The sequence below is a fragment of the Rissa tridactyla genome, chromosome 3, assembly GCF_028500815.1.
Source record: "Rissa tridactyla isolate bRisTri1 chromosome 3, bRisTri1.patW.cur.20221130, whole genome shotgun sequence".
NCBI lineage: Eukaryota > Metazoa > Chordata > Aves > Charadriiformes > Laridae > Rissa > Rissa tridactyla.
In genome coordinates, this window is record NC_071468.1 from 32,492,098 (window position 1) to 32,564,186 (window position 72,089).

The following is a 72,089-nucleotide window of genomic DNA, read 5'->3' on the forward strand; positions in this document are numbered from 1 at the left end:
GCTTTTCCTGCCTGATGAGCAGATACTCTGTAAAGCTATGATAATGGAAGCGTGAGATTCATCTTTGTTACATGAAAAAGTGGTTTTGATTTTCCACGTGAATGAGGTGGCTTGTGCTGTGGTTTCGAGATCATTGAACAGTCCTGGTCAGAGGGTTGTACCTCCTCATCTGGGAAGCCTTGCAGGGTGAGGGATGCCGCGCCGGGAGGGACACTGCCAGGATGACAGGTGGCAGCCCCCATACGCAGTAGGGATGAGCCAGAGCCCCCTAAAAGCTCCAGGGCACCTCCTGCAGCAGCATGGCTGTTTCTTTGGGGTTCCCAAGACACCACCTACAAGGGTAGGGCTCACAGTTTCCATTTTCTAGTGAATTCCAGTTCATTTATTTGCTTTCTGCTCTACTGAATTTCTCCCCGTGGTTTGCATAACACCAAGTGTTCCCACAGCTCTAAAGATATGGGGCATTTTGGGGGCTGGGTGTTGGGGACCCACAGGAACACTCACACGTCAGTAAGGGGGCTCAAAGTTGTTATTCCTGCATGCACAGTGTCTGCACTGCCTGGGGATCCAGTTCTTCTGGATGAAAAGAGCTATAAATGTAAGGTATTATTAGCACATGGCTTTGTAGTGAGCCACCCTCAGGCCACATTAAGGTTTTTGATGTTTCTCGGCTGCAGCCTCTAAAGGGATCTTAACGTGGTTTCAGAAGAGGAAAGAAGAAAAATAAAGAAGCTCAGTCTCTTTTTAAATTTTATATAAAAATGAAAACACTTGTATTTTGATTTTGATTTCTGTTTGGAGCTGATGTTTTGTTAAGATGCAGGCTGAGTATCTTGATCATTCTCTTTTAAAAGTGACCTTGATCTTTTAAAAATGTAAATTAAAATAAAAGATCTGGTGACCTTTTTATTGAGGTCTCCAAAGAGCTGAGAGGAGCCATCCCTGTCTCCTAGTGTTGCAGGAATACCTCCTGCTAGGGGAACACAATATCAGACTGCGTTAAAAATGCCCCGAGGGCCATATTGATGAGGGGAAACTCACTCTCCGCGGCCTTTTTAACATTCAGCAACAGCCTAACTTGTTTGTTTCCTCTGTGTTGGAAATGTCAACAAATGTCACCCAAGTTCTTTGCTTTCCTTTCTTATCTTTTGACGTATTATTTGATATGTGTGAGAGAGTGTAGAGTATATTAATAAAGGAGCTTTATTCTCCAGTGAATTAGCAGAGTGAGTGTAAGGCCGTACTGAAGAAAGGTTTCTTCTATTAGTTTTGCTATTCGGAAAAAAATAATGCTCTACAAAAGACTTACTGAAGAAAAAGATAAAAAGAAGACTTGTTAACTCATAGTGATCTATCCTTCTACTGGCATGGGGTCTCTGTTCATTACTCTAGGATTTTGCATGTGACAAATATTGGGTGCTTTGTTCAAACCATTTAAATATGCTTTTTGGCAAAGCGACTCCCATTGCTTTCCTGGGAGACTGTTTCACGGTCAAGATTTCATGGATCAAAATTTCAGAAGTCCTTAACCGTCTTTCATACCTAAATAGAAATTTCATAAATTACTTGGGTCCCCAAAAATGGGATTCCCAAAGGTTCTCAATGATACTGAGAGTCTGTAGGTGCCTTAGTTTTTTTTAGAAATATGTCTGCAGTTCCTAAACCACTAAAATACCTTGAAATTGTAGCTTTTGCCTTTAATGAGGCAGCTGATATTCAGATTAAATTATCCTTTGAAAATAGTAATTTATTATACATTATAACACTAGGTACATAATATAATTAGAATAGGTAGAATGTGACATTTAACATTTATAAGGCACTTTTTGTACTAGTATCATTATTTAATTAGGGCAGTGCTGAGAGGCCCCCAAAGCAATTTGGATTATAATTTGCACATACTATGTGAATGCACAGAAAGAAAAAATTTCAACCCAAACTGCTTTCAACTGTGTTGACAGGAGAGAAAAACAATGATGGGTGAAATTCTTTGCTTTCATTGTAACGACAGAGAACTCACCTAGAAGAATATTAAGAGACTTTCCAAAGGACAAATACCAGTTGTCTGTGACAAAGCAATGAAATTAAGTCCCTGCGCATGACAAGATCATCCTTCCTTTTCATCTTCAGCTGTTTTATACACACTAAATTCTGATGATTTGTATACCTCTGCAACGTGTTAAACAATTCTTTTTCGTCTTTAACAGTCAGATGTTTCAACTATTTGTAGGTAGTTAGTCATTGCTATATATATTTCCGTTTTTTTGTTGTTTTTTATTCCAATCTGTCCTCCTAAAAAAAATATAAATAGTTCTATTAAAACATCCCTGGATCCATCTGTGAAATTATACCCTGTAAAACATTTAAAGACTATGTACCGATGATGTGCTGTCTCCTTAGTGAAATGTGCTCTGACTGCAGTTTTCAGCAGCCAGGGTGGGACGTGATGGCAAGGTGAAGCTCCAGGCACGCAGCCGTGCCACTGGCAGCAGTCCTCAGTCTCCTGACTTTCTTCCAATTTCCAGCCATGGAAATTTCCATGACAACCCCACAAGAGCAAGGCTATGAAAGGCCCTATACATACCTCATCACTCCAGGATTCCTAACATCAGGTATCAGGAATCTCCTGAAATAAATCAATTCTTGAAGTAGTGTAATTTTAAACAATTACTATTATGAGAGGGTGAAAAAACCTCACAGGAAAAATAGCAAGTATTGTATAATTCTTCTGTGTCCTATTAATTTGTGACCACTTTAAACCACCCTTTAAGAAGCCCCACAGTTATCTTTCACCTTACTTTTGCACTACAGGAAGGAAAAAACATTTAAAAATTTGTATATGACTGGGGGACTCAGACAGGGAATCTCATCTGACCTTAATTCTGATGACCAAACTTTGTTAAACTGTTGGAACCAGCACAAATTATTTTTATTGATTATTTTAAATGAAGAATGATAAACAAAGGGTTAAACGCTGAAGACTTTAACTGATTCCAGTTACAGCACGCCTATAATTGAGGTATAATGGGAGTCAAGGAGTCCCCGGTTCTTTGCATTTTTTTCTCCATGTTTGCTCTGCCAGACCTCTCATTCAACTTATGTCTGTACAAAGAGAATGGAGGGCAGCTTGGTAAAATCAGCCCTGGCATTAAAAAATATTCTCCCCATGCCAGCAATCTCTTGCTGAAATAAAAAGTTCTTACAAGGAACCAATACAAATGTAGTGGTCTGGAAATGCTGGAAAAGAGTGAATTAGGCAACTAAAACAAGATGGGACCTTGTGCATTTTCTCCCATCTCTTTGTGCTTTGATTAATAGTTTGCTTTTATTTTGAAAAGCAGCTGCACTGTGTGACTCTATCCAAACCCTGAGATACTTGTATTATTTCCGTATATTGCATCATATGGGAAGCAGTTCCCAGATGCTTCCTGATTCATATTGGTAAAGAAGTAACTCAACGCTTTTACTGGATTTTAAGGACAGTAAATTCCTAAAAACTGAAGGCTCTTAAGCAATAGATAACTTATTAAGAGAAGTTAGATTTCTTTCATGCTTCAGTAAAATAGCTGTGGCTGTCAGGTTATGAACAGTTGAAAAGAAGAATTATTTTGACTGTAAGACGGCTTTGACGCAGAGATGTAAGCTTTCTGTATTTGAGATGGAACATGCTGTAAATACTTTGGGCTTGTATGTCACTGCAGCGATAATGTACCCAGTTCCAGAGGTAGCAACAAAACTAGTTTTGTTCTCCGGGCCTCCTGTACTGGAGAGCAGTAAAGCAATTCACAGGTAGTCCTACAGGCTCCATCGCTGATTTAGGGTGTGCCTTTCTGCTTGCAGGTTTCCCCTGTGGCTCTCCTCTATCATTTTTCATTGTAGTGTCTGACCGTGTTCTGTGGTCAAATGAACTGTGGTCAAATGGAAGATATGATACTTGAGGGAAGTATTTCCATATATCTGATTAGGTTCATTCTGTTTTCTGAACATGTTTGTGTCATCCCTGTTTTCATAGAATCACAGAATGTGCTGGGTTGGATGGAACCTTTAAAGGTCATGTAGTCCAACCCCCCTGCAGTAAGCAGGGACATCTTCAACTAGATCAGGTTGCTCAGAGCCTCATCCAGCCTGGCCGTGAGTGTCTCCAGGGATGGGGCCTCCACCACCTCTCTGGGCAACCTGTTCCAGTGTCTCACCACCCTCATTGTAAAGAACTTCTTCCTACTGTCTAATCTAAACCTACCCTGCTCTAGTTTAAAACCATTGCCCCTCGTCCTATCGCTACATGCCCTTGCAAACAGCCCCTCCCCAGCTTTCTTGTAGGCCCCCTTTAGGTACCAGTAGGCCACTGTAAGGTGTCCCTGGAGCCTTCTCTTCTCCAGGCTGAACAAACTCAACTCTCTCAGCCTTTCCTCACAGAAGATGTGCTCCAGCCCTCTGGTCATCTTCGTGGCCCTCCTCTGGACTCGCTCCAACAGGTCCGTGTCCTTCTTGTGCTGAGAGCTCCAGAGCTGGACACAGTATTCTGTGGCTCTTTACACTGTGCCAGACATGCATCCGTATCTCTGGAGATGGAGCCTTTCTTTAAATGTTGGAATTCCTCAGATTGTATTCACAGGCATTTTATATTCAGCACTTTTTCTGGAAATGACATTAATTCCAGATGATCTTTACTCTTCGCCTTTTGCCAGAGAAAATTTACATGTTCAGGCAAGGGGCATTGCTGCAATGAACCACATTCACTGAACCGTCAGGCCAGGAAAGATGGTTAGTTGGGACAAGCCAGAGAGGTTGAACTGCCTGCCTTTCATTCATCTCCGTGCCATAACAAAGCCTATTTTATCACTGTTCTCACTTTCCCTCCTTAGAGTGATGAGCACAAGTGTCCTTTCCTTCTCCTCCTCCTCCCCACCCATTGCACTCCCACTCCTATGATAGGCTTAGGAAAAAGTGAGATGATGACTTCACTTGCTGTCCCAATTTACCTAAACTGAAAAAAAAAAAAAAAAAAGATTTTTTTTTTTAAATGTGCAATTTCAGTTGATTTCCAAAGTTGGCAATAATCTCAAAAGAGAGACTCTAGGATGATTGCTTCCCTGACCATCATTTGGTTGCAATCATTCTCAATCATTTTAACAAGGGAATGATTTCTAGCAATGGCTTTACCATAAATTATCAACCAGTGCAATCTGACCCCTCTTTATGTTTGGAATATTTACTCATGACTCTGGAATATTGACCCATTGACTCTTCTCGATTCTGCTTGGTACCTGAGCCAGGACTACAAAGTGTGATGGACAGGGGAAATTGTTAGCTTGTGTTCTGGAGAGAGGAATTTGCTCTAATAAGAGCCAGTTTGACAGAGTCATCTTCACTAGAAATTAATTTCCTTATGAGGAGAGTTCATTATTGTAGAATCCACTAGTTTAGTTACTCATCTCCATTGTGTTCAAAGTTGTGTATGAGAGAGGTAACGTTGTAGACAGCACAAGGGCAGAAGCTGTTCTGGCTCTGCACTGAGAATAGGAATATCCTTTAGATAAGTAGCATAAAAATATGCAACCAGTTTACACCACAGAATCAGAGTAGTTGAGTTTGGAAAGTACCTCTGGACATCATTTAGTCCACTTGCCTGCTCAAAGCAGGGTCAAGTAGGACAGGTTAGCCAGGACTGTGTAAGTCAGGTTTTGAACATATGCTAGGATGGAGACTTAACTCCTCTGGACAGCCTGTTTTGGTGTTCAACTGCAGTTACAGCAGAATTTTTTTTTCTATTGTTTAAATGAAATTTCCTGTATTTCAGTTTGTGCCCATTTCCTCCTATCTTGTCGCTCTGGCTCCATCTCCTTTATTACTCCCCACCGCACACCCCTCTCAGTTATTTGTACACATTGATAAGATTCCCCCATGAGCCTTCTCTTCTCCAGGCTGAACAGTCCCAGCTCTCACCCTTTCTTCATAGGAGAGATGCTCCAGTCCCTTAATCATCTTCATGGCCCTTCTCTGAATTTGCTTCAGTATGTCCATGTGTTTTTTGTCCCAGGGAGCCCAGGCTTGGACCCAGAACTCTGGAAGTGCCTTACCTGTACTGAGTAGAGGGGAAGGAACAACTCCCTCAACCTGCTGGCAACACTGCCTATTGCAGCCCAGGAGGCTGTTGGTGTTCTTTACCACAAAGGCACATTTCAGACTCATGTTCAACTTGGTATCCACCAAGACTTCCAGGTCCTTTTCTGCAAAGCTGCTTTTGCTTCATGCACAAAATGCTGTGTCTATCAATCAGCTGCTTCTGTTCACTGTGCTTGTGCACACCAGCAAAAATGTGGCTTGCAGCTGAATTAACCATGTGAACACTGACGTGTACTTAACACTTCCTATTGTGCTGTCTTTCTTCTAGGTCCCAATATGTCATCACTAAAGTGTTATTAATCCCTTATATATATTGAACATTATTTTTTTGACACTCAGTGCTGTATACTAAGCAACATAATTTGCCTCTTAAGCTGTTGGGGAAAATAAAGAATAGAGGGGGATAGCCAAACAGAGGTTACAGACTAAATTATCAGCAAAGGATATCAAGCATTCTAATGCTTAGCTCAATGTCTGCATTACATTTCACTTTTATTTGTTCCGGTTTAGTAACTGTTTGCTGTTACCAAGGAAATAGAGACTCCTTGGCATCTAGCACGCCCACAGTGCATCCTTACTATCGATGAATAGAAAACGGAGCATGAGTATACTCCAGTGCATGTCAGAGATTCAAGAAAAAGCAAGCTATTGAAAAGAGAGAAAGTAAATGAGATTATCTGAATGAAGTAAAGAGAAACCTTCAGAGGAGGTTTCACTGTTGTGATCGTTTAGGGCTCTACAGCCAACTGCACGATGTTTCTTTGGGCAAATATGTGTCAAATACTCACTGATGTCCTGGCAGTGACACCCTGTGGAGGCCCTGCCACAGGTACTGTATTCACCATCTCTGTTATTATTGTCAGCAGGCACCACTGAGTTGCTCTGTACTGGGAGAACTGAAATGTCCTTGTGACTTAGCTCCCAGTTAACGTAATGTTAACATTACTTGGACAGGGTTTTTTTGCCATTTTTTGGTGCCTTTTTCAAGGAGTCTGTGGCTCAGAGGTCCATGTCTTGAAATCCTTGCTCCCATTTTACTTCATCAAACCTCCCACAGATTTTGAGAATAGAGACTGGAGAACTCAGTCCAGAAAAAGGAGGGGACAGATCAGTCTCCAGAAATCATACAGACAGAACCTCCCCCATGAAGCAACAAGTGGAGAAGTATCAAGCAGGAACTGATCCCTGCAGGATGGACACTTCGCTCTCTCTTCCCATTTCGAGTAGCCGTTACAAGGATACACGTGTGGTTGAAGACCTTGCTGTGAGTGAGCTCAGAAGTGGGAGAATGAGTTGGGTGTGTGTTGGGCAGATAAGTTTCATCAGGGAGCCGGGTTGGGCCGGATGTTATAAAATATATCTGAGACTGAAAGGTGTTACGCTGTGAGCTGCTTGGTTGAGGTAAGAGATGTGCTTCTTGGGTCATTTAAACATACGTGGGAAAATCAGTTGGAACTGTGAGATAGTAGGATAGATAATCCAAGAGTTATTTTTTTATTTATTTCTGAATTATGATTATCTGTTTTAATCTCCTTTATATATGAACACCTATCTCCTGGGAAGAATTTCCATAACTTCTCACACCATGTTGTCGTAAGTATACAGATAGCATAAGGGTGGTGAGAGTATTTTTCTCCTGTATTTAAAATTAAAAACTCAACCCAAGCAAAAAATCTTCCAATAACATGAAAGGCAACATCTTGTGATGGTCATGGTGAGGAAGGAGAGACTGTCAGGATCTCTTTGGATTTCAACACCTCTCATTTTAAAGTCCAGGAGGCCAGCACCTTTTATGTCACGGTAGGAGATATGCCATCACAGTCTTAGCCTTCTGCTTTGGGGAATGGACGCTGTGGTCCTGAAGCAGCTCTGGTTTTATCCAGAGGCTCAGTTTCCTTGACACTTTTCAGTCAGGGTCAAGCGTAACAGTTGTGCTGATCTTATTCAGGCTGTTAGCTTTTGGCAGCAGGCAGGGATAGCGTGCTCGTGCTGGTCTGCTTAGATTTGACATCATCCTTGGGTAGAACTGGACAAAGTGGATTGCGGCATTTGTAGATCCTGTCAAGCACAGAGCTGTATTTAATTAGCTCAATCTAATTCAGAGAGACCTTTGCCACACCTCGTGCTCACTGAACACGCACAGCTCAGTGGCACAGTGCCGTTACTGTGCAGTTGTCACTGAGCTCTGCATGCTTCTGGATCTCCGCTAACTGCAGACCCTATGGAAGCAATGAATAGTAGTAATCACCGTGGACATTTTTTCCTCTTTTCTTAGCTGGATTATGGCAGTATTCCCTTCCTGGGATAAAAAATTGTATTTTAGTTTTCAATAACTTTTTCTGATGCAGACACGAAGCTTGTATTGCTCTGCTAAAGAATGCAGCTGTTTGTGTGCTTATACAGGGGAGTTTTTCATGTGTATCAGACTGGTATTTTATAAACAGAGCTGGGTACCATCTAGACAGATTATTTTACTTTGTAAATGTCCTACAGGACTGTTGTTCTTTTGTGAAACCACACATTTGCCTTTCCACCTCAAAGGTTGAAACCTCTTTCTGCTTATTTCCGAAATAGTGAATGACAAGAGGACAATTTAAGAAGGGAAAGTCCGATAGTGTTGGATGTTGTTTTCGTAATAGCCCAACAGAAATTAAATGTCCTACAGACCTTTGGGATGTGTTGCAATTTACCGAAAAACGCATTCTATTCTTTGAAGGTGCTTATGAATAGTGAAGCAAGTGCGTCAGTTGTAGTATGAGAATACCTCTAATTGTTTCCTCTTGATTTTGTGTTAATGCATCAAGACCTAAGGGCAGGGAAGAGTGTATTGTATCCACTGGAAATAAATCAGTGCAATTAACTGCTGATATATGCAAACTGACCTTGAGAGCTAATACATGGCTGCTTCTAATATCAGGAATCTAGTTTAGAGCAGGCAGTACAGGGATCTGGCCCTGGATCAATGAAGGAAATGTCTTGAACAAATTGGGACCACAGAGGTCAGACTTCTGAAAAACATAATTAAATTGGGCCTGAACTGGAAGGCTCACACATCAAAGACTTGCAGTGATCAAATGATTAGGGGATGAAGGAAGGGGGGGGAGGGTTGGGGCAGCAGAAAGGGAGAAAAAAAACAGCAAAGAGTGTATGAGACAGCAGCTTTAGAGATGGTGTTTGAGAAGCAGAGAGTGTTTAGAGGCATGAAAAAAGGAAATATAGTCAAAGGCAGATTAAGTAGAAAAACCAAAATGTTTGAAACAAATACCAGGATGTGTTGGCACACGCTAGAAAGCAAAGAGCATGTAAGGAAATGAAGAACAATAACGCATACCGAAAGACAATATTAGGAATGCAACGAGAAAATCCTTGGGTAATGGAGCCTGTTGTTTGCAATATAAATTTAAATGCAGCGTATAGCAGCTGGCCGTGCTTATGACAGCTGTCATTCTGTGAGTAGTTGGTGAGCAGAAACTGCGAAGTGAAGCAGAATATATATTTGAAATATTTGGGGCTTATATGTTTTATTTTATCGTATGTTTTCCCTTCATTTTAATTTTAAGAGACTTGTTCTGTTTTGCTGACTTAGTGCAAGTGAAAGGTGCTATATGCAGAGCCCTGGGGATTGAAGGCTTTTGTTTCCTTATAAATAAACATAGCAAGTGTAGCAGAAAAGCAGCTACCTTCCTCTTGCCTTCCACTCACCTTCCTCTAGCTTCACCTGGCAGACTTTCCATCTTTCCTGGGACAAGGTCTCTGCAGACCAGTCAGTGTTTGACAGGAAAATAGCAGTACCTTGTATGGTTTCACATTCAAAACCTCCAGCCTCGTCAGCATGACTGAAATGTGATGATACCCTTGTACTATTGTCATTTATAAAGTAATAGCCTAGGGGTGCTTTTTGTTTCCCTTCATTTGCTTTCACGGCGATGTTTCCCTGTGTACTCATTTGCACTAGTCAAGTGTTCTCTGTAGCCAGGAGAGTTAGAAACATACTCCACTATACGTGAACTTCCTACTGGTGAAAGCTGAGACTCTGAGCTATGGTTAAGTCATTGAAGTAGAAGAATCTGAGATGTCAGGAAAGTGGGCAAAGCTTCTTTCAGGGGCTTCTGTGCTGCAGGTACTCGGGGCAGCAGACGGGGCACCTGGGACTAGAGTCACTCCGGCTGTGGACAGACATCCACCGCCTCTGACTGCTGTTGACTGCCAGCCTTGGGATAATAATGAACCAGTGACTGAGCTAGAGAAAGTGCAGTAAAAGCTGTCTCTTTTCTGCAGTCTCCCTTTCTGTGCAATGAAAACAGAATTCCCCATAAACGGTCTTTACACACACGCACAGTCTCCAGGTCCCTTGCAAACAACTGATCTGTAGAAGTCAATAGGTATATTTATCTTTGTCTTTCAGGGGACAAGGAAAAATTAAATGAAACTTATCCAAGGCTATTTATCAAGACAGTGGTAAAGTAACCCAGGAGTTAGCATTAAGGCTAGATTTCTTCCCCAGAGACGCAGGCTCACAGTCTCTCCTTTCAATATAACTATGCAAACACTGTCCACGACACTAGATTTGCATTAACGTATTGTACAGTGACATGTCTTATGTGTGGAAACATCAATGTGCAAAAGAAGGTATGAGAGCCAAGAGAGCTGGGGTTTCCAGGAGGTACTTGGTGAGTAACCTTGGGCAAGATATTTGCGCCAGATTGTGCCTTTTCTCACTCACCTGTAAAAAAGAGGTTATAGTGGTAGTGGTAGTCTCTTCTATAAAGTGCATTAAGAACCTGATACGAAAGAACAGGTATTACTACCAAAAGTCCATGTTTCCTTTTTCTTTTCTGTACAGTGACACAGCAGTTTGGAAATATATAACTGTATAACCAGATGTGACATGGTCTACAACTTTAAAAAACCAATATTCACACAGCAGAAATAATGGAAGTGTTAAGTCCTCCAGAGAAACAGTGAATTATTCTCCTGCATGGGAATTGGAAATTGAGAGTGACTAGAAAGAAAAGATACATGTGAAAAACAAGAAATTACAGTAAAAAGTTTACTGGGCTGAAGAAAGAGCCCGGAGGCTGCGCAGACTCTGTTGTGTCATGCAACAGCACAGCAGGGATCATGTTTCCTTCTCAGACGTCTGTTGGTTTCTTACCAAACCATAAGCCAACCACAACGACAAACCACTGGGGTTGTATTCCCTGTAATAGGGGACCTCTGCTACTGAATGTCCATGCTAACATGCTTAGGAATCCTAATCTAGGGCATTCAGCAAAATTTTATTCTTTTATTATTTTTTTTTCAGTGTGGATTCAGTTTGCCTTGCCCATGTTTCATAGCATCTCCAAATCTTTGCATGTGACTTTCTGTGCCCAATTAAATTTATGAGAAGCATCAGAAGAAGATCTTTTTGTATGTATGCCTTGTTTTTCCTACCAGTGCCTCTTTGAGTGTAGGTTATACGTGAAAGGAAAACTGCAGTCTGTATTGCAAATAAGGAATACTTCCTAGGGATATTGGACAGAGTTTGTCTCTAGGGCTAAATGAGGGGTCAACAACAACAACAAAAAAGATAACAAGCCCAGATAAAGAAGAGAATCCCAATTTTAATTATCCCCCTTTTCCTTTGATGTGTAAGGAAATAAGACTATATAAAGGCTTTTATAATAATTAAGGTAAGCTAGGGATAAAGTTGAGGAGTTGCTGTTATGGCTCAGAGCCGAGGGGAATTTGGATTCAGATGATGAGAACAGGCCTTCAATTGTATTTGCAGAAAGCAATAGGGTCTGTTGATGGGCATTTATGTTTCACACCATAGGCAATATCTCAGAGAGCGCTGCTCCTTAGTACCTGTGCAGCTTCCCTATGTGTTCAAAATGAGTAAGAGATGGAATAACTGGTAAGTTCTCTATTGTGCTGATAAAGCAAAATGCAGGATTGCTGTAAAGAAACAGATAAATAAATGAACTGGATGGCTAAAAATAGCAAAGGGTCTCAGCTTAGCTGACTCATGAGTTTGCAGATGAAATCCGATGGAGACTGGCAAACAGCATTAAAATAGGAGGTAAAGATAAATGTTGGGGGACATCAAATGAACAAACAAAAATGAACGGACTTGCAAACGGTCTGGGGGAAAAAAACAAACCAGCCCAAGCCATTTCTAATTAGTGCTGTTGAAAATGCTCTTCTGCATTTCCCGTGTCCCTGTCATTGGGAAAGCACCACCTTCCACAGATGTGGCTGCACCAGAAAGCTCTAAGAAACAGGTCAAATAGACTTATTGTTGGTGCAACGCATCCCCTTGCCTGGGGAATGGATTAATTCTTCCCCTGGGCAGGAGCCACCAGGTAGCTGCTCAGCTGCTTCAAGGCTTCTTTACCCCCCACCTTCAGTTTCTCGTCAGTTGGCTCAGGCAATTCAGGGTCAGTGTCTTGACCCTGAAGAAAAGCAACATTGCATGCAGCTGAAGTAAATACAGATGCTTATGCATGTATCACATGGTGTTACCTAAGTCTACACTTGGACTTTCTAAATGGCCTCTTTCTCTTCAGTTTGTTCTTGTATGCTCACACATAACTGTCTGCATGTTTAAATTTTGTGCATATTAAAAAAAAAAAAGATGCACGTAGCTAAGCAGTTTTTTGTCCCAGCAAATCAGGCAGTTCAAGTTTGTGATTTCTAGTCAGTGAAGGTAGAATAATGAAAGTGCAGCTATTTTTACAGGTGAAATCACACTTGTGAACAAAATCTGGCTAAGATTATTAAGGTTATAATGTGCCACTCACAAGTTCTGGCTAGAGCTAGATAATTTTTTCTATTTGGCCAGAAGTTTTACCCACTGATACGTATCAGTCCATGTTGACAAAACCTATTTGTGAGATTGTTCAGGTTTCATAAGACCACTTTAGGAAAGGTATTAAATGAAGCATTCAAAATATTTGTTTCTAGTGTTTCTGAGGTGCAATGTTTTCATTTTGAAATGATGTGTTTTGTGTAGGTATTTGCCTAAAGTAGCATGATTTTTAATGAATTAGTAAATCAAACAAGCCTATTGGATTCACACTACAGGACTGAATTAATTTAGTTACTACCGTCAGCATTCAGGAATTAAAAATTGAACCATAAGCTTCAGGACAGATACAAATGAAACTGACCTTGGCACTGAAGGTAAACATCATTCCAGAGCAAAAATTTCTGCCTTCTGCAGCACAAAAGGCTAATTGCTAAGTGGAATTTTAAGCCCATGTTTCTTTTACTCTGTTGTGTGTGTGTGTATGAAGGCTTTTCAGTCCAAGTTCGAAGTGGCATGATGCCAGATCAGACAAGGTCTAGAGATTAGTTACAATGAAGTAGTGGCCCCTGTACATTTTGGGTGGAAACTCTCTTATTTTATTAACCACATTGCTAAATAATACTCATATTTGCACAGTGTGTTTGCAGAAACAGCAGCCCCCATTACAACAGCAGTGTAGCTATCTTCACAGAATGGTGTTACTCTCTAGTGCCAGTTCTTTAAAAAACATTGCAGGAACATGGACCTTAAGGCCCATTGAAGTGAACTGGAAGTTTTCCAGGTCTGCATACTCTTCAGCATTTACATCCCTGAGCTGTCTGTCATGCACTTTTCGGTGGAAACTTGTAGAAAGCCTCGTTTCCAAAGGATGTGTGTCCCTGATGGACCTACTCGTGAATTATATTGGGACCGCAGAGTGAGCCTACTGCTTATTAGACACTAGAGAACCTGTACAGCTCAGACCACCTTAAGAGCAGAGTGGACTGCCTCTTGACTAAAAAAGCTGAACTCGGGTTAAAGCCTTTTCAGCAGCCAGGATATTAATAATGTCTCTTTTCCATGTGGATTCTTTGATGCCCAACAAAAGGTGGACTCATAACGCATTATTTCCTTTGCAGAAGTCTAATAAAGCTAATGAAGTCACTCTCCTCTTCTTTCATGAAAAGTTACTCTATATTCTTGAAATGTGTGAGTAGTAAATATTTCTGAGGCTTCTGCACTTCATATTTTATCTGAAGTGATGAAAATGTCCCAAATGTATTGTGGGGAAGTGCCAGACAGGCAGATGCACAGAAGTATACAGAATGTGTTCACTGAGTTTTATTTTTGCACAAAATGAATCTCAAAAGCTTGACTAATTTTGCACATTTCTTAAAACCAAATGGCTTATAATGATGTCATCATTTCAGCAAAGTGTGAAGTGGGATCTAACAAGGTTTCCTCCCTCCTGACTTAAGGTATCTTGCTGCATTTCCTAGGAACCTAGGATGTAAGCACATCCCAGGATGCAAGTGCTCTAGGGTCACCAAGGCTGCTAGACACGCATAGTCTCCAGAACTCAGGGGTCCATATCTTTGGCAGAGAAGCTACAAACATATGTTTCTCCTGGATCAAAAACACTGTGAAAAATGAAAATCCTCATGTACACACTTATGTGAGCACATACTTTCTTCCATTAGTGCTCAAAATACCCTTTCCAGGTGATGTCTACATACTGCACGAAAGTGACTCTAGGAAGGGAATTTGTACCATGTATTTCACGAGCTCACCTAAGCAGCACTTGCTAGTTGTTTAACTATGTCAAACAGAAAAAAGGTGTTGATATTTTTGACCGACTCTGAAATTTGTCTGATAAGATTTGGGGTTACTATTGTTTATCAAGTATTACAGATGTTAAACATTTATAGAAGTGTCCAAGGTTCTTTTTTTTTTGGCCTAAGTAGCCTGAAATGTGAAGAGGTGACTAATTGCAGGGGCTAACTGCTGGAACACATACGGATTTTTTTCTTTTAGGGTGTATGGAAAGTACCACTTCAAAGGGAAGAAATGAGAAGCCTTAGTAAACTAGGAGACATGAAAGGATGAAAATATTTATCTGCATTAAAGCTGTGAGGCTCCCGTGCTTCCCAAAAAATGCACACAAATAGACACAAGTTTTGCCAATGAAAGACTGAAAAAGACCGATATCTTCCTGTGTGATACAGCGCTGCCTCGGAAAATACTGGGTTATTTCCTTGGTGATCTGTTGGATGCATTAAATCAGCCTTCACAGAGTGAGCCTTCTTAAAAATTGCCTTTTATGGATTACCCTTACCTCTGTTCTGGATCCAGTCACAAGCAGTTCTTTAAAGACCGCAACCATAACAGAAATGTTCTTACATTTAAGATCATTGTATCAGTTAATTTCATTTGGAGGCATGCACCTCTTTAGCATAGCTCTTCCTGAATACTACCAAACCAGGACTGCTTCCAGGGCTGGGGAGCACCGAGCAGGTAGGACGGACCCTGAACTGCTTGGAAAGGTGAATACAAGGGAGCAGCACTCAAACGAAGCAAACTGCATAAATTAACCTCATGACGGTACTGCAGCAGTGAAATATTTTTGGTTGCAACCTTGCTACAGCTGCAATATTCAAGAATATTCAAGTGTTACAAAGGGCAATAAATTTGTTACAATTCACCCAGAGCTCCTTTTCTTCTGTTACTGTGGAAGCAGTATCAGTGAAATTAATATGGGTGGAGCTTAGTAGAGACAGTCACAAATACCTGAAGAAGTGCATGCTTGTAAATGTTCCCCCTCGGTGATTTTATAAATTGTAAGGTGGCTGGAGAAAGCAAGCAAGCTATTAATTCTTTTCAATAAAACTGGCTCCTAAAAAGGCCCTGCCAAAATCTAGGTTGCACTGTATATATGCACACCTGATGAGTCATTGAATGATTAGGGTTGGAAGGGACCTTAAAGATCATTTAGTTCCAACCCCCCTGCCCTGGGCAGGGACACCTCCCACTAGACCAGGTTGCTCAAAGCCCCATCCAGCCTGGCCTTGGACACCTCCAGGGATGGGGCATCCACAACTTCTCTGGGCAACCTGTTCCAGTGCCTCACCAGCCTCACAGTAAAGAATTTCTTCCTGGTATCCAATCTAAATCTCCCCTCTTTCAGTTTAAAACTGTTACCCCCAATCCTATCCCTACAGTCCCTCATAAAAAGTCCCTCCCCATCTTTCCATAGGCCCCCTTTAGGTACTGGAAGGCTGCTATAAGGTCTCCCCGGAGCCTTCTCTTCTCCAGGCTGAACAACCCCAACACCCTCAGCCTGTCTTTGTAGGAGAGGTGCTCCAGCCCTCTGATCATCTTTGTGGCCCTCCTCTGGACTTGCTCCAACAGGACCATGTTCTTCTTATGTTGTGGACTCCAAAGCTGGACACAGTACTCCAGGTGATACCACGCTTTGCCCCTAAGGAGTGCAGCAACCTAGGCAGATGCAAAAGACAAAAGCTAAACAAAAGTAGTGGTAGTTTTCCTGAGTTTGAACCTGTAAGCACATAGGTACGTAACTGACTTTAAACACCTGAACGGTCTCACAAAGCTAGCAGTGACTTAACATCCCACCCACAGTACTGAGGACAGATTCAGATGCAGACATTCACATTCCTCACTGCCATAGTCATCCCTTGGTGAGTTAGGCATAAACTACCTGCAGGGGCCAGGGAGTACATGAGACCTACCTTTCCCACGCAGATTTTGGCAATGCAAGGGATTAAGGGGTAATTTTTGTCCTGACAGGGTCCCATCCCCTTTTGCATATTGTAAATTAAACTGCTTCAGAGAATATGCACGACACCCGTCGCTGCAGTCCTTCAAGCTTTGTAGCTGGGGGCTAGATTTCCTAGTCACAGAGGTCCACTGAAAACAGAGATAAGAGAAGGTTAAGAAAAAAGGAAAAGGGCAGCTCCCAGAAAAGAAAATCCAGTTCCTCCACAGCACCTACAAAGCTGAAGAAAAGTACATTAACTCACCTATACAGTCCCTGGAAGCTGGGTCCCAGAGCACTTGGAGACAGTAGAATCAGAGCCACTACTGCCTCTCCTTTTTTTTTTTTTTTGTCTTTTTTTTTTTTCCCCCCAGCCCGTATGCTGCAGCTGTAGCTCATTCGTCTGACAGTTACCTTGTACTTGATGCTGTGGTTTGCAAAGGTTATTAGAATTTATATGCAAAGCTCAATGAATATAGAATTAAAAAATGCCTCAGAGACATTCCTGAAATGAGATGCCAAATCTCAGAAGTTGTATCTTTATGAGGAAAATTTGAATACAAAACACCAAGGTTTATGACTCTTGCACATATTAATTCATACCAATCCATGTTATAAGAGGACTAAAGGGGCTATTTTTCATCTTGGGCTGAGACAGGAACTCTGCCAGATTTACTGACTTGCTGTGAGAAATCTACTTTATCTGGCTGATAGATACCTTTAAAATGTAAATCAGAATGGTGAGCTTATCACAAGGCTACCAGTAGTAGCCCATGAAATGTTTGATGTTGCAGGTCACAAGAGATTTTGGAACAAGGTCAGCAAACTGGTCAGCAAAAACAGACCCTAAACTCGACGCTTTATTTTCTGTCTTATATGAAAGTTATCAGAACCAAAATCAAAACATTTTTTATTATACATCCATCCCCTTGGCAACTAGCAATTACCATGACTTTGTGGGAGAGTCTAGATTTTAGAAGATACTATTATAATTGTGCAGACTCATGAATTCTTACCTTATTTGTGGCCCAGGTGTTTTGTCTGTCTGGAGAGAAAAAGGAAATCCAGCTGCCCTATTAAAACCCCAGATGTTCTCCTTAAGGAGCCCTACCCACCTCTGTTCCTTCCAATGTCCTGTAGGTCGCCCTTTGGTTTGGAACATATTTGCTGCATCACGAACTGGTCACTTCAGGAGTACTTTGTAGAGAAACCCAAGGCTCAGAAGCTTGAAATACCCATCACAAAGGCTAGAAGTTTCCTCTACAGGCAACCAATATTTACATTAATACTTTCAAATACGTTCAATAGCTGGAATCACAGCAGCCATGATATTTTCATGCTAGTATGGTTGTTACTGATTTGTCCTCCTGCTGGTAAAAGCACATATTGCACTTGCTGTGTCTTTTTCATGTACACGTGCAATCACACACAGGCAGATGATGCGCTTTCAAGCCATCCACAGATGGTTTCCCCATGAGGGTTTACTTTGCCATTTAGATCTCCTGCTTCACAGCCTCTTCTCGGTGTTGCAGTCCTTATTTTCTGTAATTAACTTCTGTCCCTCCTCCCATTTTTTTCTTGCAAACACTTTTCACACTGATGCTTAGAGTCAACCGTCTCCCCAAAGCACTGTGATATTTAACGGCATCCGGAAAAAATGCGGTTAGAGAATTGGGACACTTAAAGGAGACACTGCTCTCGTAAGTGTGCATTCACATTTTTGAATAGATATTCAGAGGGTGGGAATGTAGATGAGGGAGAAGCTATGAAAGGGCTTATTACTAATTAACTGTATCTATTTCTCACCCTTTTAAACTGCTTTTTGTTTATGATTTCAGCTGCTAGGGTAATACACTAAATTAAAGCTGCAGAACGCTATTATAATTAAGATTCAAAAAGCCAATTGCCTGTTAGTAAACTACCAATTGATAATAATGTAAGGGATATTTATAGTTCTTTGCTAAGTATGCCACAGATTTGCATCAATCACATACTTGCTAATCTCCAAACATTTTATTCAGTAGCCTTTTATTTACTATTGAAGGTAAGATTACTCTTCTCAAGCCATCCTTTCTAAAAGTATCTCGCTTTCATCTTGTTTGCAGAGTTCAGCAAACACAGATGCTTCAGTCCTTTCCTCTCCTATGAAATAGTGATAATGGTATATAATTACTAACATCAGACCATGCAGAAAACCTTGCCATAAAGAACGCACTATACATAGCGCAGCATTCATAATGTCTTGCATTTCTACAGCTCCTTCTTTCTGAGTCATCTTACATATTCTATAAAGGAGAAACCAAACCACCTTACAAAGGAGAGGAATCATCCACCTCTGGGCAGAGCCTGAAACATAGGGCCCTAGTTTTCATTCTTTTCACAGGGAGGTGGAGCAAGACCTGTTTAAAGAGTTAAAAAAATAATTACTGAAGGGATTGATTTTGTTTTGTGTTTGGTGTGTGCTGCTGGGGGATTAATAATTAACCTTTATAATTTCTTTTAATTATTATAAGACATCTGCGTAACTGTCATTTCAGCTGTGTGACGATGTGTAAATAATTGCAATGTGACTTTTTTGTGAAATGGGTTTCTTGCATCATATGTTTGCTAAAGTTTGAGTGGATTCGTAGTAATAATTATTGGAATCATTATGAGACACTGCGTATTATCCCGTCAGGCGTACGGCAGTAAGAGAACAAGCTTAAGCACAGTCGACTGTCGGCCATCCACTGCTTGGGTGCTGGAGGGTCAATTGATGAAGCGTGAGGGTGTCTCATCTTTTAATGTGCCATGACTGCTCTTAAACCATGAGTGCCAAAAACTGCTAAGTGTATGAGCACCTGTGTGATTGAGAAGAAATATGGCATATACTAAGTACCAAGGACGGTGATGCTGAGTTTCATGGTGGGGTAATGTAGGTTAAATTGAGGCAAAACAGCCACGTTGGCAATTATAGCCTGAATTGTGCCTGTAGCTACTGCCACAAGTGAGGGCCTTGGAGACTAGAACACAGTATCTTGGCAAAAAAGCCTGGGAGATCCTGTACAAAAATATAGCTCATTGTGAACCTGCCCCTTTCCGCAGTGGGAGAGCGATGGTTACAAATTAATGATGTGCCCATTCCTCAGCCCTCCTTGACAGCAGGGTCTGGGCAAAGGAGAGACAGAAAGAAAACAAGTTTACCTACGTCCTGCACATGTGGGAAGAAGGTCAGCAAACCTATGTAAGAAGATATTCCCAAACCTGAGGCAGGGCTGCAACTTCTCACAGCCACAACTGGCCCTCTGAGTCAGCCTATATATACATTTAGTTTACTCTTCAAAGACACATACCTTACAGCTCAAGCTGGAAAAGCATGCAAGAGCTGTGAAAAAAAAGAGAAATAACAGTGCAAAGACAAATGGGCAGGATGCAAGAGAGAGCCTTGGACACAGGTGAGAACCCTGCTGTCGCTACAACAGAAAGGACCGCAGTGTGAGAGCATGAGGGCATCAGAAAGCTTCCCAGGAGCCTAAGGTAGCACAGGTTTCCCCTGCATCTCTTCTCTTCAGAGCTAGAAAATGTCATCCTTCCCATGGCTGACTGCAGGGTGAATCCAGGTGATGACTATGCAAGCGATATCTGCTTCCTGTGCTGCCTATCATGAATTTTGTTATGGGTGGGCAAGTGAACTGTCTCACCCCAGGACTGGCCACATAATTACATGGTCATTACTAACCACATTACTGAGGAGTAAATACGCAGTTATTTTTATCTGTAAAATCAGCTCTTTCAACCCTAAGACTAATTCCACATTATTATGCAGCAGTATGTAATTACTATAAGACAGCGTCTACCCTCAAAGAAGCAGGCACTATTCCAAATGAAATCTTTCAGGGTTTTAAGTAAGCCATGCATGTGACGGCAGGATTTATCCTCTACTAGCTACCCAATAAAAATTATAAAACTGTAACTAGAAAATAGGTAGTCACAAGACCCTATTACCAGGCATAAGCACTAACAATTCCTATCCTATTCAGGTTTTTTTTTTTTTAAAGAAAAGCATTATGTGGAGAAATACGTCGTTGTAACTCTTAACCTTCCCATCACAGAGTGCTGATTGCTTTAGGTGTGACTCCTGAGAGGAAGCACTGCAGGCGCTATGTCTATCTGGAGGTAGATATTAGGTAAAACATAAGAGGAAAGGTAGCTATACATATACAACTGCTGATGTTCCCTGTAACTCTTTTTATTTCTTGTAGGTACTGTTGCGTGATTTACCATGGAAAAATTGCTCTGCAGCATCCTGGTGTTTGGAATGGCTGTCATGGTCAACGCTTGTCCCAAATACTGTGTCTGTCAAAACCTGTCTGAGTCTCTGGGGACTTTGTGTCCCTCCAAGGGTCTCCTATTTGTACCACTAGACATAGATCGAAGGACTGTTGAACTCCGACTTGGGGGCAACTTTATTATTAACATCACACGACAGGATTTTGCCAATATGTCTGGACTTGTTGACCTTACTTTGTCCAGAAACACCATCAGTTACATACAGCCCTACTCTTTCACTGACTTGGAGAGCCTTCGGTCTTTACATCTGGACAGCAACAGGCTGCCTGACATTGGAGAGGATATTTTGAGAGGCTTAATTAACCTTCAGCATTTGATTTTAAACAACAACCAGCTAAGCAGCATCTCTGATGAAGCCTTTGAGGATTTTTTGCTGACATTGGAAGACTTAGACCTCTCCTACAATAACCTCCGAAGCATCCCCTGGGAATCTATAAGGAAGATGATAAACTTGCACCAGCTCAGTTTGGATCATAACCTGATAGATTATATTACAGAGGGGACGTTTGCAGATCTTCAGAAATTGGCCAGATTGGATCTAACATCCAACAGACTTCAGAAGCTCCCCCCCGACCCTATATTTGCCAGATCTCAAGTAATTCCATTAGCCGTTACCCCATTTTCTCCACCTTTGTCTCTCAGCTTTGGGGGCAACCCACTACATTGCAACTGCGAGCTACTGTGGCTAAGGCGACTTGACAGAGATGACGATATGGAAACTTGTGCTTCTCCTCCAGGTCTAAAGGGAAGGTACTTCTGGTATGTACGGGAGGAAGAATTTGTTTGTGAGCCTCCTCTTATTACACAACATACCCACAAGTTGCTGGTTTTAGAAGGGCAAACCGCTACACTGAAATGTAAAGCCATTGGGGATCCCATTCCCATTATTCATTGGGTGGCCCCTGATGACCGTCTCATCGGGAACTCTTCAAGGACAGCTGTCTATGACAACGGCACCTTAGATATCCTCATCACCACCTCCAAGGATTATGGGACTTTCACATGCATCGCAGCCAATGCTGCTGGAGAGTCCACCGCAACGATTGAGCTCTCAATTGTTCAGCTCCCCCATCTCAGCAATGGCACAGGCCGAGCAGCCCCACCGAAATCCAGGCTCTCGGACATCACCAGCTCCAGCAAGTCTAATCGCGGAGAAACAAAAGGCCCACCAGAAAGGGCTGTCCTGGTATCAGATGTGACCACTACCTCAGCTTTGGTCAAGTGGACGGTGAGCAAGTCAGCCCCTCGGGTGAAAATGTATCAACTGCAGTATAATTGCTCGGATGATGAAGTCCTGATCTACAGGTAAATGCGCTTGCTGTTTTGTCTTCTGATGGTGGTAGGGGGAGGAAAGCAGGATATGAATTCTTGTACTCTTAGGTCACAGATTTGACTTTGAACCGAGGTAGTGCTGCCACTGCCACCTGTAGCATTAGCATTGTGTTTGTCAGTTTATCTGTTGGTCTGTTCACCACTTTTCTAAGTCATGCGTTACAAATCTCTATAGTATTCCTTCTCTAACAAGAGGTGCTTTCAGTAAAGTTTCCAATTTAGGAAAAAAATAGTACTGCAGTTGGTATCCTCCTTACTAGGCTTAACAAAGAAAGAAAAACTTGACAGACTAGAAGTCAGAAGTTTTGCTTTCCACCTCCTGTAGGTGGGATTGAAACATACTACTGAGAGAGGAAGCGACGTGGGAGGAAGTTTGTGCTGTCTACCCGTAACGCAGGCTCTAATTATTCTGTGATTCAAGATTCAGGGTTGTTAGCAAGAGATTTTTCACCTATATGAAAAAGCTCATTTCTTACTTCACTAATATCTGTTTTACACAACTGTAATGGCTGACAACTTTGGAGTATTTAATGTTTTACAGCATACTAAATGCAAGAAGAGATAGAGATAATTTCAAAAGCAAGCCCTGAATGTTCATTACGCTCCTCCAGTTCTACAACACCTCTGACTTTTAATGATGTAAAGCAAGAGTCGCTCTTGCAGTGAACCTAACTGTGAAAAAGAAAGCAGCAATAAATGTTAGGGATTAAAAATGGGTAGGAAACTGCTTAAGAGTACAGGAAAAGTGTTACTGCTTCTTGCTTCTGTCTTGGAAGAATGATTGACGTAGTATGTTCATGCTAATGGTGAATCCCTAGAAACCACCCTTTCCTGCCTTTTTATTGCAGAGGCAGCAGTATCAGATGCATTGAGCTGAACTCTGTCTTTGGATGTATGTGAGCTACCAGCAGAAGTCAGAATCTAAGGGCACAGTAGAACAAAACACATAAACTCCTACAGCTTTACAAGCATCCTGAAGCCAGTGGAGAAAAACTGGGTCTGGCAGAGGAATGATGGGATTTGGGTTTTGACTCCAATTTGAGAACTAACTCTGGCGGAAACATAGTCAAAGACATTGATTTCCTCAGTAGGCTTGAGGTTATTATCTGCTGGCCTGCAGACTACTCTGTCCTGCAGTGAGAGCTGAAGCACCAGTCAAGCCATGGTATTCAGCCTCCAGACCAGACCTTGCTATTTTCTTCTTTACCATTGTGTAATTTTCTTTAACACAAGACACTCGAAATAAGAGGTAGTAAATGCTCGTGTGACGTTTTTCACTCACCCTTCTCCTACAATGAAATCTAATTTTAAAGTTGTTTTCAGAACTCTATTTGACGTGGACAAAATTTTGTGTTAGAACTACTTTTATCTCAAACAGTTGTAGAGCAGAAATAATAAAATTATTTATTTAGCTACTCCAAACTTAGTCACTCTTTGCCAAAAGTAGGAATACTGACCAGCAAGTCCAAAGAATATTTTTTTTTAAATTATATGTATTCAAATACTGAAAAAAACCTGAGGAAATTCAGTTCTGTTCACCTGCATTCCTCAATTATAAAAAGATGTTGAAATAATCAAATCAGTTAGCAGGTACAAGTTATTTGCCTTGCTCTGCCTAACGTACTGTGGAACTGGTGTGTTAGCTTTGGGACTTGCAACTATGTGGAGTTAAGTAGAATGAAAGGGTAAGACAAAACCATGATAGAGTAATAGGAATAGAATGAAAGAAAATATGCTGGTGTCACTTTTTCCTGAGGCAAAGCTTTTGGCAAAAACTCAACAGTGTTTAAGATCTTGAGCCCAGTGGAAGTCTGAAAAAATCCTCTGTATAGCCATATTGACACTGTATAGAGAATTTGGCCCAGTGAACAGGAAAATCTTTGCAACCAGAGAGAGACATTAGTGGAGGTCGTTAGGTGCTGGAAGTGATCGGATGTATTGATTTGCTGAGGAGGAGGATAGTTGGGGTAAATAAAACGAAACAATGCAGAAGTGAAGACATGCAATCTGGTAGCTGGAGGGGTGAGAATCAGGTGCCGTGGGGAAAGATGAGAGAAAGATGCTGTCTTGCCAGCCTGGTCCAGAGGAACAAGTGGCTGTCAAGGTGTCAGGAACCCTAAATTCTTATCCTGTCCCCATGCTGCCTCTCAGTGAGGTTTTGGCCCTTTGTTGCTTTACTTGCTTGTGGCTCAGTTTTCCAGAAGCACAGTGAGGACAGTGCTATTTCTATAAATCTCCCATCGGGCCTTTTTGAGTATTCATTGATGATGCATAGCTCTTTTCATTCACAGCTCTCAAAAGCACTTCAACGAAGAAAACAAATTTTATTTCTCTACATTTTGCACCGGGGAAAAATGAAGCGCAGAAAGATGAAGTGAATTGTCCATCGTCTGAGAGTTAATCAGTGGCACTCATAATATCAAAACCAGCTCTCATGACTTTCAGCCAGGGAACCACTCAGTCCCTTAGAGTTAATTAACTAAAGCTGTTTTGCTTTAATTGGTCAGATGCATGTCACTGCAATGAGCGTGTAGAAAAACCTAAGGGAAAAGGATTTCTACAGCGCTCTGCTCTATAAAATGCTGTGTATGTGCTAAATGGGATGTGATACTGCTTAGCTGCTAAAATGATGGGCACTTAATATACGTTAAGATATGTCAGTATGCCAGGTCTGAGGCACACTGTCTGCACTCAGCTTGAAGGAATCCTGCCTCACTACCAAGAAATGTATGCACAAAAGACAAAGGTTTGCTGCATTCTCTGCTAAGAATTTTTCATAAACGTTGAACTCATAGTGAAAGCGTGAAAGCAGTTCTTCCCCCCCGCATTGATTTTAACGTCTCTCCTCGTCATTACCCAGGACACCAGTCCCATTCCCACTTCCATCCCAGCTGTGGCCTTCCAATTGCAGGAGCTGCAGATGGTACAAAAGGGGCTGCGATGGCCCCATGAAAATTCAAATGTGTGGGAGATAGTGACAAGTGTTGTTTGTTGGGCCTCCTGATTTCACTGAACTGAAATGGTATCAGAATCTGAAGTTTAGCTCCGGATACACCAGTGCCATCATAACGAGGATTAGCAGGAGGAGCACTGTTTCCCTTCCCCCTCTGACCTTCCTTTGTATTTGTCGTCTCAGGGCCATTGCTGAAGCTAGCAGCATGTTTTTATCTCTTTCAGTGGATTCAGAATGCATGCTTCTGACACTGATGTAATGAGCATGGTCCTGATCAGCACTCTGTTCCACACAGCTTCTCAGACTGAGAAGGAGAAGCTGAAGGAAAGGGAGCAATAGCTTGTGCAAGTGTCTCAAAGAGGCAGCTTGGTCAATGTCAACTTGCAAAGACAAAGTCTGCCCCTAACATTGGTACCAAATCAATATCCTGAAGCTGCTCAGAGGTGACATGCTATATTATCTTTCCACTTCATTGGCAGAAGGGAACGTTCCCTCTTTAATGGAGCATGCACTTAACTCTTAGTGGTATCTCAGAGCTTCCTTTTTGTGCCTTGACCTGTTCTCAAATTGAAAAAGATCCTACAACAGGGGCCTGTGCTGGAGTTGTGTGTCACACACAGGCAAACACCATTGCTCGACTGATCTATGTGTGCTCCCAATGAGCTCTTTCTCGCTCTCTGATTTGTCCTTGCACTGTTTTTAGTAATCCTGCTGCCAAGATAATGATATTGTTTCACCTGGAAGAGAACCAGGATTTCTCTCTTCCTAGGCAGAGTGAAAGCTTGTTTTGCTTGTGGTTTGGCGTGTTTGGGTTTTTTTGACACCCTTTTCTTGTTTGTTTTTTTTCTCTTGTTTTGTATTTTTTCCCTTTTCTGATTTATGCTGCTTTCTCATTCTAACTTTTCTTTCCTCTTCACTCTCTTTGACTGTCCTATTCATCTTTGTGCTGTTCAAACCCATGCTGCCCTGTGTGGAAATTGTTGATAATGTTATGAAAGCACATCATGGCCAGCAGGTGCCACAGAGAGAAGATGACAGATTGCTATATAAGTCTTCTGTTCATACACACAGGTTTATAAGAGCAGGCCCTTCTAAAGTGGAAATTTCTCTGAGAATTCCAAGCAATTTTTTTAGCTACTGTTACATAATAAGGTCCCTTGGGTGGCACAATTAGCCATGGTTGATGCTGCTCCAATCCAGCAAACTGGATAACCATAGCACTGATGGGATGCACCCATGAGTGCTGAGGGACCTGCCTTAATGTCAGAGTTAGGCCGTTAATTTTGAACAATAATGGCACTTGGAAAAGATACCTGAGGACCGGAGGAAAGCAAATATCACTCTTATCTTCAAAAAAGGCAAGAAATATGACCCAGGGAACCACAAGCCACTCAGCTTCACCTCAATTCCTGGGAAGGTGATGGAGTAACTAATCCTGGCAACCATTTGCAGGAATGTGATGGACAAGAGGTGACTGGGATTCATCAGCATGGATTCACGAAGTCACACTTGACAAACCTGATAACCTTTTACTATCAAATAACTGGGTTGGTAGACAAGGCAAGAGCAGTAGATGTCTACCTTGACTTCACTAAGGCTTTCAACTCTGTCTCATAAGATCGTTGTAGAGAAGCTAATGCAGAATGGGCTGGATGAGCAGTGAGATGGATGTAAAACTAGCCAAACAGCTGAGCCAGGAGGGCTGTGATCAGTGGCATGGAGTCTAGCTGGAGATCAGTAACTAGCAGTATATCCCAAGAGTCAATACTGGTCCACAACCTATTTATCATCCAATCCTATTTAATATCTTCATTAATGACATGTATGATGGAGCTGAGTGTACCCTCAGCAATTTGGCTGATCGCACAAAACTGTAAGGAGTGGCTGATAGACCAGTGTCATGCTGTCATCCAGAGGGACCTTGACAGGCTGGAGAAATGGCCTGAGAGGAACCTCATGATATTCAACAAAAGAAAATCCCAAGTCCTGCCCCTCAGGAGGAATATCCCCATGTACCAGAGATGCCGAGTCCCTCTGGGTGGGAAGCAGCTTTGCAGAAAAGGGTCTGGGGGTCCTAGTGGACATGAGATTGAACATGACCCGGTGATGTGCCCTTGCCATAATGAAGGCTAATGGTATCCTGGGCTGCGTTAGGAGAAGCATAACCAGCAGGTTCTAGCTTCTCCTCTACTCAGCACTGATGAGGCCACATATGATGTACTGTGTACAGTTCTGGCTCCACAGTTCAAGAGAGATGTGGACATATTAGAGAGAGTCCAGCAAAGAGCCACTACGACAATTAAGGAACTGGAGCACCTCACATATGAGGAAAGGCTGAGACCTGTGACTGTTCAGCCTGGAGAAGAGAAAGCTCAGGGGGGAACTCATAAATATGTACAAATATCTGAAGAGAGGGTGTAAGAAGACAGAGTCAGGCTTTTTTCAGTGGTGCCCAGTGCCAGGACAAGAGGCACCATCTGAAGGTGCACAGGAGGTTCCATCTGAACATCAGGAAATACTTCTTTACTATGATGGTGACTGAGCACTGGCACAGATGGCCCAGAGAGGTGGTGGAGTCTATATTCTTGGAGATATTCAAAAGCCATCTGAACATCGTCCTGGGCAACTGTGCCTGGGTGGCTGCGCTTGAGCAGGGAGATTGGACAAGATGACTTCCAGAAGTTCCTTATAACCACAACCATTCTGTGATTCTGTAATCCAGAGTGCCAGTGCTCTATCACAGAAATCCTACCTGCTCCTGGGAAAGTTAAAGGTACATTTTCATCAGTCTAGACTCTCCTTTCAAAAGTGTTTTAGACATTTAAGAGCATCAGACTTATGATTAGTGCAACTTAGGCACTGGCATACTTGATTCATTTTGAATAAGGGATTGAACTGATATACAAAAATTTTGAAAACAGTATCTTTGGGGCTCAGTTTTCCATCTGTAAGCAGGGGTGATAGCACTGCCTTGCATCATAGGGATAAACACATTAGAAAATATTGTGGAACCAGAAGCCCACAGAAATGAATAGGGAGACTGTTGCTTTGAAATCATTGTGTGGTCTGCAGCAACCCGGATAGTCATGAATGATTAAGATGCAACATTACATAACTGCAGCACTTGAATTCAAGTAAGGCATCTGGGGACAGAGATTGTGTCTTTTTTATGTGTAGAGCACCCTACATGATGTGGGACCAAATCTCAGTTTTGGCCATCGGGCATTGGTGTAATTTATAAATTCACCACTATTTCAAAAGATGAATAAATCTGCAAGTGTTTTGTAGAACTTCCCAGGTCATACTGAGCCTGCTGGCTGTGTTTTGAATTAAAGCAATGATGCAGCCGCTTAAAAATGTGCATCTGAAGTGCGACACTTCCATTAGATTTATGAGAGATTTAGGTCTGTTTTATTTTGTGGTATTTCTTACTAAGAGTGATAAAAACAACTGTACAAATTAAGAATTACTGTAGCACTATAGTCTCCTTAGCTTATAAATTCAGCACTGGAAAAAAAAATGTATCTCTGAAAGCTTATTTTTTCCATATATATTTTATGCAGCAGGCAGTCTAAGCATTAAAATATGAATAAATGGCTCCACATCTCCAGCCTTTTTAAACAATGGCACCATGGATTTGATTACTTAAAGAATATAACAATGATTTACATTTACACAGCTCCTTTTACTGCAAGTGCTGTACAGACCGGCTGAACGAAGATCACTCCACCAACCACTGCTATCCTGTCACCTCTCAGTTACATATTAGCTGCAGTTTGGCAGTCAGGTGATAGTGCAGTTCCATTTTATGAGCAAAAAATAACTTGGGCATTTGCACTTACGGATACTTTAACCTAGGTAGGAAGTAATTAACCGAATTTGAATTTCCCACAGCATAGTGGGATAAATATACCCATGCACTCTTCTAGTCTGTTGCATGTCAATAAGAGAATGCTTTATGACTAAGGTGTTGCAAACTTCAGAAATATCTAAGTTGTGTAAGGATGTTCTCTCAAACAGCGGTGCCACACTGAACACCGTGCATCGGAGGGGATGCCACTCTCTATATTGCTAATGCTTCTTGCAACAAAGGCCTGATGTGTGGAGGTCTACCAGCTAAAGACTGGAAACAGAGGAAGCCCTGCCCTGCTGCTGTTAGGGCAAATAATCTCAACATCCTGATGCTGTAGTAAAGAGTGATTACATTATTTTGTCTCTGAGGAAAGTTAGAAATACAGAGTTCTGGTAATTTTAGAAAAGGTAGAGGATCAATTTATTCTGAAAAGGCCTGAACATCCATCCTTACTCATGATTTGGACACGCAGGACCTTGCACTGGGCCATGTTGAACTTCACGAGATTTGCATGGGCACACCTCTCAAGCCTGTCCAGGACCCTCTGGATGGCATCCCTTCCCTCCAGCTTGTCGACCGTGCCACACAGCTTGGTGTCATCAGCAAACTTGCTGAGGGTGCACTCAGATGAAGACTTAGGGGTAAATGCCTGCCACTATTCTACCCCCTTTTCAGTTCTACCCTTGTCTCCAACCTGGCTATGCAGTAACCTTCCTCCGTGGCTCACCGCTGGTGCAAAAACCCCTCCTCACCCTCAACACGTGAACGGAGCTATTCTAGCTGCATTGTATCCAGGATACAAACCTTGATTTGGTCAAAGCATTTATATAATTAAACACGGAATAAAACAACCATTGGGAGGAAGGACATCACATGAAGACATTAATCATCACGTATTAATCATTTGTATTTGACAGGTTGAGACAGAAACTGTATAAAAATAAAAATGTGAAGTCACAGTCCCAAAGAGAAACAAAATTTATATAAGCAGAGCAGGGGAAAGTCTTACATGAACATTTGATACTTCAGGTCATTTGAGACTGGTTTGCGGCAGTAGTGTGCATTGACTTCTAGAGGACCCTTAGCAAGTGCAGGCTTGCTGAAAGGCATCAGACATAATGAAGAGGATGCTTGACAGAAGCACGCATTCTGGGATTATGGGGTTTTACTCGCTTCTGCTGAAAAAAATTTCATCTAGCCTTTTCTTTTTGTTTTGTTTGTCTTAATGGGAGAAATTCAGGGACAAAGCGTATTTCAGTGTTGGTTTTTGTTTGTTTGTCGGGGTTTGTCGATTTTTTCTTCTTTTTTCCCTTTGCAATATGAGAAATCTTTGAAAAATAAGAAAAAAATGCAGTGAAAAGGACAAAAATTACAAGTATTGCCAGATAATGAAGTAGAAAATAGAAATATAGATTATGAAATAAATATAATAAAAAGATAAAAATAAGCAAGAATTAAAGAAAAGTAGTTGTACATCTTAGCATTGTCACTAAAGTTGTCCTAGATTGTTGACAAACTGTCATCCACTTGATGCTCGCACAGAAACTCATGAGAAATCCATTGGTCAGAGACATCCAGTTCATCATGAGCAGAGGTAAACCGTGCAAACACCACCCAGATCAATGTTTTCTTGCTTGATAACCACGACAGAAAGGCAAAATACTAAATGGCCATTTATCCCTACAGGAGATATGTCCCTTTATGTGAGTATGTGAGAAGCATGTGACAGCATGTGAGAGGGCACTTGCTGCCCACACCGCAGTGCCCCAGCAGAGCAGAGAAGGGCAGGACAGCATCTTTCACTGGCTTGGAGGCATTCCCACTTCCTTCAAAGCTTAACAGCTGTCAAATAACATTTAGTGAGGTATGAGGAGAGGTTGTATGCTGCAGTTCTACCCCTGAGCTCTGCCTCAGGAGCTGAATACAAAGGCAAAGAGCCTGATTCTCAGCCCCTGTTGTGCTGCTGGGAAGTAATCCCACCACGGCCAAGGGTGTTGCATGGGGTGGAAAGGAAATCAGAATCTGTTTTCAGCATAAGACAGCGCTGCTCCCATTTTATCTCCACTGCTAATTATTTATTTGGCTCATCAAAGGCTCAGCATTTTTACTGGAGGGGAATTCGGGACGAGCTAATGCTTGCCCATAACATCTGCCACATCCCCTCTCTTAGCTGCTCCGAACACAAATGCCAAGAGCTGTCCCCACCCATCACTGCAATAACGAGCTACACGTCTGATGCCAAAATGAACCATTGAAAGAAGATTTTGATTAAGCTTCAGGTGAATCAAGAATTTGATGTCTAAATGAAAAGTTTTGACGCATTCAGATTCATGCTACTCCTGAATATTAAGAAGCCAGCACACAGATGCACAGTTACCACTATCTTTCCTATTTTAAATCTAGGGCAGACTTATAGCAGTTCACGCGCTTCTCTGTGCAAAAAAACTTATGCCATTTGCTGAATGCTTAGCAGTAACAACCTCCCATGTCATTCGTAGTCATGCAAAATAGTTAGTCATGCAAAGTGATACTAGCACGGACAGTTACAAATATTAACTGATCAAATGCTTGACCGAAGGCTTGTCTCAAAGCCCTCAGAAATGAGTATCCACCATTGACACTGAAGAGCTTTGGTTCAGCCTGAAAATCTTGCATTTTAGGGATTAACATTATTTTCTAGAGAGGCGGATGGAGGAAAAAGGAGGTTAAATAGTTTGCTTAAGGTAATTCAATAAGCCAGTGGAAGAAACAACATGCCTGCAGAATCACAGCTGGAAGTAGTCCTGATTTAGCTTTCAGTGCGTTCCTAATAAAGTCCTTCCTCACATTTAAAATGTGAGGGGAGAAAATATAGCATTCTTGGTGTTGTTACTGTTGTTAAATATAGATTATAAATCTGTTTGACTTGGGAAAGGCATCTTCAGTAGTATCAAACTCAGATCAGGGCTTCACTGTGAGCATGTATCTGTACAACAGAGGTGTGTTGTCTCCTTAAAGGAATCGTAAAAACAATGAGGCTTGATTTCTTACATAGTTTATACACGTAATGCAAATTTAAGCACCCAAGATGCTCCACTTGATGTCCGAATTTTCACTTCTTCAGCTGGTATGTGCAGCAGGTTCCCAACACTTTTTTTCTCTATGGTGCTGATCCATTGAGTTACAGATGGCATCAGAGATCCACTCTAATCCCTTCCTCAATTTGGGTCACAGCTACTGACATCTGGGTCCTTTTAGGAGACATCAAAATAGTATCAGTGACCACAGAGTGTGACAACTACTCCTGGCCTTTCTAAATCTGTATCTGAGAACTTCCTCCCTCCCCTCACTTCACCCTTCTTTTTAACTGGGACGCCAGCAATCCAGGTAATCTCCAGACTACTAAGAAATCTCCTTCAACAGTGGTGACCCTCTAGTAGAATCAGCGGCTCAGAGCTATCTGCCTCAAGGAGAGGATGATTTATTTTTATCCGCGGGTGTTTTGTGAGAGAGTTACAAATAATAATAATAATAAAAAAAAAAAATCTTAAAAGCATGTTGTATTCCTAAAACATACCGAGTTCCTAAAATTTGCCTTGCCAGTTTGAGATCATTCTGCTTAACTTAGCTCCCACTTGCTCACGCGCCACTCCAGGCTGTGGGTAGGTGAGACAGGGTGCCTTGACAGCTCCTGCCTCCCCAGCCATCTGACACCCTACCCCGTACAGCTCCCCTCTGAAGTCACATGAAGCCTTTTTACCCATGCCAAAGTTGTCTCTCTCTTTTAGATTTTTGGTAGGAGGTACTTGGAGGAGGGCACCTGCTCCTCCTGCAGTAGGTTCCCAACACTCCTTGTCTCTCCAGCATTGAGCAGTTGCGTTCTGACTGCGGGAATTGCTTTGGGCTTCGTGCAAGAAATTATGTTACATTTTTTTAATGTAGGACTATTTTACCTATCAAATACATGAGACAGGACAAGGAGGATGTCAAAGGGAGAATAACTTAAAGTTACAAACACAGCCAAAACCTGGTGCTTTATTTCACTGCCATAGCTCCAGACTCACCCATCTAATTGCTTGTTCGGAATTTCCTATTACACCCTCTCTCTTTCATACCAGGCTTTCTGCTTGTATGCTCAGGTTGTTTTCAGAAAAAAAAGTACTTTTTTTGTACAATGATTGCACTGGTTAACCCTAACATATGATAACAATGATACGGTTTGTTTCCTTAGAGAAATGATTTAAGACTCATCATTTGAAAAATATAGAACTGGAAAAGACACAGCACTGGAAAAATAAAAAAGAAAAATGCAGTAGACTAAATAAATTATATAGTAAGTCTTCATTACCTTTAGTTCCTACAAGCCTGGTTATTTTTGGATTTGCCTATAATAGGTAGATTTTCTGAGCAAAGTATATGTACTCAGTATGAGCAAAAATCATACTTTTCAGGTGATCCAGTGCAAGGTGAATGCAACACTTGTTTCTTATTTAAACCTATTTTCAGGCTTTAATTAAGATGTTGATGGTGAGTAATCTTTGTGTTAATGCTCTGGTCAGGGGAGGATGAAAGAGGAGGATTTCAGACAAGCTGAGAACTTAAAACTCGAGGCAGAAATCAGATTCATGCTCCATGTAATTTTTTGAGTGTTGTAGGTTTTCAGGGAAGTCTCATACTACAAGGAAGCCTTTTATCCTTTCTTTGTTCTTAAAAGGGCACAGTAGAAATGTAGCTCAAATTTTCAACGGTAAAGAAAGAAAATGTGAGGTAATGGATGTCTTTGAGAACATGATATGGGTTATTTCATTGTCATATTACCCTTTCCCCCCAAAACATATCTTGCTTTATAGTCTAATATGAGGGCAGTACAGACATGTACCCTGTAATCCTTAATAATCTGTAAAAGGGCCAAGCACAAAGGTAATCCAGTCCTAACCGAGGATAACAGGCTAGTACTGCAGTCTAAAGAAACCTTGAAACTGTAACGCCATTGAGACATTTCTGTGTTTAAAATGAAATGTTCTGATTTTCACAGCCGAGAAAAAGCAGCCCAGCCAGCAGGCTGATCTGCCCTATTGCCGCAGCCCGGCCGATGTCGCAGAGGCACGGCGTGATCATATTAAGTCCCAGCGTATTTGACAAGAATCCCACAAAGTGATGCTGCCTAGAAAGGAAACAGGAATTGCCTTCAGCCTTTGGCGTAGGGTACTGTAGGGTGGAAGCAAAATCAGCTCTGTGCCATGGTAACAGAAAGGGCTGCATTGGTGCCCGGCAAGTGAGAGAGATACCAAGCCTGGCATCCTCCGATGGGAAAGAGCTTATCCAGTAGGGGCTAGAGCTGTGCTTTAGGGTGGCCAAAAAATCCCTGTGGACACCAAGGTAAGCCTATACCCTAACCCCCTTCTGTTCAGCTGCTCCTGGTTTACAGATTAGTTTATTTGCAGTCATGAACAGTTTGAGACGGCCAGCACTAGGTGTGAATTTGTGCTGAATTTGCCCATCTGTCCTCCCTCCCCTTCCCCTTACATCACTTTGAATTTGCCTAGGTTTAAATTTTGTAATATTTATTTATTACCTCATAATTTACTTCATTTTGACAAGAAAACAAATAAAAGAGCTGTTTGCTCAAACCAAAACTTTTTTTTTTTCCCCCTAATTATCTATTTGTTTATTTAATTGGCTTGGATTGTGGAATTGGTTCTTATGTAGATATCCAAAACCGTGCTCTGAATTTCTCTCAGAATGGGGATCGCACAGGCAGTAGCTGCCCGATAGACATATGGGCAGCTGACAGCATCAAGGCACCCCACCAGCAGCTCTGTCGTCTGGCAGGCTGCCTCAGAGAGTCAGGCTTGATGAATCAGTCCTTCTGCCGGTGCTGGGAGGGTGGGGGCCGTCTGCGCCTCTTCTCCAGAAGGCTGCTGCAGAATGAGAAAGAGACACAGCAGCGACCACTGAGCCTCCCCGCGCGCTGTACTGCAGAGTTGGGACGGCAACGTCCAAGTCAACTTAAATCTTGCTAATTTGAGTATGTAGAGGCAGTATTTCAGCTCGGTTATGCTGGGGCAAGGATGCGTTACTGGCCTGGTACCTGCTCTTCTCTCTGCTGCATGCAGACGTTCGCAGCCGGGGCGTGCCATGGGGAGGAATGTGGCAGCTCTGCCAAGGTTTGGCAATGGGAGAGGGGAGGAGGAGTGAAGGTAACTGTCTTGAAACTGGCCCATCTCTTTGTGCCTTTTCACTTTCATCCCTAAAAGGGAGCCAGATGTTCATGTAAGCTGAACAGGGAGCTAAGGGGACCCCTGCTTCTCTCCTCCACCCCTTGATCCTTGCATCCTCCTCTGGTTCTGTTCCCGTCAATGACGTGACAGTGCCCGGCTCTCTGAGGAAGCAGAAGGAGGAATGGCCACCATGGAAGGAGTCATCTTCAGATCCTGGCTCCTCCCATCCAGGGCCTCACAGTGCCTGGAGCAGCTGCTGTCACAGGCTGCTGACTGAGCAGAGGGCAGTGACAGCCCCATCTTCTCTGTATAGTGTCAGACAAACCTCCTGCACCCTCAGTGGCACTAACGAAGCTGCAAACTCTCTGCTGGAAAAACAGTGCAGAAGTAGCTCCGATGGATGCCTGGCACTTGTATGATTCACTTAGGGAGACGAGCCACATCAAGGCTATACGTATGGCTAGTGGTTTAAATTCTAATTTCCTTCTCTGGGGACACTAACACCTTTTGTGAGGTGAAGGACTGTTTGCAAAGGGAAGGATGAAATAAACGCTGGGAGCAGGATTCATGCCTGTGACGAGTGTTAACAAAAGCCTGAGGGGCTGCAGCAGTCCCACTTCAGGGCTCTGTGCTGCACCTTTGCACAAGACCAGGTTGGAGTGGGATGAAGAGGTGACAAAACCTTATGCTATACAAACTCTGACTAATGGAAACATATGACGTTTTAACTGTTTGGGCTTTTTTTCCCCACTAAAACATAATATTGTTATTTGTTTCACCTTTTCTTTTTGTTTTCCCCATCCAGGCTATCTCCTGGTAGATAATTATAGTGGCTGTGGTTTAATTAGCTAATTATGCCAGAGCTGGAGTATTTTTCAGAGTAAAGCCTTTTATTTAGTTGTTCTAAAGCAGCTTCCATTTGGGTTTTCTCCTAGAATTTTCTTTGTATTTCATTGTGTGGTAGTACAGGTGTTTATAACTGGTTTCATTGGGATTTATGAATATGCTGGTTATCTGAATGGAGTGAAAGGAATAGCACTCTGGAGGGCAAAGGTGGCATACTCCTGGAAGTAGCGCACTTACATAAAACTACCTGCAAAATTGAGTTGATATTTTGACTTTAGAGCAGAAAATAATAATAACGATATAGCTTTACTCCAGAAACCAGAAAAAAATTATTTTAACCTTCATATTAACATCTTTAAAGGACACATTTTGCCTAACAAGCATAAGGCTGTTTGAATTTGGCCTTTGCATCTACAAACAAAAAACCACAATTCCCCTGTTCTTAGCAGGCTCAGATTGTTGGTATATAAGTCTTGCCTGTGTTGCTAGCTGTACACTGTAGACAAAGATTTAGGTGTTCACTGAGGTGCTGAACTATAGGTTGCAGGTGAATGGAATCAAAGCTGTCTGGTCTTTCTTGGAAAACGCAAAGACAAGGAGCAGCACAGAGAAGCAGGCAAGGAGAGCTGTTTCTTGGCCAGATTAGGACACATAGTGGTTAAGATTTTTGTTGCCGTAACGTGGAATTGTAATGTGCGTTTTTTCCAGTGGTGCCGAACTCCGGCAAAGTCCTACAACTTCCTGCCCAAATCCATATAACCTTGTAATGGCGATGGCTGATCACACTCCATCCCTTGCTATTTCATAGTTGTCCATTTAAAGTCATGAGATGTTGTTCAACTATCAAAGGCGATATCGAGCAAAGTCTTAGTAAGCTGTGACCTTACAGCGGCATGGTGCTGAGAATTTTCCAGATTTCTTAGTCATGGGGACCCACCTCCCAACGGTTTGCTCGTCCCCTTACCTCCCCAGTTAAGACTGGATTAACATGCTTGCCTGCTGAGCTTCATGTCCATCAGTTAGTGAGACTGTGTATGTCGGCACCAGGTTAACACCTGTTTTCTACCTTTCTTTATGTGATTTCAGTCCAGAAACTTTGCATGTTTTTAGGGTAGCAAAGGGAGCCCAGGAACAGCGATAGAAGCAGAGTCCTTCTTCCTACTTAGAGAAAGCCCCTGAGGACATGATCTGCAAGTTTTTTCCTGGCTTTTGCCGTTTTCCTTCCTTCTGCTTAACCTTGATTAACCTTAGTGGTGACAGGGAGGCATATACCAAAAAGAGCTACAGGCCGCTTTTCAAATTAGGTCACATTTAGTAGTTCCCAAGCAAGAGTTGTTGTCGTGGGGAAATTTTGAAGCTAGTACCTCAGTTTACCCAAAGCAAACCTTAATCTGTGACATAGTGGGACAGAACCACAAAGTAATTGATTGCTCCTTACACTGAACAAGGAGTAGATTTAAAAACTAATTTAAAAAAAAAAAAAAGAAGATCCACACTAGTTGGTCTCACAGTCATTGCAGCAGCGTGCAACATCTGTCTAGCACATCCTCCAACCACCTGCCTCTGCAATGGCTATGAAGACGCAAACCGTATATCAACTCAGTTTTATTTTCTAGCCCTGTTTAAAATGGAATAAACCCTGGAATATCTGTCCCATGGGAAATTCCAATATTGCAACATCTGTTTCTGTCAAGAATCAGTCTGAAAATTCTCCATAACAGTGGCTTTGTTTGTTTATGGAAAGAAAACTCTAAAAGTATTTCATTTGGGAATGTGTTGCTATCAGTCTCTTTGTGGATGTTACAGCTTTGGGAGTGACAGCCCCATCCCCACCATACATCATGCCCCTTGGGAAGTTATTCTCCTCCTGGAAGCAAAGCTCTCTAAAGTCATCACCTTCACTTTGCTCTCTCCCCTCTCCCCACAGAGGTCTTCCTTCCTTTCATATTGTCCCGGCTTTGAGCCTCTGCAGTGGTGAAGGGATGGTCGGGGCGTACAAGGAGAAGGGGCATGGGAGAGTGGCAAAGGAGCAGAAGAACACATCAAGGGCTGGAAGCAGAGCATCCCTCACGGGTCCCAGGGAGAGGAAGAGCATTGTGGCTCCCCACAGCTGTACCTTTCATTTTCCTGACAAGAGACAAGAAAAAACTGCATCTAGCAGAAACCCCTATTTTAACACTAAAAATGTGTTTCATTTGAGGTATCTGACCAGCTTTGCCGTCAGAATACCAAGGTTTTGCTAGATGCATGTAGTGTTAGTGCCTGTAAGAGCTTTGAATATGTAATCCGAGGGACATCCAACTGATGTAAAATACTGTGCACTTTACACAAGTTCCCTCAGGGAGGGGATGATTTGGCATGAGTAATGAATCCCTCCGCCAGACGGAAACCAGACGGCTCTGCCGTACAGAGCCGCAGCTGCAGGAGCCAAAAACCTCCGGCTGAAGTTCGTGTCCTGGGAGCTATCACATTTTTCAGTCATTCTCTGCCACTAGCAATGGATGCCTCACTTGTCGCATTCCAGCTGCACCGTCGCCGCTACGGTTTGCACTTCAGTGAAACAATAAGCCGCTCTTACATTTTCAGATGTTTTGCTCAGTTTTGAGTGCATGGTGTTTTGTCTTTTTCCTTGCAGTGACAGCACAACTTACCAGGCAACACGCATTGCTGTTTATCTGCAGTGCTGTCTCTTACACGTTGTTTTCATGACAGTTCAAAAAGGCAGAGCTGCACAACATTTAGCTAAAGGCAGAAGAATGAAGATGGAAGATACACCATGAAAAGGGTGACATGTGAATACATAAAAAGGTACATGAAGACAGAGGGATCAATTTCGGGGAAAAATATTCTTTATCTTTCCTCCCCCTTGCCATTCCCAAATACGAATTACATGTAACTTTGCTTAATGCAATCCTTATTTCTTTTCATTTTGTTCCCCTACGGATTTTTCTACAAATCAGGAGCCGAGTAGAGCTAAGTGACAACAGACCACTTGTCGGGACTGGATCCTCTTTTTCCACTTGTGATTTAATCCATGACCAGACTGAGATGTATTCAGCTTTATTTTCTATTCAGAATTACCAAGCTGGAGGTTTTGTGAGGCATCTTGCTAACTAGTGTAATTATGAGACCTATAAATTTTGACTTTTCTGTGCAGAGATTTTCTTGTTTAAATGTTTCTGCTAGATAAATTATTTGTGACTGTGTTTTATGATTTGACTGGCTGTTTATGTTTATGCTCTCTCTTCTCACCCCACTATTTTGAGATACCTTTCTACGCTAACCATTATTTTAGCGAGCACAGGTAGCAGAATATATACTTAGGACACAGTTTTGTCAGTCAGCATAGGATGTTCCTGCTGCATGGATCTAGCATTTACATAATGGCAACTACACTTGAGATAATCGCAAGTGGAAGCAACCTGCCATGAGGACTCAGAGATAAGAAATGCAATATTGCTTCCAAGGATGGGTTAACACACACAGTTCTCTAAAAATTCAGTATTTTCGCTACTCCAGATCAGAGGTAACATGAGGTGCTTTCTTTTGCTGTAGCGAAGGCCAGGAATGGAAGCAGAACAGCCTTTTCTGTGGGTTCTAGTCCTATTTTGCATCCTCAGAAGCTATGGAAATTTCACTGCTGTTCAGTCAGGTTTGGATAAGCACCAAAACTCTGCAGAGACTGACTGTTCAAAGAAACATTTAAGCTTTTCTTAATTAGGCCATTGCAAATTCTAAATATCTATAGGTAGAACAACTCAGAAAATTGTAGATCTTTATTCGCCCAAATGAAAAGTGAAATGATACAACATGTAAGAAAAATATGTAGGAAATAATATTCTATTCCATTAAAATATTAGAAGTTTTCATTGAAAAACAAGCAGTAAAAAAGAGCTTCCTAAGTTCTGCTTCTGAAAATGGATAGCTGAAAAGGCTAATTTTTTTTTTCTTGAACCTGTGAACACTCTTATTAAAAATAAAAGATGAAAATAAAACTACTTCATTCTAATTTTTTTTTTAAATAAACCACAGCTTCTGAGAACTACGGGAGTCTTCTCTGTCGTGAGTCCAGAGAAGCTCTGTTAACTTGAAAGCAGAACTTTACAGTGTATAACTGAGAGTTCCTACAGTTGGCATTTGGGCAATCTCACATGCCTTCTGCTTTGTTTACGAAAAAGTGCGTATAGTTGACAACCTACACAAACAGACTGCCCGGCTCCCCAGGAGAGCTTTCCGTACCACCTAGCTCCAGCATCTAGTTTAGACAGCGATTGCAGAGGCAGCTCAAGGCGGGTTGCCCTTCCTCCTCTCGCCAGCTCTGGCGCGCAGTCAGAGCGGAGTGACAGCCGCCCTCCCTTTCCCTGGGGCTCTCGTCTCAGATGGACCCAGGAGCTGGGCTCACCACAGCCCAGGCAGCAGGGCTGGCCCCTCATGTCACCAGGATAGGGGCAAGACTCTGTCTCTCCACAGTGGTCGATTTTGAACTCTGGCCAGCCAGGAAGGTGGAGCTTTTAGTGGCTGCGCCATTTGTAGACAATGCACTAGCCTAAACACAGTCCAGCTTTCTCCGATAGATTAATTTGTTCTACAGAGCTATCAGATATAAAAACTTTTGCTGCCTAAAATTGGCAGATATATCTCCGAATGACATGACTGATACACTACTCCCACAGACAGTCCTTTTGAAGGCTGGTTCGTGATGTTATTATACGGTGGCTTTTGGGATAAGTCGTGTGCTTCAGAATGCACTTCCCAGCACAACTGCAAATGAAATGACTGTCGCAGATGCAGATACTGTGGACAATAAGTGATGTGTGCCTGTCTGACATTTTCTTCCTGCAAAGTGAACAACAGTGAACAGAGTATAGAAAGTGACAATAACCAGCCTTAAATTACTTCTCTGATTTATCCTATTGGTTATCTGGTTTTCCCCCTCTTGTGTTACATGCACGTATTAATCTGAAAACTATAGCCTGACTTGTGAAGAAACTCCTAGAGAGCTGGCAATTTTTTGTTGGCTTCAAAGGATTTATGCATTTATCTGTTCCAGGGATGTTCCATCATTCTCATATGCTGAAGCTTTGAGTGAGTTATGGCGCTGAGGAGAGGGAACTGCAACTATTAATCATTGGCAGCAATGGGATATCATCCATGGGCATCATGTGCCATTGTCAGTAGATCACAGAACTGCCGTTGACCTTGAATGGAGAAAAGTAAAGGATAAAGGTCATCTTTATTTCATCTACACGACAAAAGTTTTGAAAATGGCTTCTCATGAAAGCATTAAAGATCTGCTGCACAAACCCCTTGTGCTGAACGATACTGGCTTCCCCCACAGACTTTCTGATGATCAAAGTGTCAGTAGAGGCACCTTAGAACTGAACAGTACTGTAGAAACCGTAACTAACATGCTAAGCTGAAAAGACACTGGGTTTATGTTCTTCTGTGTTCATGTGGTCCTGTGGCCTTCAGAAAAAGCTTCTAAATGTTTGGGGGTTTTTTCTAGGTCTCTTTTAATAGTGATAATAACACACAGAAGTACCTCACAGACACAGGCATGTTTCAAGTGGAAGTGGCTGGATACAAAACAAATGACCTATCTCTGGACACTCCAGAACTGGCTTTAAATACCTGGGACTACCTCCTTTTTCCTTTTGCACATGAAATGTTATAGTCTTCCTTTTTCCATGGTGTCTTTGCATACCCTTTAATTTCAACCAGCTGTCCTAGGTCTTTTCCTATAAATAAACTCTGGATACTTGTCTCCATGTTTATCATGGCCTTGGGAAGATTGCCTGTGGCCACCCGGGCTTTCTCAAGCCTCTCAACCATTTTATGAGGAGCCATTGACTATTTAGCCAGTCATCTTAGCCGATAACAGACTATCCATCACCCATTACATTATTCTTTATATTCCATATCTCCTCAACCCCTGCACTCCTCCAAGTATAGAAACTCATACGATCTTCTGACTCTTCCCAAAGCAAAATTCACAACTTTAATAATTCACCACAGCTTTAAATAGGCTGACTTTGTCTCCATCCTGCCTCAAAGTCTGTTACTTGCTTATTGGTTTGGCTTTATATGCAGATGTGTAAACCACTCTTTATATTTCTCAGTCTGAAGTGAAGACATATATTCAAATCGGAAATGAGCTGTGGCATTTTAACCTTGTGGTCTGAACCAGTAGGAGGAGGTAGAGTCATCAACTCCTAATCCCCTGCGAAATCCTTAAGACCGTATGTCCAGTAGACCGCTGTGCTGGGGCTCAGCGGAAGAATCCCTGGATAAACTCCTCAGCCTGTGCTGGACTCTGCTGTCCAGAAGGTCAGACTAGATGATCGTGAGTACCTGTACTGCTTTTAACATTTGGGAAGCAGCCACCTACAAAGGCAAGAACGTAAAAGCAGTCAAACTGTCAACCAAAGCCTCCTGGTAAAGTCAGCAGGTTCAATAAAACCAAACATCTCCGTGTACACTAATGCTACAGTTGTATGCATTACAATTTCAATTACCTTAACTTTTGTGAGTGTGACTATTTATTACTTTAACTGGCAGTTATGTCACAGCAGTCATATGCTGAGTGGATCTTCTTAGGCTGTATCAAAAATAGGTACTACATGGCTTCACCTTCCTTGAGAACTAAGAAGAGCCTTTTTAACTGACATGGTAGAATGCTGTCAAGCTTTCAGACAGTGTTTGTCTCTAAGTACCAGCCCTCCCCTTACAGTCCTGAAAGTAAGGCTGATGGAAAAAAGTACTGATCATTTCAGACTCCTGGTCTAGAACTCTGGTAGGAAATATCCTATCAGGCGTTAAGCAATGTCCACAGGTGCAGAGAGCACATGACAGGATCAAAGACTCTCTCTTTCATTATTTAGTCCCTGGGTAAGCTATTAAGCTATGGTCCATTAAGTGTCTCCTATCCTTTCCCCTGGAATCTTTTCAGTGGATTTTATCTCGGCAAGATCCAGCATGCAAGAAACATTTGTACTTGTGAATAAACTGAGAAGAGTGTATTATGATACTTTGCACTGGGCTGCAACTGAGAGTGAAAAACATGAAAACGTGTACTTCTTTCTTACTTGACTGTAGGGATGCTCTTTACTGGCCAATCCCTTGGACAGTTGTTTCCAAGGCTCTTTTGAGCACTGCAGACAGATCTCCCTGCCTTTCAGCCTGCCTTCTGTGCCATTAGTCATTGTAGAAGAGGTTTGTTCTAGATCTGTCTTTTTGGGTGTATTGTTGTCTGGGATTGTTTGTGGTCCCCAGAGTCGTTCATCAGTGTCTTCCTCTTTGCTGCTTCTGCTGGTGTTATGGATATGCCCGTGTCAAGGTCTCAAGTACCGCAATGCCAGTAGGGCTGCAGTTGAGAGACTGCAGTATCAGGTTTCTCTTAAGAAATAATAACAAACTCAGTCCGGTGGCGCAGGTTTGGCCGGGTTTAGTGAGCACAAGCAGAGCCTTGAAACGCTTCTGCTGATACTGACTGAAGGAAGAGTTAAGGCACAGTGTGCTGGTGGCTGGGTGAACAGTCTCAGTACCAAAAGGCTCCCTAGGACCGCTGTGCACATCCCCATGACTCTACTCTGATTTAAACCAAGATGAAAACAGCTGATGCATTTGCATTTTTTGTGCATCATCTCTTATGCCCACACTCTCCCATATACTCCCAATTCACCTTTATCTGAGTCATCCTGCACCCATGGTAAATTTTTCTTCCTGTCATCCTTAAAAGTGTGCACTCCTGACACCAGCCATCATCAAACTCGCAATTTCTGCTTAGGTAAGGGGTTTGTGTTTCAGTCAGGTTTCCTAGCTAGGTCTGCTTTTGTCATGCCTTAGTAAAATTTTGTGGGGGCAACTGTGGTAGCTGTTGCTCTACCAAGCCTTAAATCTGTTTTAGCCAATGCACAGAAATATCGGAGGAGCCTACTCCACCTGTACAGGATTGTCTTATAGCCAATAATAGAGCCACGTGTTATTTCAACTCAGGGTACCTGTCTCTTGAATTTTATAAAGGATTTCCTTCAGAGACTATTCTAGTTAGATACTTTTGGATATCGGTTAAAGCATTCTGAAATCCTCGAAGTATTTGCCTAAAACTGTAGTGAATTCCCGTGAAATAATGACCCTTTGCTTTCATCGCATGAGAGTCTCTGAAAATGTTTGTAGGTTCTTGAGGGAGACAAACATTGTAATCTGAGAAAATTGGTTTGGGATAAAATATCATGCTAACATCTTCCTTCTCAAACGGAGGGCAGCATAGAAATTTGTAACTTTGAAAATCTGTCTTTTCACATGATTACAGGTTGCTCTCTTCAGAGACAAAAAATTGGGCCATAATGTCACCAAATACTGCAGAATCTGAATTTCATTCTTATAGGGAATAAATCTAGACCAATCTACGATGATTAACCCGCAAAGGAGGATAAGTTTTGCATATTTATGCAACTAGTCCCTGGCAGTAGAGCAGATCCAAGTTTGCTGAGCAATACATAAAAGGCCAGTTGTAACGAGAGTGGGCTTTTCTCTTTCGAGGAATCATAAGCATGTTGGAAAGCAGTAGACAGAAAAATGCTGAACATGAGCAGTTTGAGAACAAAAAAGAGATGCTATCTCCTAAGTCCTCCGTTGGGGAATGTGTGATAAGTGATCCATACAGATAAACTCCTACAAGATAGCCCTTTTTTTAGGCTGTACCATATGTTCAGGAGCAGCTATCACATTTGTCTTCGTGCTGGTGGGAGGATGGAGTGATTCTTTCCAGAGCACAGTAAAAAAAAAAATTAAGAATCCATGGAGCAGTGGATTTAGAAATATGTCTATGAATATTCTGGGACACTTCAGAAAATAGAGAGGCCAGTATCTGCAGACAAACCCAGTGCACATAAGGAAACAAGACCTAGCTGAAACCCGTGGCAGGCCACCTTGTACTTACACTATGGAGCGAGAAACTGCCCTCATGGTTACAAAAACATTTCCATCCATTCACCTTTTCTATGGCACTGCAAAAAGTTGCCAGCATGGTCATTAAAAAGCAACTAATTTTCCAAAACATAGTTTTACAATTTAGTCATGACAGAATAAATTCTTTTCTACTGCTGAGGTGGTAAAACCAATTAAGCATTCTTCAATATTTCATTGAAATGTAATTACCGCAAGTCAGTTATACCTTCATGAGGTGCATGGCCACATGAATTTAGGACAAGACTGTCTTTGGCTTCTGGCTTATAGACAGGCTAATGTGGAAGAGAGAAACACATGTATTGTGGGGAATCATTTGGATCCGTTTGTAGTTTCTGTTCGCTGACAGAAGTTTATTTTAATCTGCCTACAAGACACATTAGATAGTAACTTCTTCAAGTTACGTAAAACTCACAGAAGTTTTCTGCAGTGCCAGAGCTATCTCCACTTCATCCCACTTTTCAATCACCAAATAATGATTTGTGTCACCATCACAATAAGGCCAATATCTCCCAAGTCAGATCTAGGGAAGAGATTTGCACTGAATGTGGGGGGATAGTACAAATATACACCTGCAAAGACAGTGTGCACATGGCCAGGAAAGGACTACACCCTAAATGTCTCTTCTGAAAGAAATCCTGAATCTTAAAGTGGATGAGAAGCCCTTGAGGTGCTTGGACACAGGATTTTTCTTACCTTTCCAATCTGATGGGAAAGGCATAAGGAATGAAACAGGGGTGTGTTCCGCTTGAGATGTCTCCAGGGACTGTGGGAACAAAGCCATCTGCCAAGCAGACTTTAACAACAAAAGACAGCTCTTGTTAGACCATTCCCATTTTGCTTCTTTTCCTACATCTTTTGGAGGAAATGTGGGCAACCCTCTTACAGACACCTGGGTACAGGCCACATCCTCCCCTCTTGTTTAGTCAGAGTTGCTGTTCAGCAGGTTTGCAGCTTCATTTCTTCTGCTAGTGATTCTCCCTCCTTCTGTCTGGTGAGGCATAGAAATAAGGCAGGAAATTAAACTTTAAAAAAATATGTAAGTCCCTTCTCTCCAAAGCTGGCTGACTTCCCCAGCAAGAAAGTAGAAAAGGCCATCTTGTCAGCCAGGATGCTTGAGTGTAGCTCTTGTTCTCGTCTCAAGCAAAAAGATCAACACTGTGCCTTGCTGAAGTCCTGCCACAGACTGATGGTAGTGCCTACCCAAATTCCATACGACACGTGGACAGCACTGCCTCGGTGCGACCTAGAAAGGGGACACAATCATCATTTAGAGAAGGGAGCTCTGAGCCCAGCAGCTGTGTATCAAGTGGTGCAGAGGCGAGTTTAGGACTCCTCCCAACCCAGCCCACTGCACAGAAGCCGAAATCAGCAGTTCTGCTAGTGGACCACAGCTTTGCAGGACTTTGTAAGGGAGTAAAGTTCTTATCTACTTTATTCTCTTGACCATACACTCTGAGCTGCAGAAGGGAAAATGCTTTACTGAGGGCAACAGATTTTGTTCTTTTTCAACTGCAGACGTAAGGAACTCTCACAGCCCATGTAGTGGTTAAGGAGGGACATGCTTAAGTTTCCTTTGAAGGATTACATTGGCTATTAGAAATGTTGAGTCGAGTGCCTTTATTGATAATACTCATGATAAATATATGTATGGGAAAACAGAGTCATAGAACTAACATACTCTAGAATGCAGTGCTGTCTGCACTCTCCAAGAAGCCTGGAATCTTATATGTAATGATTTCTTTAGAGTATTCATTTTACCCTCCTTTCTAGGAAAGATTGAGTCTGGCTTTTTACTCCTTAGTCTTTTTGGAGGGGTCACACTGAGGTTTTGATGCTGCTTGATATTATGAATCAATGTTCAGCCCATCTTTTTCGCTCCTAAATATTAACAAACATTTGGCAAATTTCTACTACTGCTCATTTTGACAGGATGAGGACAGCATTGCCTTCTCTGATAGCAGAGGTGACAAATGATTCTGTATTCTCCAAGCAGGCAAAAATTGTAGGTTTGGTATCTTTGTGTATTTAATTTGCATTTTATTCCATGCTCTCCTTTTTTAGCTCTCAGGGTCATTTTTGCATGTCCTACTTACTTGTGCTATCTGGAGTTACAGCAGGAAAGCTCAGAGAAGATTTTACAGAGTGAAGAAGAGAGAGTTTTGCAGGCTTTATGCTTGAAGCTGCAGAGCAGAGCAATCTGCCAGTCTCTTCCTTCATTACTCACTGCTTTGAAAGTTTTTCAAGCAAAGATAATGAAAAAATCTATTCTTTCATTTCACTTTCAACAGTATAGGGTGCTCTTACACAGACGATGCCACAGTATTTATAGAATTTTTCAATGAAATTATTCACAACCTGTTTTCTCTTATCTGTAATGACCTCATATGGATGCCTATAACATGTAGAAGCTTTTGTTCTACTGGTGGACAAGGAAATATCCATGACTGCAAAAACCTTCAGGTATGATGACTAATACTTAATCATGGTAAAGAAGTAATAAACTTAGCAGAGCTGGATGTAGCTATATCAACAGACTGATGGCATACCTAGCATTTGCTGTAGTTGGTTTTCATGTGAAAGCTTATTAACTTGCTGATCAGCTGCTCATTGCCTATTTGGTCCTAAAATCATATTCAGCAAAACTGCGTAACTTAAGCTAGAAGTGGGTAAGTCTCAGGAGCCAGGTAAAACTTTAATCAACTGGAGAAGTTGAAACATGAGAAGAAATTCTAATCTCTTAATGTTACAAAACAGATCAGCTGTGGTTCTCTGAAATAAAAGGGTGACACCAAATTTGAGCTGTCTTCTATTTGTAAACTCATTTAATAGGTAACCTTGCTTAAAAGTAGGATTTAATTCAATTGCAAGTACTTCCAAACCTTCTGTGTACTTTCTGTGAGTGAGAAGTAACATGAGGAGGGCCAAACATGTATTTGCAAAGTATATGTCTAGTGCCTGGAAGAAGAAAATCCAACAAACACTGCTCATGCTTTTCCTCTTTGCAAAGGGTTCACTATTGCAATGCACACCCTGGGATTCTGAACTGCTTAAGTTCAGTTTTTGGGTTATGCCATTAGCCTAACAGATGTCTCATGACAGCTTCCATCAGTTTTCTGAGTCTCATTTATGACATGGAAGGAACTAGCAGACTACTTTTTAGTGCACTTTGGTTGTATACTAGAAATCTGTGACACTTGCCTAAGATCCTTTAGCAGAGAAATGTATTTCTAGGTGGTAATATCATGCTTCCAATGGAATCTATCCTTGATTTCTCATTTCTTCCTCCTGAGGTCATTATAAATTAAAACTTGTTTTCTTACTGGATGGATTTTACTTTCCCTTTCAATAATGTATTTGTCACTCTTCACACAGTATGGTTTCGGTCCAGGCTCAGCTTTGAAAGAAGCAGGATGTCTCTGGTTGCTGAGAAATGCTTTTATCTAATTTTGGTATCACAAACTGAAAGGATGTAACTGTTCTGGCCTTCTGTAGAGCATTCTGAAATTCAACATCTCCCTGTCTTTCCAGCTATCTAGTCCTAGCCTTCCTTTTCCTTTGCTTTATATGCAATACCCAGAAAGTGGTAAAATGTCAAACCACTGCTTTAGGAAATGCCTTTATTACATATCTATGCTGCTTTTTTGATTTTCCCTGCCTTTTTTTTTCCCCCTAGGAGACAATGCTTTTGACCATTAGTGATTTTTGCACCCCGTGTTCTCATTCTGCAATTGAAAAAAACATTTTTTTTTCTCAATGTTATTGCAAAAGTCACCGTGAATCATCCTGGTTCGCTTTACCTTGTGCATTGTTATGCATGTTTCACCGAGATTTTTGTTGCAAAAGATTTTCTCGCACTTCTAACTCAGAAACTAAAAGCTTGATGGTTGATACTAGACGTTTGTTATTCAAACTTTCTCACATTGTTTTCCAGTACATTTTCTTAATTCACAAGAAGCAAGCTATTCTACTGTATCCATTTTTGATAGTAAAAGATATTTCCCATGTTTGCTGAGAGGCTAGAGGGATGGGTCCTCAATCTTAGTTTTCCTGTTTGCTTTTCAACCTGCCTGTGATGCTAAAAATGTCTCATATAAACACCTTTTCATGTTTCTAACTTGTGGCTACGTTCCTCTCTGAATATAGGTATACTCTGGCTGTATCTTCGGTAAATTGGTATTTCTTTAGCTCATTTTTGGAGAATTGGTAAATGTAGTTCTCTCCTCATCTCCACTGGGAATTAAACTCATTTTTTCAACTTCACAATGAGAGAGATTCTCGAAATTCTGGTAGATAACCATCCCCAATCTCTTGAGATTACCCACAAGTTCAGTCACTGAGGTGGGGGAACACTCACATGATGTATGATTAAACTTTTTAATAACGCATAAATTATGTCTTAAACTGATGTTGAAACACTTTTTTATACAAATGGATACGTCAGCATTTCTATGGGTAGTGAGACCTCTGATTCACTTGATAAGACTCTTTCTTTTGGTTGGAATACTTAGAATAGTCCTGTCAGCTATTAGCTGGCACCACAGTTCTCCCACCAGTGCACAAAGATTTTGTGACAGAAGAGCCTGAAACAGCACGCTGCAGTTTGCTTTGACCAGTCAATTACAAAACACAGGCAAACATAACTTCAAGCAGTGCCTGGAGTTTCTGTCGTTCCAACACAACCTTCCAGAGATGAAACTAGCCTGTGTGACAGGACACAGAGCTCCTGCAGGACATACGAGCTGCAACCTAGCATAAGTGCTCTGCGTAGTGAGCATGAATGAAATTGCTAGTAAGTCACTGATGATCCTCCTCTTCACCTCAGCTGACATGAGCTCTCACGGAAAAAGGGGATGGGAAGCTGTCAACCACTATAGGATCGCAGTCAGCTCTCTTTGATCCTATCATTATAATTTGCACAGAATTCACTGCCTGGAAATAAGTGGAAAGCCCCACTTGTGACTCTCAAGAAAGGACAGCTTATAGCGGAACCTCACAGCTGTGTTTAGAATCCCTTTTGCAAACTAAGTTCCTCTGAGCTCCTAAATGCGCTCATTACTTCTAATGTTGCTTCTCTTCTGGTTGGTATGGTAGGCCACCTCTGTTGGTATGGTAGGATGACCTTTTCTGGTGTAACTGACCAACTCTGCAGAAAAGAGTTCAAAATTACTTAAGTCTGAGAGAATAAGCACAACACTTCAGCCAAGTGGATGGACCGTTTGTCTATAAAAACCTAGGAAAGAGTGTCCCAGGTCCCACACTCTGCTTGATGATAACACACCTTTCATGGATAACTCTTTGGTCTCTTCCCATTTTTAGAAATGGGGTAGTTGTAACGTGTTGTTGTGACTATCAGTAGAGTAACTTACTGTTTTTAGATATTTTTTGATTAATCTCAAATTTCCTGCCTGGCTTTTTGAAACATTGCTGTGAATTATGATACTTTCTAACTCTACATTAACACGATACAGAGTGAATTTGTTAGTATGGTTATGCATTGTTTCCATAAACACTTCAGCTTCACATTTACTAACAGAAATATTGTGTGATCTTTCAATTACTCTGCTAATGAGTTTAAATGTGTTTTAGTTGGATTTGAGTTAGTGTGAGGATTTTTTTTCTGAGGCAGTTAGTATCTTGGATATATTAAGGTGAGAGGCGTTCTGTGAGTAGCTGAATAGCTTGGGTGTGACTGGATTTATCCTTTGTGCTGTCAAATGTTCCTAAGGTATATCTGCATTCCCTTTAAAGAAAAAATTTAATGATCAGGGCACTAAATGTGTGCTGCCGTTGTGCCCACATGAAAGAAATGATAGCATAGATCAGGGAGCTTGAAAGTCTAATTTTGTGTTGTCATACCAAAATTAACCAAAACAAGGCTGTCCCCGTGCAGTAGCTTGCACCTGGACAGCCAAACCGAGCACCTCCATTGATGTAGGGCATTATGGGCTGGTTTTGGAGGTCTTCATTCATCCAGAAGTGTCTCACCAGTTCTGCCTGCTTATGGCCCCCTGTTGTTTGCAAGAATCTGATTGGGAATACTATAGAGAGGAGCGTTCCCTCTTAGAGCAATGGCTGGTGGAGGGGAGCAGAATACCTTGTCCCACGGTTCCCCCTTTCTCAGCCTTGTGCAGTAATGTCCCCTAGAAGCCTACGCTTTGTTCTGTCACCTGCCGAATGACTTCAGTGCATCCCCAGGGGACACTGTTCAGCAGCCTATGAGATATCACCAGAAATTTATATTCTCTGAGCTAGTGGTTCATGTTTGTTTGGTTTTGGGTTTTTTTTTTTGCTTTCCCCTGTAGCACAGGGGATATATTCATTATCAGTATCTCCCTGGTTCACCGCCTTGTGACAGACATATCAATTGCTTTTGGCTCTGTCTTCTCTTCCCCACCTCACTTTTCCAAATGAGCACAAAAGAGCATAAGCAAATTAGGAAATAATAATGAAATGATATGTACTATGTGTTGCATTTGACAAGACAGATTCTCTGAAGGGCAGCTGGATGCATGAGTGATGAGGAGACAAGATTCAGAAAAGCAGGAAGGGATTTCTGTTTAATAATAAATGTTTCATCTGAAGGCAAAATTATGATTGTATGTCATAAAACCCCCACAAACTAATAAAATAAAAAATACAGGAAATTATTCATGCTGGGTTGAGTTAGTGTTTACTGAACAAGTCTGGCTACCTCCTGGTATTATCTGACATTTCGTTATGTTGACATGACTGACAGAGGAATTACACCCTGTTGCTAATACTAACAACTTTTTTTTTTTTTCCCCCAGGACACCAGAAATATAACTGTCATTTTTTTCTAGATGCAGGTCACAGTAGGTCTCTGTCTTTCTCACATTCTTAGATTAAAAAATCTTGAATCAGGCGCCAAAAGACTGTGAGATCTCACATAGTAGTATACTTGGTACTTTGTATTTTGATTCTTGCGGCTTTGGGATGATCCGAAGATATATATTCAGAAGCTTTTTTGTAAATTGAAGGGTCAGAAATTAATCTCCATTGTTAGCTTACTTAACTTTTAATAACATTTTAGATTCTACTTTCATTCCATGACTGCAGAAACTGGGGCTTTCCAGGATAAAAACACAGCAAAAAATGACAGCAATGTACACCATAAAACTTTCAAGGAAATTACAAAAGTTGACAGCAGAGAAGAATGCCAACTGTGCAGTCCGAATTTGTCAATTATGTGCTCTTGCTCCCAGGCAATACGTTACGTGTGACATTTTCACTGCAATTTAGATCCTTCTAGTCTTCCTCTGATCTTTTTTTGCCCTTTTCTCCAGCCTTCTTAATATCTGTCCACCATCTGAACTCTTTCCGCTGCCTTGATTCACTTCACTATTTTTCTAATTGTCTTGGTTTTGCTGAAAGATCTTCACCTGTGTTTGATTGCACTCGACCATCTATTGAGCTGGTTTTGTGATCTTGGTCCCCATTTGGTGGCTACCTGGACTTCTTCCATCATTTTGGTGGTAGCCTGATAGTGCCCTGCCAATGGCTGCTTTGAACCTGTTTGTCCTTCTCTCATTTTCTGCTGGTCTGACACTGCCGGAGCCACCAATGTTCACTGGTGGCACTTTTCTTCTTGCATTCTCTCTCACTTCAACCTTCTCTTCCTTCTTCTTTCCTTACCTGTCCTCAATGAAATAACACCTCATTACTATCTCTGTCTGGTAAGAAGCAAGATCTGTGTGCCATTCAGCTACATCCACCAGGCTTTAAAGGATACTTTATGCGGTCTTTCTTCAGGCAATAAACTCCATTCTCTGACTACCATCTCTTGTTACATGCTCTTTAGCCAGTCTTTCTCCAGTATCTCACCATTGATACTTTCCCTCTCCCCTTTCTCTGCCATCCTACTTTAATCCCACTGGGACTGAAGGTGGGCGCTCCGCCTGAAAAGTAGGACCCTAACAGAGCCTTCTACAACACTTTTAAGGAAGATTATCTGGAATCATTATTTTTTTCAGATTTACCTGTGAAACTGGAACAAAGAAAAAAACCCAGAGATTTTAAAATAGGGGACAAACTTATTGATGAAATAAATGAACATTTTTCGCTTGAGATTTCCACTAAAAAATGAAAAATGGTCAAATTCCAGTGTTAATATTTTCTGGATTGATTTCTAGTTCTGAGAGCAATCAGGGCAATATTTTGCACTTACGTGAATTCGCCTTTGTGTAAGAGGAAGTGTAAGACTAGGAATGTACAGTGAGATTGATATTTTCACACCAAGACATTAGTAAGCAGGAAAGTTAATGTGGTAAATAACTGCAATATGATTTTACAGAACACTAGCTATTTCACCCTGGCACCCATCTTCCCCTTCCTTTTCCCCTCTTCATTACAAACTGTAGTGCACCATGACAGTGTTTAGCACTAATGCTTAGCAGTTGCTTCATAATTAGTCTATAGGCTACAGCTGTGCTGGTAAATTAATGAGGGCCTAGAAACATTCCCATGCATTAGAACCCCATCATCTATGCTGCTAATGTCTTGGTGCAGTTCCTTGCATGCTTTTTTTTTCCAGCATGGTTCAGGAGTTAATATTCCAAGGGCTATTTTTGATATACAGCTTTCTGAAGTCACTCTGGAAGAAAAGAGAACTTACCAGCAGAGACATGGACCATTTTTTGTAAGGTATCTGCCCTGGGACATGGCATGTAGACATAGAATCTTACAGGAAGAGTTTGAGTTGGGCAGTTTAGGCATGGAATATTCACACACAAGCAATTAGGCTTTTTTAGTATAGATACAATCATTTTTTTAGTAGATACAATCATTTAATAAATTAGCACGACTTTCCATTTCAAACTCCTAGCATTCATTTCAAAAGGAGAAATCATACTGCAATACATTAGTATATAGCCCTGGAAAATACAAAAAAAATGGACCATGAGAAAGGCAACGTAGTCTCGCAGGTCGGTAGAGAAACTGAGTCTTGGGACTTGCAAGTGCCTTCCCAAAGGAATTGCCTTGACAGCTCCCTGCAAGTTCTGTGATTAAAGCAGTTTCTGGATAAAAGTAGATGGTATCGTATGCCTCTTTGCGATGGAGAAAAGGAACAGAATTGCCCAGCCAAGTAGCCTAATCTGTCTTTTCTCTAATTTGTCTGTTTTGCATAACCACAGTGTTAACCAGCAGTTCACTCCTGCTAATCCCCAGTGCTGCAAAGAAGAAAAGAACCCATTTGTATATTACAGTGTAATCATAATATCTACTAATTTCCTTCCATACACTACAGGCCTCTTTTGAAAGGAGATTGCTGGCATTATCCCCATTTTATAAATGAGGAGATTTACAGTACAGCAAAATGATTTCTCAGGAACTGAGAGTTACTGATAAAGTAGAGCCTGATATCAGTGTAACTGATAAAGTAAAGAATAAAACTCAGGTTTACTAAATTCTCAGCACAGTTCACTTCCTGCAAGCTTCAGTGCTCACTTGCATCTGGGATTATGAGTGAAGTCTGCAGCAAACCTTTTCCTCCTGCATTTCTAAGTAATTTCTTTTCTAATTTCCTTAATATCAGCACACACTGAAGTGAGTAATTACAAAATTGCTTGCTTTCCGTATGTTGTGTCTACAAGGACATAACAAGGACTTTTTAGTGGTGGTGGTAGAAAATAAGGTTGACTTCAAAGAAGGATCCTTCCTTTTTTTAAAAAGGGGCTCACGGTCTCATTTTGGTGCTTTTACAAAATGAGAACTAAATTTCCGTGGATTGAAGGGAATGTATTTTTTGCAAAAGCCCTGCAAACTTTCATCTCAGCTTCACAGCTCTTCATCACACATAAACTCTCAGAGGAGCATCTGCCTATTGCTGTTTTATTTCAGATGCTTACGTCATGCCCCAATCCTGGCCAGTGGTCTCCCCCTCTTCCAGTAAGTGATGCTATTGTGCCAAAGGGTGAGAGAAGAGGCCCTTTTTGTAAATTAAGAAGGTCAGTTGTAAGACCCCTATACTCATTTCGTTCCTTAGAGGCAAGATTTTCAGAGAGGTCAGAACCATGTTCTTATATGACTAATTTTCCTTGGGGTATTTTGATCTTCAGATAGGATTCAGAAACTAGCTTAAGAATCAGGAGACAAAATGTCACCAATGCGGAGGCGATTTGTCTGCGCCTCCTACCCTAAGGAAAATAAACCAGAGGAGAAAAACAGAAATCACTGTGTCTTACATGTCTGGACAGTGAAAGTTCCATAAAGAGATTTTCCAATTTCTTGTTGTCCTTGCTAGGACTATATTTACACTTACACTGTTAATATGTTTGAGTATTTGCTTTCTTTCCCAGTCCTCATTGTTCCCAGGGTCCTTAAACTCTACACACTAGAACCTGTTATAACCTATCATTATTTTAAAAATAAGCAAGTGTGTTGCTGGTTGATCTCCTCTTGTAGTTTGCCAACTCTTACTCTTTTTTTTTCTTAAAGAAAGTTATCAAATTTAGATCTCTATTCCTCTTCTGCGATAAGAAGCATCTCTGCAAGATCACACTGCCCTGAAGAGCAGCTGGACAATATCAGGCTCCTTGCCTGAAGATACTGCTGCAAATAAGTATGTTTGCTGAGGGGTAACAAGCGAGGACTAGGATCTTCTGAGTTTCAAAAGCTAACAACTTTCAAAAGCTGGTTTTGATCTCCAATGAACCAAGCTATAGATTCTTGCTACCTGAAATCAACTTTCTGTGTTTCGCCGAAGAGATTACTGAACAAAGCCTTGCAGGATCTCTGCCTAGACACAGTTTCAGTGGCCTTTTTGTTTTGTAGCAGCCCCTAGCTATTGAGTCCCAATGGCAGCACATGGTGGTCCATGATTGATGGTGTTAGACATACAGAGCAGCCATGAAGAGACTCCTCCTGTTAGGCAGCAAAGCAAAGATTGAAGCGTCATCTTGCAGCTACTCGTGTTGGGGACAATCAAAAGGTCATCAATATCCCAGAGTAAAAATGTGTCTGCATCGATTTTAGGTGTGGGGAACATTAAGAGATGTCATCCGTCATCGCTGACTGGCAGTATGTTTGGGGAGGGTGGGCTAAAGCATGGAGGAATGCCAAAATACTCTTACAGTTTGGCAACTTCATGAAAACGAGATCGTCTTCCCTGCAACCTAGAAAACTGAGTCTGAGATTACTTACTTAACTCCTAGTACTCTTGAACTTGGTGCTTATTCCTATGCTCAGCTGTTCTTTTACAATAACATTAATTTGAATATTTTACAAGAACATTTGAAATTTATTTATGGAAACATCCAAAATTCTTCATTTTAGATGTATATGGAGAGTTGATTGCTTTTTCCATAATTGGGATTGCAACTGTCATCTGTTATAAAGCTATTATTAGTCCCAATATTATCACAGCTGTAGCTTCCAGGACTGATTGAGTTTAGAAATGACTCAGTTTCTTTTAAAGGCTAAGATGAGCTTTTACGGCAAGTTTCAATACAGTTAACCTGGCCAAGCTTTAGGATTGGTTGTGGCCTCACTGCTGTACATTTGAAAATGAGCTGGCTTTACATTTTGTGCTACTATCACTGCCTGCCAGTCCTTGAAATGTTCCAGGCAGTTACATTTCCTTGGAAGCTTGTGTGTAATCGTATTTGAAGAAAACAAGTTATAAACGATTGAAGATATCAACGGTCACTCTATATAAATTGGCATACTGTGTTAGGCTGAAAGACTGTTTCTATATGCGTAAGATATGTGCAAAGCTATATACGGTGTAAACCCAGTTGTTTGCTGTTTGTTTGGAGAGAATATAGAGGTCTCTGTGTGTTTCATCAGTGCAAAGCAAAAGGAACCACTCTAACAGACGGTGCTATAGCTCTGTTTTTCCAGAGTTATGACCTGAGTCCAAGACCTAGTTTATAGGGCTGACGGTTCTTTCTGCTAACAGTGCTACTTGCTTGTAATGAGGTTTCACAGCAAAATAATTTCTGAAGGACTTACGCACTGCAGAATTTTTTAAGCACATGGGGAAAGTGGAGTATATCACTAGGTGATATGGAAGGATATATGAAGCAATTGGTGAAACTGTTCAACAGTTTGAAGATCATACGTTTGAAGATCAATAGCATTCTGTTATTCCATGTATCACCCTTGGTGTGTGCATATGAAATACCTTGAACAATTCAACAGAGTGCAGGTATTGCCCCACCTGCTGTGGCCAGTGATATATTGTTCTCAGAGCCACAGGGAGAGGAGGACAATTAGAAATAACTTGAGACCAACCAATTCAGCTATTAGAAACCATCTTAGCAACTGTATCTGGAGTTTCCCAGGAGGACTGCTTTATGACCTCTTGGCTCATTCTGAATAGCTCATTTATGTCTGTGCAGAATATCTCCATTAGGATGATAAATGTGCCAAGAATCTCAAATATAACATTGAGTAAACCTGCCAGGTCATATTTATATTCCAGGTGCCTTTCACCGATGTTTCTTTTCCTTACAGAATTTTTCCGTGTGTTTGTTTGCTTTTTAAAAAGGAGCCACATCCTCGCCTGTGGCCAGACTGAAGGGTAGTGTAAGTGGCATGAATGCATAAATGCAAAGATGATCAGAAGCTCATCTTTGCAGTGCCTTGACGTTGCCGCTTCTCTGTGCAGGCCTGTTCCCTCCCACTGCACAGAAGGGCCTCTGCAAAGCTGCAATTTATGCTAGCTGTGATTTGAGGCTAAGAAAGCCTGGCATTCCCACAAGGAGTATGCCTTTTTCCTCTGGCCAGGCCGTACCATCCCAATTACAGCCACGCCAGCTTGCTGTGTGGTGTAAGTGCCTGTAGGGCTCCCTTGTTGCTGGTGCTAAAGATCTGCAGCTCTAAGTCAGAACGGGCTGGGTTTAATTTCAGCTTTTTTTCTCTCACTCAAGCCTGTTACGTGGAAGTAAAGAGAAACATGCATGGGCTATCTCTTTGGTTTTAGTCTTGGCTACCCACCAGGCACAGAATCTAAGGTTCTCCACTGTATTCCACTAATGTGCTGCAATTTTCACCAGTTTGAAGCGGGGGTAGACCAACTTCATTCCCATCTGCTAATTTTGAATGCTAGTGATGCTCTAATATTGCATGAGTTCAAATGATTGCTTAAGTTTTGTGGCAGCAAAGAATAATATCCATAAATGACCAAACTTGGAGCACAGCTTCGGCCTAGCTATTTGGTTTTTGAAAATGGATTTGTACTTGAGTAGAATTTTTTATTTCAAAGAAACTTTCTAGTTTCCATCCCTGCATCTTCCTACCTCTCCTTACACATCCACAGTCCATACTGCCAATGCAAGTATTTCTTTTTCACTCACACAGAGGAAGGTGGTTGCAGGGAAGAATTTCTGGCAAAGATGATAGCTGCATTTGTAGGAGATATTTTCCACAGTGGAGAGTAGGAGGATGGGGAAAGTAGGTGGGGAGTGGAGAGAGAAGTGGCTGCCTGCCTTGCATTCTCAGCGAATGAGAAAACTAAAAGTAGCCTCTTGTCTTCACAAGGTAAGCAGCCTGCTGATGTTACACAGTAAATATCCAGGCACCTGTGAAGCGATATGGCAACTGCCAGGTTCAGACTCAGCAAGTGCGAGGGTCATTTGCACATTCAGAAAGAACTGCTCTTTGTAGGCACATATTTTTATTCTGAGCTATTTGTTCAGATTTGAATATATTTAAGATTAGGGCAGACTCAAGTGCAGAGAAAAAAACCCTTGTCTAGTTTTGTCTGCTTTTTCTTATTCCCTTTATTGCATATTTGGGAGATGGCCCTCAGAACTTGAGCATTACTGAATGCCGAGATGTTGGACCCACAGGAGCTGGGAATCTTGAATGCGTGTTTGAATTTTATGGCTCTGGCTCCTCTCTGCCAATACCCAGCACAGTAAACACCACACTGTTCTTATGTTTCTTCTCTCTTTTCCCTTAGTGTGAAGAGTAACCAATTTTTTTTCTCTTTTTTTTTTCTTTTTCTTTAAAGGATGATTCCAGCTACAAACAAAGCCTTTGTTGTAAACAACCTTGTTTCTGGAACAGGCTATGACCTCTGTGTCCTGGCAATGTGGGATGACACCGCCACGACCCTTACTGCCACCAATATTGTGGGATGCGCCCAGTTCTTCACCAAAGAGGACTACCCTCAGTGCCAGTCGATGCACAGCCAGTTCCTGGGTGGGACCATGATTCTGATCATTGGAGGCATCATTGTGGCAACTCTGCTGGTGTTCATTGTAATACTCATGGTCCGCTATAAGGTCTGCAACAATTCCCAGGGGAAGATGTCTAATGTCAGCAATGTCTACTCACAGACAAATGGAGCACAACCGGTTCAGAACGGAGTCTTGCCCCAAGTCAATCCCAAAGTGGTGGTGAGAAATGAACTTATGGAGTTTAACTGTCAGTCTGCGCGGAGCAGCATCTCTTCTTCCTCCAGCTCTGCAAATAGCCGCGACTGTGATGACTATAGCCTCCAAAGTGAACAGGGCACATTGTCCAGTAAGTGGAGGCCTCCTTCCAGGTCAAAACACAATATTGACCGGCTAATGGGAGCTTTTGCCTCCCTGGAACTGAAATGTCAGAAAAAGGAGGAGATGACAGACTCCAGAACTTCCACAGTGGCCCGCCACTCGGACAAAGAGCCACTGCTGGGCCAGCCGGAGTCCAAATTTCGCAGCCTCCTCATGTTGCCTCTGGAGGGCAAAACTAAGCGTAGCCATTCTTTTGACATGGGGGACTTCGCCACATCTCAGTGTTGCACCTACCCAAAAAAGATAACAAACATTTGGACAAAGAGGAGCCTCTCGGTGAATGGCATGCTTTTGCAGTATGATGACAATGACCTAACAGGGGCGAAAGGGACTTTCGGGAGCTCGGAGTGGGTAATGGAAAGCACAGTGTAAATATCAGTGTCTCCCCCCCTCCTCTTCTCCCCTCATGTGTTATAAAGCGTGGTTTGCTGCAGGGCCATGCGTTTGGAAAGAGAGGGGAAGAAACGTTTTCAGTTGTACTGGCCAAAAAGATAAGTAAACAAATAAGTAACAGGGATACTAAAAGCGAAAGAAGGTCATGAAATGTGAATAGGCACGTATGGCACCATTCTTGTCTGGCCCCAACTAAACCATGCGTGAATATTTCAAGGAATTTACTAGTTGTATTTAGCATTGCTTTCCAAAAGTTACTCAGACTCTTGGTGAACCGTCACACGGGATTAAATGAGGATGAAAAGGGGTTTAACAGCACAAATTTAATTTTACAGGTTTTTTTTCTTTTTTTTTTTTTTAAGGGCACCTCTTTCTTTTCTTTTAACCACAGAAATACACTTCTGTGTATATAAGACTGGTGCTAGGATAAATCTGGTTGTCATTGCAAATGACTTTCTCAAAAGTGCAGGCAGGGCATCCACAGGGAGAGATCAGAGCAAATTGTTCAGCATAATCTCATGGTGTTAACTGTGACATCTGGGAAAAGAATACTTGTTGTTGAGTGGGCTTTTGGTTGGGATTTGATGATTTCTGTTCTGTTTTGCCTTGTTGCTGCTTTTGAGTTGTTTTTTCCCCACAGCAGAAAGTATGTTTCAATGCATTTTTTGGTTTTGTTTTCAGTCACATCAAATCCCCCAGATGAAAAGGAGGATATGTACAAAGGTCAAATTTCTGATGTACTGTATAACCCACCTCCAATAAAACCCCTTTATGTCCTAGGAAAAATTAAATCTAGGGGTTAATAAATTTTTAAAAAATCACCCTCTTTCTTCCATCTTCTTCATAGTCTCTGCTTGTCAATGCTCAAGGCAGATTGCAGCACCTATTGATATCTGTAGGGGTGTTGCTATCAAAAATGGGAAAAATAGTAATCAAGATTGCCTAGTAAAGGATAAAGAAAGGGAAAACAAAAGTAGCTCCCATGAACTCTCCACATTATGAATATCAATGGCTTCTGGCAAAAGTCACACTGTCACTCTGTTCAACTGACAAAGAAAACACAAACTTTCACCCTATTGTGACAAAAGCTCTTTGTCTGTACAGTCGCCATGACATGGCTCGACTGGATCAGTAGCATCACAGGAAATGTAAGTTTTTGTGTATTTCAGGGGATTGGATATGTTCCAGATTAGCTACGGAAACCAAGTTCAATGTGAGTGTCTCAGAACAGGGGGTCTCCCATGTGTCCCCTGCGTTACAGATAGCCCTTCCCCCATCCCCAGTGTCCTCCTGCCCCCCTCTTCTCTCACCCTCATGGAGGTACTTGCTCACTAACAGGAACTCTTTAGGGCTTGTAAACTGATTCTCAAATTCGTTTTTGGGGAGCATTGCTGTGGTTGTGGAAATGCACATGGCCCACCCAGCTGACGTCATTGTCCTTGAAAACTTTACTGTGATTTCCAGCATTCTGGTGGGTACTGCAACTGTCCTTTCATCTGTTTATTTATTTGCTGGCTCCCAATGATCAGCTGCTGGGAACCATTCTGAAATTGCACATTGTTACTACGATTTTGTAAAAGAGATGTGGAGAAAGGGTGCAAGGCACAGAGAAAATAACACATGAAAAAACTCTATGTATATTTTTTTTTAAAGGTGCAGAAATATATTGTGACATGGCTGTGTACTTGATCTTGTATTCGTCACGTTTCCTACTTGGAGTTTTAGAAAATGACATCCCTGTGATCAGAATATTTTTCCTTTATTTTCTTTTTTTTGCTACAAAATGTACAGTAAAAAACATTCTTGGGGAAAAGTACCTGCTTTTCATTTATTTGATGTTCTGTGGTCCGCTTTGAAACCTAAGTAAGGAGCAGTAATTATTTTTTAAATTATGTTGAAAATGGAGATGTTTGCTTTCCCTTTCCCTCACACTGTCTTTCATTTCACGAATTTAGGTATGAAGCGGGAATCAAGAAATACAGACCTTTTTGGAATGCATGAGAAAAAATCTAGTAAAAAGGCATTTAACTTATTTTTCGGTGGTTACATTTATGCAGATCTATATCACTAATGTATTCTAAACCCTGATCCAAAATCTGCAGAAATAAGAGGAAGCCTTTTTAGGCTTAGGATCTGACTTTGTAGGTTTTTGCTCTGATTATTGTTCACAGCCAACATTAAGATATTCAAAAGAGATCTAGTCAAACTTTGTTTGCAACATCTTTCAAAGTCTCTGGTTTCCTCATGCTTTCCAAGAGGAATGACACCTCTAGTGCCAGAATCTACGTCATTCAACTGTCCAGATGGCACATTCATGTTAACCATTAGCGATATTTACATTTATGTGTTACTGAAGACTCTTAAAGACGTTCATGTAATTATTTTCTTTTCCTTGTTACGCTGTGGTGTGGTTGGACTTCTTTATTATGTTGCTGCTTCACTTTGAACGTGACATCTGAGTTGTTTTTAATCTAGCCATTGAGTTAATCATCAATATTAGTAGCATATGCAGCCTTGAATTTTCAAAAGCAATATCCTATCCTATTTTCTTTATTAAAAAGGAAAACATTTCTTTCACTTTCTCATACAAGATTAGAGCAAGTTAGCCAACAGATGCTGTTTTAAAATAATGGATAGCTGCCAAAGAACCCAAGTAATGAAATCCACAATCTAACAGCTGCATTTATTACTGTTAATCGTGATTTTAGTTCATTTAGCTTTAATGAATGAAGCTCAATCCACATCAGCAAATTAGCAAATACTGAGCAAAATTAAATGAGTGCCCAGTAATTTCTTTTGGTGCTCACAGCGTTTGGGAGAGGAAGAGGACTCAGGGACTCATAGGTGAGGGGGGGAGCCCCATGGCGAGTCAGCGAGTGGCCAGCCCTGAGAGAGGGATGGAGCCAGCCCGGTGCGGTGGTGCCAGCGCCTGGGCACCAGCTGGGTTGTGGTCATCCACCAGGTGCCACCAGCCACTGCCCTGCTTACACAGCCAGCCAAATAGACTTCTGAAATTATCCCATGGCTCCCCCTTTATCACTTTGAGAGCTGCTAAAAACAGCTCTGTCTTTTGGGTTACATCCTGAATCCATGCCCTAATTGCTAATGCACAAGTGTGACTCCAGGGTCCTCCATGTGCAATCTGACCAATTTCTACCTTGCCTTTGTTTTGCCTCCATTTTCATGTGTGCACCTCACACAGCATCTCTGGATTTGGTATTTTTTTCTGTGTCCTAGGGATTCTTCCTTGTTCCACTTCTGAGCGCAACTGCACATCGGTGGCTGGTGAAATGATATACAGATATCCACTTACCTGGGTGTAATAAATATTTTCACACATCATCGAGGAGTTGAGCTAGCTCCAGTGGCCAAGTCCCCTCATCTCACAACCCTACACCAAGAAATTTATACAGACCTCAAGTAACTGTGCTGCCTCATAAATTAACGTGTGGTAGTGTGATGTGCAGCTGTACCAGCTGTGCTTTAGATGCAAGTGTCAGGTAGAGCAGGCAGTCAGAAGGACAACAGAGATCAATAAGAGCATTCTGAAAGAGAAGCCTGGGAAATTAAAGGTGCTGCAGAATTTAAAGTGAAGCCTGTGGGAATAATAAAGACAACTGCATATGTGTATGGAACTTCTGTAAGTTAATTTTTTTGACATGTTTTATAATAGTGGAATAAGCTGCTTTTTGTTTTTTTTTTTCCTAAAAATATACGCCATTTACTTGAAAGAACAGGATATGATTCCACTGTGAAATTCTGCACACAGTCCTGCTAAAAAAACCCAACCCAAATACCCAAAATATCATCCTGGAGACTATTAAACAAGCTGATGAAATGGAAATTTCTGAAATTAGTGATGATGTGGATTTCATTTGATGTCTGCTAGGAACCAAATGGTTATATGAAATGAAAATAAAAATGTATGTGCGTGTGTATGTCTGCATATGTGCATACGCGTAGCAAAGCAGACAATATTATTAGCTGACAATTTATATCCTCCTTAGAGATTTCATGAATTGGAATATATTTCTGGTTTCAAATGTCTTTTCTGAGTTTGCCAGCTCTAGAGAACAGTAACTGATCTACTTTCCCCTTATCCTTAGAGGAAGATAACCATTTCGTATGTTTCCAAACTACACCCAGTACTTGGTTACAATTCGGATTAATTCACGTGTAAAGCAATGCGTAACAACAAAGCAATGAAAGGTACCTCTGCCCTGCACGATGCAAGACTAAAAAAGTGGTAGCTTTTCCTTTGCTAAACCTGTTTATATGCCGTACCATGGGATTGATTCACTCTGGAAACAGAAGAAAATAATATTGCAAAAGATTCTGCTTGCTTCATTCTCGCTCTTCACCCAGCAAAGGGTAGCAAAGACAGATGACCAAAAAGAGCCCTTGGAAGTCTCCAAGCGAGTGCAATAAATGCAGCAAAGATTTACGCACTTTCTAACCTGGAGGCCAATGACTAATTCCACCTTATAACCAAGAAAACACTTTATTCTTTGAATAGCTTGAATGTCACATCTGTTTGGATTGTTTTGTACCCATTAACCCGTGGGTAACCCACAGCACACCATATGCTTCATGCAGCACCCCCTTCTACCCCTTGCAGCCTATTTCTCTGGAACTTTTTCCCAGTGTCTCTCTCCCCTCTGTGTTCAGTGTTTGTAACTCAATACTTGGGCTATTCTGGATGTGTAATAATATTCTGGATGTGGAATTAGCAAGTGATGTTATTACCATCTTACATGTTTCACCTTTAAATTCCCCTAAACATGATGAGGGGATTCCAGCAAAAACATTAAATTACATTTGGTTTTAGGCTGTAGGCCATACGAAAACTAAATCAAAGAGTTTCTTGAAACTCTTGCTTTCAATATATGAATTTTATGTTCTGCAGTATGTTTTCCTTGTCCTAATTAATTATTCCTTCATCCCCGAAGGAACAACATTCCCTAGCATCCGCTGTCAAAAGGCCCTACTATACGAAACTGTGCCAGATGCTTATTCCCGGTATTATACTCCCAACAGATGGTAAATGCCAGAGATATAAATATATATCCAGATATAGATATATCAGCAAGTGCGTGCATTTGTATTCATGCGTACATGTTCATGTGAACACATGCACACATGTACATTTGTGGTCTTTAATTGTATGGTTTGTGATGTACAGATTTCCTTGTTGACTGATAAAGGAACATTTACTTCTTTTACGAAATACTTACGGGAGAGAGAGAACAGAAATCTTCTCTTTGTAGGAAGCAGATTAATAGATAATCTGCATCTCATCCCAGTTAGGAGAGTTCAGTGCTTCAAATGAGCTTAACGGGAGGTGAAAGGATTCCACAGCAAAGGTTCAACTCCTACGTTAGGGCATTTAATCACCTGATTCTCTCACCACATGCTACAGATAAATCTCCTGACAATGAGGACCCATGTTTTGCAGGGAAGTAAACAGCCGTAGGGAACTACTGTTCCTACAGTAGTACCCTGTCGGTGCTCTTTTAAATGTGCTGACAATGTTGTGCTTCAGATTGTTAGTTGATTTGTTTTTTTATGAAGAGGCAGCATCGTGGTATACTGAGTCATATGAGATGCCCGGACACAAGGCTAGAGAAACCAGTGGGAAACATAAACATTGCAAAATCAATGGCCTGCACTAGAAGAAAGTAAATCCTGATTTTAAAATCCATAAATTTTAGTTTGGAAATAGGAGAGGAGAATGCTCTATTAGTTACCTGTACAGTTACAGAGGTGGGCATCAACTTATTGTTAAAGCTGCTCAGCCATGTTTGCCCATAATATTTTTCATGGAATGAGAAATTGAATGGATGTCTTTTGCAACATTTTTCAAGTTCCTTCTGTGGAACTAGTTTATTTTAAAAATATCAGTACTCCTATCCTCTTCCCTGCAATGAACAATGCAGGAATATTTTAATACTGAGCAGCCAATTACCACTTGTACCATTTATGAGTCAAATCACAGGATGGGTGTCTGCAGAGGACAAAAGAGATGCTACTGTTTCAGGGAAGTTGGTCTCTTTGCCAATGTTATTGGTACATCACTATGAAATGCAGGAGCTGAGAAGGCATAAGCAGGGCTGCATGCAGTGAAATGTCTACTTTTTAACCTGTGGTAACGAGGCTTAAACAGAAATGCAGAGAGTGGATGTGTTAATCTTCCTTCCTTTGAACATGAGTCAGAGATGTGAAATTCCAAATAGTTAGCTTATAAACCTGATGTACCATAGACAGAAAAATGGCATTGGACTGGTACGATCTAAGAGTTATTACAGCAGAGAGCTACATGCTGGTCACTGGTGGAACTGGTGTCACGCACAAAGGCTGGGCCTGGTGAGGCAGGACCCCCAGGAGGGTATGGCTGCACAGGTCACAGCACAGACAGGAGGCATGGCGATGTAGGAACACGTTAGACCTGCCTAGGCCAATAAATTGGTCTCATCCTAGTGTCCTGTGATAGTGTTCAACATTTGTTCCTTCAGAGAAAGTACCTCCAGGAAGACTTCAGAGAGCTCTGTCCCAAAGCCTGGTGGTCTGTGAGTCCTTATCCTGTTCTCCATAAGGAAACAAAGAATTTCTTCCAAAATTCACACCCCGACAATTAAAGCACTACTGAGAACTAAAACTGGGACAAGAATGAGCTCTGAATGACTCCTTCTGTTTTGGGGTTTCTGCCTCTGAGCCTGTCAAGCCCAACTTTACAAAAAAGTCCTTGTCATCTGAGACTGGGTTGCCCAAGGAGCTTGAAAATGGACAGGTGAGTATTTACAGAGATGATGAGAACATTCCTCATTTGCAAGAAGGCCAGAGTGTATCCTGTGTGTCTCACTGTCTCTAAAAACAGACCAAAGCACACAGCAAGAACATTAAAGCCAGCAGCAACTTTATCAAATATGAAACTCTGCCATAATGCGAAAAAAATCCATCATCACCTCAAAAAGTGCCTTTACCCCATGGTTTTGAGAAACAGAAGACTAGATATTCTCTCTTCCATTCAAATACCCCTCTGGTAATGCATATAATACAAAATTTGTATAGAAAAAAGATCCCATCTTCCAAGAGACCATTGCACGGTACCAGGTTGTGTAGTAATATTTGGAGATGAGACAGGAAAAACTTGGTATAGCACCAATTTGATCCTGAGAAACATATGTCCCTAGATTTAAGGTGAGTAGAAGATGACATCTTGTCATCTTCCTGTTTAATACAAGCCACAAGATGATGACTTTCTATTGAAGAAACCCCATTGGGATTGTGGACATTTAAAGCCGGGTTGTGAGGCTGGTGCAGAACTCAGTAAGTGCATGAAATTGCAAACAGTCCTGGGGCCATTAGTACAAATGCTTTGAACAGCTGCCAGAGAGCCTCAGCTTGCTGTATGGTTGGGCTGCTACACAAACACATCCAAAACGACTACACAGACTCAAATGATTGAAATGTAACTGCCCATAATACACTGAGTGTTGGCTAATAGTTAGCATTGGTTAGAAGTCATGAATACAGATGAGAGCAATACAATTTTGGCTGCGACTTCTGGACTACAGTTATCTGCACGCTGACGGGTGCCCAAATCACTGTGCTGCTGCCGGCCTTGGCCACTCAGAGTCTGAGGGTCAGAGCCACCTGGGTTGGACTTCCTCCATAAAGACCACCAAGCATGATCTTGAATGAGGTTGAGGAACTTGTTCCTCCTTGGGGAATGTAGGTTGCAGATCCCTCCAGGACCTCGGTCCAGAAGGAGGCCCCCTGCTTCTGCTATCTAATCAGCCTGTGACAGCTTCAGTTTATTTGAGAGGGAAGGACCGTACATCTCTAGCCTGGCCTTCTGGGACCCAGGACCTTCCCTCCCGCTCCCCCTACCCCCCTCCAAGTTTCACACTTCCTCCGTTCCCTTTCTTCACTAATTTATCTTTTTATTTCAAGGATCAGGCTATTTTTTATCTACCATACACCTCAGCCCAGCTGATGCTATGAAGTAACCGCTCACCACAGGAGCACGGGCAGGCTGAATATGGCTGATGTGCTTTCTGGACATCCTTTCTCAGTTACCCTGCTGCAGCTTCACTGTTGACTACAGTGACTGATGATTACAATTAGAGTGGTTTCAATTATTCAGTGTAACAAGACAACCAGATGAACTGAGCTCCTTCATCACTCACAAACCAAAGACCCAAATTTCCTGAGAGATACCTGTCATCCTTCAGTGTTCTCCAAATAGGTGGCAAGAACACAGTCCAATATTGGGGATCTTGCTACCTTTTTGCTCCTGATTAGTAGTTTGGGAACGGCCAGTTCAGGCTGCTTTCTTCAGAACAACTATAAAACAAACAAACAAATTGACAATAAATACACTGACTAAACAGACCCATTGGTTTGTCATTGTTCCAGCAGGAGACAAAGTACAGACCTTAGGAATATCAAACTGGTGACCCAGTTTTCAAACAGCTAAAAGGTATTACTGTGTCAGGTATGTTAGATTCACTGTTAATGCCACTATGTTTAAATTGTATCTGGCATTAATATGGATTACACCTGGTGAAGAGCTTCAGAATTAATCTCTAGGACAGGTGACCTGGATCTCATTTTAGTGAGGAGACGATCTCATACCCTTCAGAGGTCTCATCCTCTCCTGGATATTTTTGAGAATCTGCTCAGTTTAATGAGCTAATTACTGTATACATTATTTTACATATCTATATAACTTTATCCCTATAAATAGTGCAGTGTGGCGTGTTCCCCTTATCTGTTCTACTTGTGGTGGGCATAGATGGGTGATACTACTGTTCAGAGTGAAATCCTGTACATTAGACCAAACATCCTCCAAAATCCACCAGAGTAAATCTCCAGTCTTTCAAGAATGGATATACTTTGGATTTATACCCCAAACAAAAACTGGAGCGGGACAATTAGACCTAAATATGAATTAACTCTTGACAGAAATATGCACATATGCTTTCTGCACAAAACTTGAACCCCACGTGTTTTGGGGCTGCACAGAACTTCAACCCTTGACCTGCCTCATAACCCCTACTATAAGGTACCCAGTGCTAGAGACCTGTATAAATTACAGCAGTTCTACAGGTCTAAATTTTTGTCTCCTTTTCTGTCATCCTCAGCACACCCAACAGGATTTGTTTAGCAGCCCTTCCCAAAACAGCTGGGGGATACTTTTTTGATGCAGTGGTAAGAGTCTCCCTTGGCTGTTTTGTTCCCTGTTATTTTTTTTACCTGGTACAAAACCGCTGATGAAGGAATAAGGCTCTCTTTATCACCTGTGTCGGTGCAAACCCAGCCAGACTCAAAATGTGTTTGGTTCCGGCGTGCTTTCTCTATCCCATGTTATCTTCAAGTCATAAATATTTATGTCAGTTATTTTTCATTTGTATGACTGCACAGGGAATGGTCCTTCTACCACTGCCTGTATTAGCATACAGTACTCCCGCGTGAGTACAAGTATTCTTCATTCATTATTTGCTGTTCATCATGTCTTCTTCATTACTTGGCCGTAGAAAAAGTTATTCTCATCCAGCAAGGGACTAGAAGTAATAACATTTGATCTACCACGAGTAGCTATATAGGGAATGTAACAGCTGAAATTATCAACATAATCACAAATCCTAGAATAAAAAGTCTTTCTCCAAAATTATGTGCAAATAAGACTAAGATTTGCTAGCATTAGGGTAGGTCAGAAGCAATTCATGAGTGAAAACACAACAAGAACAAAACAAATCAAGTTCATTAGATGATTTATTTGGAAAATGTATGTCTAAGAGCTTTAATGGTGAGTTAAAATGGAAATGATGTTTCCTGAACTGCACACGATCCACTCCATATACAGTCAGAGCAAGAAAATCAGCTGTGAGGCTAACATAGAGTTATAGCACGCAGTTTGCAACCCAACACTGTATAATTTCTAAAAGGGTTGTGAAATTCCTGAAGGAGGAATTTCAATTACCGGAACTGGGATTAACTAATAATAATTAATCAAATTTGAATCCTAATTGGAAAGGCATTTCCTTAATGTCCCTTATGGAAAGGAAAAGGAAGGTACTGTATTTAAATGAGGTTTGAAATAAATAAACAGAAAAAAAAAAGGCTGAGAGTGGATTTGCAATCCAGGCCTAATGCTCAGTTTGCTCCTAGTCTCTGGATTATAGGAGATTATCGCAGATCAAACCCCTTTAACAGAAAAGAACCTTTTAAATCCACCTCAGCACTGCCCTTATTAGGAACGAAGGAGAGAGGCTCCTTCCACTGGGAGGAAAGAAGCCCTTAATTCATGGCTTGTCAGAAGAAAGGTGCTTGCTTCAGCACCGAACCGGGTTACTTATGGCCCTAATTTACACAGCAGCATGTCGTTCTGGTGGAAGGGACGACACCTTTAAGTAATAATGAAGAAGCGTGCGTTGACAGAATAATAATCACGGATTGAAAAGGTTACAGCAGAGAAGGTGGTAAAGCTAAATGCCTGCTTTAATTCCACTGGGTGCCATAATATCAGGAGTTGGGAGCTGCACTTACAATATAAAATAACATTAGTGTGGCAATTAGGACTTAATGGTTTGTGGAGAGAAGTCTGCAAGACTTTATAAAAACATCCAAATTAGTCTGTATTCAAGTTTTACTTCACTCTCACTTTTTTCTGGCTGTCATCTCCCTCAAAGGCAGAGTTCTCTTAAAACTAGTGAAGAAATGCTAGAGGCGTCAGGGCCGCTTCTCAGTTTGTATATACGGGTATAATCTCAAGGACACTTCTGCCCATTTATTCCAACTGAAGAATCTGGCCTAGGGTGCCTGTGAATAAAACTGGTGACCTAGAAGAACTCATTTGCTCCATCGGGCAGGCAAAAAAAAAAATCATTAGATGTATATTGACCTGGTCTCCTATTCACAACATTTTGACCTCTCAAGCTGCATGAGATGTCTAATCCCAGTGTTTAAAAATCACTGCAGACAGCCTATAACACTTAGAAAAATATGACTCAAATGGGAACCTTTTGAGTGAATTCGAACCCCACAAATTTTGTTAGGTCCTTCCCCTGGCCCCAGAAGGAGATCACCCATATTTCTGGGAGATAATCTGCATTTTTTACAGTTCTCCTGGATTCTTGGGGGTCCCTGCCATCATGATAGCAGGGTGCCAATGGCCTGGCAGTGCTGGGCTTGGCAGAAAACCCTGGAGTGAGAGCAGGTGGAAATTTCTCGATGTGTAGGGGACAGTTTTTTTGCAGTCCACTGCATGGCACAAGATCATTAACTTCATTGGAAATGAAATATCCTTCATTTCAGTGGTGACTAGTTACCTAAAAAGCCTCAGGGATCAGGATCCTAGTTTTGTTGCAAGACCAGCGTGATTCAGGTCAATACGAGACAGGACAATGAGAATCCAACAAGCCGAGGCAGGCGAAGCGAGCTTATCAACTCATGGGTGCACCAGTGGCACTTTGTGTAGGTGTCCTCACCTTCACATCTCATATATCCCTGTTACCACAGGTCATCATGTACCTGCAGTTGGCAGTGCTTCTGGCAGGCTCCTTGCTCCAGCTCCCTCCATTGCATATCCAAGATGCTGAAGGGAGGGAATGGGGAATTCTGCTATGTTCAACTAAAATGGAGTGACTGGAGAATCAGGGGTGCCTTTTAGGACAACTGCTCCCTAATAGCGCTCCTGCTGTGCAGCCATGAAGTACCTACCCCCGTTGTTTCCTTTACAGCTTTAGAGAGTGTTTTACAGAGGTATGAGTAAGAGTCCGTGTGCTGGTTCCGGCAGGGATGGGGTTAATTTTCCTCAGGCTCTGGCAGAGATACAGGTATTCCATCCCATCTGAGCCATGCCCAGTCTGTAGCTGGGAAGTTGCCGCTTGGGAGCGGGATGGGGCATGAAGGGTCCAGTCGGTGAGCGGTGGTACCACAATTGTGTTTGTACATTCCTTTATCAGCGTTGTTATTGTTGTTTTCCTGTTCCCCTTGCCGTTCTGTTAAACTGCC

General features: G+C 41.6%; 1 protein-coding gene across 1 annotated transcript; it reads left to right on the forward strand.

Annotated features, from left to right (window-relative positions):
* The first annotated feature begins 20,934 nt into the window (after positions 1 to 20,934).
* Positions 20,935 to 60,050, forward strand: LRFN2 (leucine rich repeat and fibronectin type III domain containing 2). The gene is made up of 2 exons (XM_054196138.1): positions 20,935 to 22,307; positions 59,132 to 60,050. Exons 1-2 carry the CDS (start codon positions 20,935 to 20,937, stop codon positions 60,048 to 60,050), a joined length of 2,292 nt encoding a protein of 763 aa, XP_054052113.1.
* Positions 60,051 to 72,089: the final 12,039 nt, after the last annotated feature.

What these genes read in the sequence shown, in the direction of transcription:
- LRFN2 (XM_054196138.1), top strand. Translation starts at nt 20,935, where the DNA reads ATGGAAAAATTGCTCTGCAGCATCCTGGTGTTTGGAATGGCTGTCATG. An exon ending in GATGAAGTCCTGATCTACAG is followed by an intron (nt 22,308 to 59,131) that starts GTAAATGCGCTT and finishes TTTTCTTTAAAG; the next exon opens with GATGATTCCAGCTACAAACA.